The sequence below is a fragment of the Poromitra crassiceps genome (genome assembly GCF_964638095.1).
Source record: "Poromitra crassiceps genome assembly, chromosome: 18".
In the NCBI taxonomy this organism is placed as follows: domain Eukaryota; kingdom Metazoa; phylum Chordata; class Actinopteri; order Beryciformes; family Melamphaidae; genus Poromitra; species Poromitra crassiceps.
The window spans coordinates 7,647,278-7,717,151 of record NC_139636.1 but is presented as its reverse complement, the minus strand read 5'-3'; the positions used below and the strand labels follow the sequence as shown (position 1 = coordinate 7,717,151).

At 44.3% G+C, this 69,874-nt stretch overlaps 7 protein-coding genes across 10 annotated transcripts in view; 6 read left to right on the top strand and 1 right to left on the bottom strand.

Annotated features, from left to right (window-relative positions):
- LOC310792498 (anillin-like) overlaps window positions 1-3,703 on the top strand; it is a gene marked incomplete at its 5' end in the record, with an annotated part of 18,709 nt that extends 15,006 nt beyond the window's left edge. Inside the window, 5 exons of the mRNA XM_083654175.1 lie at window positions 905-958; window positions 1,501-1,587; window positions 2,042-2,149; window positions 2,348-2,496; window positions 2,605-3,703. Coding sequence (XP_083510301.1) covers window positions 905-958; window positions 1,501-1,587; window positions 2,042-2,149; window positions 2,348-2,496; window positions 2,605-2,770 — 564 coding nt within the window. The 3' untranslated portion in view covers window positions 2,771-3,703. The remainder of the gene's footprint in view (window positions 1-904; window positions 959-1,500; window positions 1,588-2,041; window positions 2,150-2,347; window positions 2,497-2,604) is intronic.
- A 5,185-nt stretch (window positions 3,704-8,888) lies between these two features.
- LOC310792794 (exocyst complex component 3-like protein) lies at window positions 8,889-19,891 on the top strand (the record flags this gene model as incomplete). Its single annotated transcript, XM_083654543.1, has 15 exons — window positions 8,889-8,931; window positions 11,341-11,519; window positions 12,083-12,302; window positions 12,833-13,054; window positions 13,724-13,923; window positions 14,422-14,640; window positions 14,884-14,954; window positions 16,339-16,456; window positions 16,864-16,989; window positions 17,443-17,543; window positions 17,653-17,769; window positions 17,942-18,212; window positions 18,814-18,969; window positions 19,451-19,584; window positions 19,705-19,891. 15 exons carry the CDS (start codon window positions 8,889-8,891, stop codon window positions 19,889-19,891), a joined length of 2,364 nt encoding a protein of 787 aa, XP_083510669.1.
- A 1,966-nt stretch (window positions 19,892-21,857) lies between these two features.
- LOC310792741 (protein arginine N-methyltransferase 7-like) lies at window positions 21,858-37,309 on the top strand. The gene is made up of 17 exons (XM_083654474.1): window positions 21,858-21,974; window positions 22,287-22,323; window positions 22,681-22,830; window positions 23,996-24,104; window positions 26,748-26,860; window positions 28,031-28,260; window positions 29,183-29,363; window positions 29,502-29,629; window positions 29,921-30,059; window positions 30,182-30,265; window positions 30,391-30,438; window positions 31,182-31,271; window positions 31,487-31,648; window positions 31,849-31,923; window positions 32,894-33,054; window positions 33,411-33,507; window positions 35,446-37,309. The coding sequence occupies exons 1-17, from the start codon at window positions 21,880-21,882 to the stop codon at window positions 35,602-35,604; spliced, it is 2,058 nt and encodes a 685-aa protein (XP_083510600.1). The 5' UTR covers window positions 21,858-21,879; the 3' UTR covers window positions 35,605-37,309.
- A 38-nt stretch (window positions 37,310-37,347) lies between these two features.
- On the bottom strand, window positions 37,348-43,125 carry LOC310792568 (anamorsin-B-like). 3 transcript variants are annotated; one of them, XM_083654268.1, is made up of 9 exons: window positions 42,849-43,125; window positions 41,571-41,724; window positions 41,314-41,457; window positions 40,861-40,940; window positions 39,808-39,967; window positions 39,627-39,703; window positions 39,396-39,514; window positions 39,008-39,089; window positions 37,348-38,869 (listed from the first exon to the last, which is right to left on the bottom strand). In XM_083654268.1, the coding sequence occupies exons 2-9, from the start codon at window positions 41,716-41,718 to the stop codon at window positions 38,756-38,758; spliced, it is 924 nt and encodes a 307-aa protein (XP_083510394.1). In that variant the 5' UTR covers window positions 41,719-41,724; window positions 42,849-43,125; the 3' UTR covers window positions 37,348-38,755. The 3 variants fall into 3 exon arrangements, with proteins under 3 accessions (XP_083510394.1, XP_083510395.1, XP_083510393.1); XM_083654269.1 differs by having other exon boundaries at window positions 42,854-43,125; XM_083654267.1 differs by lacking the exon at window positions 42,849-43,125 and adding an exon at window positions 42,467-42,601.
- Window positions 43,126-43,476: 351 nt separating this feature from the next.
- Window positions 43,477-49,806, top strand: LOC310792869 (ubiquinone biosynthesis protein COQ9-B, mitochondrial-like). Of its 2 annotated transcripts, none has more exons than XM_083654638.1 (9): window positions 43,477-43,563; window positions 44,746-44,977; window positions 45,088-45,223; window positions 45,473-45,615; window positions 46,301-46,385; window positions 46,580-46,684; window positions 48,672-48,827; window positions 49,312-49,365; window positions 49,458-49,806. In XM_083654638.1, the coding sequence occupies exons 1-9, from the start codon at window positions 43,503-43,505 to the stop codon at window positions 49,491-49,493; spliced, it is 1,008 nt and encodes a 335-aa protein (XP_083510764.1). In that variant the 5' UTR covers window positions 43,477-43,502; the 3' UTR covers window positions 49,494-49,806. The 2 variants fall into 2 exon arrangements, with proteins under 2 accessions (XP_083510764.1, XP_083510763.1); XM_083654637.1 differs by having other exon boundaries at window positions 43,502-43,605.
- An 806-nt stretch (window positions 49,807-50,612) lies between these two features.
- Window positions 50,613-55,801, top strand: LOC310792633 (DNA-directed RNA polymerase II subunit RPB3). The gene is made up of 9 exons (XM_083654351.1): window positions 50,613-50,753; window positions 51,653-51,702; window positions 52,212-52,280; window positions 52,404-52,456; window positions 52,839-52,967; window positions 53,152-53,203; window positions 53,354-53,522; window positions 53,614-53,688; window positions 54,709-55,801. The coding sequence occupies exons 1-9, from the start codon at window positions 50,668-50,670 to the stop codon at window positions 54,851-54,853; spliced, it is 828 nt and encodes a 275-aa protein (XP_083510477.1). The 5' UTR covers window positions 50,613-50,667; the 3' UTR covers window positions 54,854-55,801.
- A 2,248-nt stretch (window positions 55,802-58,049) lies between these two features.
- On the top strand, window positions 58,050-67,643 carry LOC310792497 (diacylglycerol O-acyltransferase 1-like; the record flags this gene model as incomplete). Its single annotated transcript, XM_083654174.1, has 16 exons — window positions 58,050-58,198; window positions 59,302-59,389; window positions 61,566-61,606; window positions 62,106-62,191; window positions 62,898-62,950; window positions 63,032-63,137; window positions 63,440-63,544; window positions 63,883-63,986; window positions 64,657-64,695; window positions 65,108-65,149; window positions 65,245-65,289; window positions 65,417-65,526; window positions 65,622-65,687; window positions 66,716-66,803; window positions 66,924-66,986; window positions 67,467-67,643. 16 exons carry the CDS (start codon window positions 58,050-58,052, stop codon window positions 67,641-67,643), a joined length of 1,362 nt encoding a protein of 453 aa, XP_083510300.1.
- Between the last annotated feature and the right edge of the window lie 2,231 nt (window positions 67,644-69,874).

Sequence of the window (69,874 nt, the reverse complement as noted above, 5' to 3'; positions counted from 1 at the left end):
CATAATAAAATAACTATGTTAGCATTGATAATGAGGGTTCAACAGTTTGTATGGCTACAAAGTGTCTGCTTCTTCTTTTTTTTGCTATCAGTATTTGGTTTCAACTACTGGACTTGTGCCTAGGGAAGCTATCCATTGGTGATAACTATAAGGCTTTGACATCCTCCCTTTGTCTGTTTTGAACCACCTAAGGACTGAGCACCTGCACGCACTACTTTCTTGATTTCAATTGATTTATAACTTACAATTATTACAATTATAACTTACGATTTATAACTTACAATAACAATTTATGTTATGTTTATATATATTTTTTGGTGTGATAGTGTCTTGTAATCCCATGTGGGATGGGCCGGAAATGGCATGACACGGAAATAAAAAAAACTAACTACCGTAACTACAACACTGGGTGTGTAGTACCACCAGGGAAGCATGCTACACATTAGGGCTGTCACTTTTTCCCAAAATTATCCCCTCAAAATGTTCGAATATATTCAAAGTTTTTTGGTTAATTTATTTTATTTTATTTATTATTATTTTGTTTTTACTGCATCCAACTCGAGACAACTTTTCAGACCCTGGAGACAATCTTTCTCTGAAGAGACTAACGCGACAAATCTGGAGACTTTTTCTGACATGGGATTAACATTACCAGCAAGCAGCAGTTGGTTAATTTTGGTTAATAAAAAAAAAAAAAATCTAACAGGTCAATTATACATTCGAACATGCCCTCCTCCCCCACATTCGAAGTTAAATTCGAAAAGTGACAGCCCTACTACACATCCCTTTAACTCCTTTTCTCACAATGTTGTAACTTTCTGCATATGGGTGGGGTCACGGGTGATGTAACATGTCTGTCTGTCTGTCTGTCCCTCCCCGTCTGTGTCTTGCTCTCCCCACTCAGATGAAACTTGAAGGCAAAGTCAGGAGGCTCCTGGGAGATGAGTTTCAGTCAAAGGTTTTCACTCTTTCACAACACTGTCAGCCTGTCACCTCTCACCACATCCCTCTGCTCCTATGGAGCCACTAACTTCTTCTGACTCTTGGCAACATCCATCCGCCCCAGAGTGGAGAGTGTGTGTGTGCTTGGTGTGAATGGGTTTCACCTCATTAGTTCATTCTTTCCATTGTCTTGTTATCTCAGAAGTCATGACGACTTTATGCTGCTGGCTGTAGATGTTCTATAATCAACTGCAGTTATTTGAACAGTAGAGTCATTTCACCTCCAAACTAATGAGTTCCAAATCCAGAATGTGATATGTACTATTAGAACAAAGTGACACACACTGCTAAATGCACATTATGAAGTGTGTGAAAGTTACTAGCTTCTGATGCTGGAATGGTTTGTTTTTGTAGTGATTGAATTTCAGGTAGTCTTCTTCCTCAATAGATCAATAGATGAGTAGCATTTTTGAATGAAAAAAAAAATCCTCTTTTCTGTTGCCTGCTTCACTAAATGTAGCAGTGTGTGACCCTGCTCTTTGCCTCCTCTGACTGCAGGTGCCATTCCTGTCTCCTCTAGAGGGCAACATCTACCTACACCTGGACAGCAAGAGCCACTCCAGTGTCCACCACCAAGGCTTTCTGGTCAGTCACATCTGCTTTTCTCCCAAACACTTTCTACACTGCAAACATGTCCTGCTTAAATAAATAAAAATCCTGCAATGCGATGATTAAGAGCTGTAGGAGCACTGCTGCTGTCCAATATTCCAATAAACACCCAGAGGACCAAACAACCTTTTGACGATCACTCACCATGATGGCAAAAACTAGGAAAATAAGGCCCAAATTGAAAATTACCACAATTATCCCCTAAATTTCTTTCTTTCTTTCTTTCGTCTGCAAAGACTACATTAAATAGAAGAATAAATGCATTTACACTCCAATGGAAGTGCATGTATCCTCTGTCTTTGCTCAACTCCACAGAGTGTGGTAATACCAGACACAATCTATGCCTTTCCTTGTATCATATATCAGAATCTACTTTAGTTTCTGTTGCATTAATCCACCCGTCTCTCTCCCCCCATCATTCTGTCCCCAGACCATGTTTGCGGTGATGAGTGGATTTGGGGTGTGGCATCGACGATTCTTTGTCCTGGAAGGATATCGTATGTACTACTGGAACCACCCCAACGACAGGGAATCCAAGGTACGGCTAGATCAGCATCATCTCAATATCTCAACAGTGGTCACTACTTTTCGACAGGCTTAATATAAGATCTTGGCTTTTTCGTGGCGGTGAGAGGCCATGATGGGCAGGGGATGCAGAATGTGGATGCAAAATGCAGAGATGCTCACACCTCCTCCACTCCTTCCTTTTTCCTTGTCTTTTATTTTGCCCTCCCAGGCAGCAGAGGGCAGCGTCTTTCTGTCCGACTGTCCCAGGCAGAGCGTCAAGCCCGTCAAGAGGGACTCCTGTGCTCGACCCTTCACCTTTGAGCTGGTCAGCAACGTCCAGACAGAGCAGCAGGGCGACAGCCAGGATGCCTTAGCCAAGTGAGTCACTGTAATGCACAAACTACTAAGTGTATTTTCTGATCGCCACAAGGAAAATGTGAAACATGCTCAATGTTTTAGAGTTTTAATTGTGTCTCTGTTGCTCAGGTGCTGGTTCTCAGCCGACACCAAGCAAGAGCGCCTGGACTGGATGGAGAAGCTCAACCAGGTGCTTTTGGACTTTCACACATGGAGCCGAACACTGCCGGCCCACACAGAAACACAGCAGTCTGACGCCTCCAGCAGTGGCAACATGAGGGAAAGCATACTGTAACCATATCACTAAGCTAGTTCCTACCCGCTTTCATACAGCCAGTTAAATAGCTCGTTAGATCCAGCTAACACTTGTTTGATTCCTCAGCTTTTGTTTTTCTGCTGAAATGGCACTGCCCAGTTACCAGTGTAGCTAATTCAGAGCTTCATGTATTTGATTTTGATTTATTTTGGGGCGATACCTATTTGATTGATTATCGCATTATTATTTGTTCTCTGATAATCCAATCATAACTTAAAAGGTATTTATTTTTATGTACTTTTGGATATTGTTAGTTTATGCGATTTTACAGGAATCTGATTTTATTTTATATTTGTTTTTGGCAATCAGTTGCTTTCGCATTTTCTGGGCGATATGAATCGGTCACTCAGTAACTCTGAGATGGAGCTTTCTCTTGTGGCTACAGTATTAGGATAATATACATATCTATACTATTTTGTATTTTGAACTGGAATGGTAAATAAATGTATATAGATACACTACTAATAAATATTGAAGGACAGGAAGATCGTTAACTATGAATCAGTAGTATAAGAATGTATTTGAAGTGCCAGGACACACTACAGTACAAAACAGTGTAGAATGAAGGTGTTAGTGTTGGAATGGGAGTCAGATGTACTGGCTCAGTTTGGTGTCGGTTGTATCATAGGTGTCCAGGGAGGAATTTAGTGCAAGATTTTGTTCGTCACACCGTTATTTCTAAACATTTGACAGAACATACAGTTGAATGCCTGTTTTCTACAGGAATCGTCTACCCAATGGATTCAAAGCATAGGCTTTATGTTATTGCACATTTTTATAAACCTAACTGTATAATATATTGGATGAGAATATTGCTCATGGAAAAGAAGGGATAATCGTCATGCTGCTGCGGCGTATGTAGTTCTACCTGTTCTGTTTCCTGATATTTCCATCTGTCTGTCATTTTGTTCTGAATGTTATTCATGTGAACTCTCCTATGCACTTCACTGAAGGTTCCAATAAATAATAAATAAGAGAAATAGAATGGCTTAATAAAATATATATATATACATACATACTGTCACTCTAGTAAACCTGATATATTTGATCGATCCTGACTGTTGGGATTTCTTTAGACCAATACCGAATTTATAGGAGGAAAATTCACCGATTACAGATATGGTGGCCGCCTACCAATTGTCTGGGAACTATTTTATCTATAATTCAACAACAAAATATATGCACATAATCTAAATTTAATTGGATATCTCAAACGGACAAAACAAATTGATGTCATGTCTTCCAATGCTTTCCATCCCTTCCTGTGGTTATACAACTACGTCGACATATAAGGAACTGTCACTTGGCCTCATATCATACATGTGATAAGACTTGACGGCGTGGGCCATAGATTGTGTAACCGAGCCTGGCAGGAAGTCGGCCCGGGTCAGGAATGTCATACAGGAAGTGTTCTAGAATTAGACTTCCTGTTCCTCCCGTCGCCCCTCTGTGGGTGGAGTTGGTGCTGAGGGTTATGCAGCTCAAGGTGATGACAACAACAAGGCTGCTTTCTGCACACGCACACAGCTGTGGAGAAACAGCCAACACCTCACAACCACTGGCTCTGGTTTCTGGGTGGTGTTTAGCTTTACTGGCATGCTGGATTCAAATTCATTACAGCTTTGACAGTGCATAATGTGAATATTTGGGATAGGGAGTGGCTGTTTCTTTACAGATTTGTGTGTGTGTGTGTGTGTCGCATATTGATTTGAAACATGGTACATCACTTTTCAAAAGGGATTGTTTGCATCACTCTAGTCCCACTTGAAAAATCTTCCCTCCCAACCGCCACCCACCTCTGAACTCTGAGCCATCATTCCCAGTAAATTATAAAATGTGCGTATATTTTAAGGGGAACAAGTAAACCTATCGTCCCCTACGAGGCTGCGACTTTGGGCCAATCAGTAACAAGAACACGCATCATCTCTGCCAGTTTCAGCAGTTATGGCCTTTCAAATTTTGACATTAATTGATTGAATTCATTTGACAAATTAAAAAATACAATGAATACACCAACAAGCATACAGTATAAAATAGTTAATCAGGATATCACAATAAAGTCGTTAAACTTATTTCCATTGCAGTCCTGAGGTCTCAGCTAGGACTGGGAGACAAACAGAATAGGGAATGACTTTTACAATAATAAGAAAACATCAATATAGAACAATCAAGAATAAAAAAGAGGTACAAACCAACAAAAGTTCAAAAACCAGTCAAAGAAAGGTTTTGCTCTATACTAGTACTGTAGCTTACTTGCCATGAATTCTTTTTTAGTTTTTAAAACTATTCAGAGAATTAGCAGATTTAATTTGGTTAGGGATGGTCCATGAACCCCTGTGTATAGGCATGTTCTTCTCCTTTTAGGTTGGGTTGTTTCAAGTTCGCTACACTAGCCCTCGTGTTCAGGCCATGAGTGTGCCGAACAAACTGAAAATACTTAGTAAAATAATTTGGACAAAGGACATTTTGACCTTTAATTCTAGCACCCATATGAGATCAATCGGTGTAACTTCTTAAACATCAAAACTCGATGCCAAAATTTCCAGTTCCAAGTTTCATCAAAGTGGGACTGGTGGGAGTACTGGTTGAGCGGGTGAGGGTCTGGGACGTGGGGTCAGTCGGTTGCCTTGTCCTCAGCAATGCGGTCCCACCCTGACAGGAATACCCTGCTGCTGTCTCCACCTCTGCACCGTCCCTCTGCTGCTGTCTCCACCTCTGCACCGTCCCTCTGTGGCAGAGACACGAGGTGAGCTGTCTCCACCTCTGCACCGTCCCTCTGTGGCAGAGACACGAGGTGAGCTGTCTCCACCTCTGCACCGTCCCTCTGGCAGAGACACGAGGTGATACTGAGACACAAACACCTCGACAGAACTAGACCGACCGATTATATAACGAGGCCAATCTGTTCAATGTGGTGCACCTCTATATGATGTTTGATTGATTACATATTGTAGAATTGATCAATGTTACACTGGTTGTCTATGAGAAGCACTTAAAGGTATAGTTCATCCCAACATCAAAATTACATATTTTGACTCTTACCTGTGGTGTTGCCATTCCTTCTAGATTGTTTTGGTGTGAGTAGCCATGTTTGAGATGTATTGGCCATAGAGATGCCTGCCTTCTCTATCTACAGACCTGGATGCCTGCCTTCTCTATCTACAGACCTGGATGCCTGCCTTCTCTATCTACAGACCTGGATGCCTGCCTTCTCTATCTACAGACCTGGATGGCATTTGGCTTGTGGCGCTCAAAGCCCCAAAAGAATACATTTGAAAAATTAACAGCATTGTCTCTTTACAGAAATCATGACCCGGGTACTCGAGATAATCCACAGAACTTGTGAGCAGTTTCATGTAGGAACTATTTTCTTTAGACCGAACTACACCTGCTAGTTTAGACCGAACTACACCTGCTAGCTGCTAGCTAACAGAACTACACTTGTTAGCTGTTGGCTAACTAGATTGGGATGGATAAATAGCACTACAGATCAGAGGGGAAATATGTATTTTTGATTTTGCGATGAACTGTCCCTTTAAGCTTTTGATTGGATTCCATAAAAGTAGACGGGAGTAATGTTACTCCTTACTGCCCTTTTCCACCCTGACAGGAATACACTTCCATGGGGAAACAATGGCTGCTGCTCATGAATACCCGGAATTATTTGGCATGACTGTGCCATAAAACATCGGCATCTTCAATCCAAAACTATGCATATTGGTAGCAGCCTTCCAACCCTACAGAACCTTCATTTTTCCCCAGCCATTTCTGAGTCATACTTTTTCTTAACACATCACGCATTTCCTGCACATGCATAACACAAAAATATTGAAATGAACATGAGGAAACTTGAAGTCCAGAACAGGAATGGATCTATAATTGCCCTCCTTCCCCCCCCTTCAGACGTATGTTTGGCTTGGACTCTTCTGTGTGTTTTGAAGTGGGTCCGGGAAGCTTTGCAAGGCGTAAACAAGGTGACTGTGGGGGTTGGGGTCAGGGGACTTTTACTGGGGCCCGGCTCGCCCGCCACCCCCAACAGCTGCAGAGGATCAGACGAAGAAGACACAGTCTGCTGTGTTTACGAAAGAAAGAAACACGCTTTCTGCTTCTGGGGTTCTGTGGGTTGTAGTGGCTTCTTCATGGCCCGTGGGTTTTACTGGCTTCTTCATGGCCTGTGGGTTGTACTGGCTTCTTCATGGCCTGTGGGTTGTACTAGCTTCTTCATGGCCTGTGGGTTGTACTGGCTTCTTCATGGCCTGTGGGTTGTACTGGCTTCTTCATGGGTTGTACTGGCTTCTTCATGGCCTGTGGATTGCACTGGCTTCTTCATGACCTGTGGGTTGTACTGGCTTCTTCATGGCCTGTGGATTGCACTGGCTTCTTCATGGCCTGTGGGTTGTACTGGCTTCTTCATGGCCTGTAGGTTGTACTGGCTTCTTCATGGCCTGTGGGTTGTACTGGCCTCTTCATGGCCTGTGGGTTGTACTGGCTTCTTCATGGCCTGTGGGTTGTACTGGCTTCTTCATGGCCTGTAGGTTGTACTGGCTTCTTCATGGCCTGTGGGTTGTACTGGCCTCTTCATGGCCTGTGGGTTGTACTGGCTTCTTCATGGCCTGTGGGTTGTACTGGCTTCTTCATGGCCTGTGGGTTGTACTGGCTTCTTCATGGCCTGTGGGTTGTACTGGCTTCTTCATGGCCTGTGGGTTGCACTAGCTTCTTCATGGCCTGTGGGTTGTACTGGCTTCTTCATGGCCTGTGGGTTGTACTGGCTTCTTCATGGCCTGTGGGTTGTACTGGCTTCTTCATAGCCTGTGGGTTGTACTGGTTTCTTCATGGCCTGTGGGTTGTACTGGTTTCTTCATGGCCTGTGGGTTGTACTGGCTTGTGCATTATTATACATTGCTTCTTCCAGTTATTGCGTGGCTAATTGGTTTCTCCCTACTGGTCAAAGACACTCTCTGGTGGTTCTGTGGAACACCAGGTCCACTTACTGCTCCCCACCTCCCTCTCTCTCTCTCTCTCCCTCTCTCTCCCCTTCCAACCTCCCTCCCTCTTTCTCTCTCTCTCCACTATGTCACCATCTGGATTGCTTCTCTGGTTCACTCCCCTCTCCTGTCTTTAGCGCTGCGTTCATGTCCTGTGGGAAAAACTGCTGGAGTGACGCAAAATTCTCGAAACGACGGGCGGCTGAGCTTGTTTGAAGCCGTCGAGAAAAATCTTTAATGACTTAGTTTGAAGTCATTAAAACTATTTTTTAAACCACTCCACAGATTTCATGTTAACAAACTATAGTGTGGCAAGTCGGTTAGGAGGAAGCTGGCACAGTCAACTTAGTGTCTGTAAACTTCTGACTCACTGAATTGTGATATAGTGAATTAACTAATTAATCAAACAATCACATGATTGAGTGAAATAATCTGGAAACAATTGTTGGAAAAAAATACATGTGCCATGCACAAAGTAGATGTCCTAATCGACTTGTCTAACTAACTATAAACCACTGTGGAGTGGTTAAAAAAAGTTTATGTAAAAACCTAAGTGTATGTAAATGTCAACTTTAGCACTTACCATCAAACACAGTATGTTTTAGTATGGAGTTCATATTTACCATCTTTTCCACAGGACCTGAATGCTGCACATTTCCCTATGCCTTCCCTAGCCCAGCACCCCCCCCCCCCCCCCCTCTCTCTCTCTCTCTCACACACACACACACACACACACACACACACACACACACACACACACACACTCCAGCATTACTCTCCTCCTCCCCTCCCTTCCTGCCGGCCTCTCAGTAGAGGATGTGTCTTGGAGAGAGCGTGTGTGTGTGTGTGTGTGTGTGTGTGTGTGTGTGTGTGTGTGTGTGTGTGTGTGTGTGTGTGTGTGTGTGTGTGTGTGTGTGTGCGTGTGCGTGTGCGTGTGTGAGAGAGAGAGAGAGCGAGGGGGGGGGGGACCAGGGGAAAGCCGTCAGTAGAATGGATTATGTGCCCTCTCTCTCCTCCACCCTTTCTCCTTCTTCTTCTTCTTCTCCAGCCAGCTCTCGCAGCGCTGCACGGCACCCCGGGCCCTCGGACGGGCGGACCAGAACTGAACTTCAATGTCAGCCGGGGATCAGAACCATGGTGGTGACAAACCAGAAGGTAACGGGCAAAAGGGGCTTTGCATTGGGCACACATGCTTATAGCCAGACAACACAGACTGACAACATTGCTGATTGCTGAATGACTCAACACCCACGTCTTCCAAAAGTCTCTCAAAACAAAGCATGATGGACGTGAACATGAGTCTTCAATATCTATCCAGTAAGAATTAGACAGATATTTTGGTTTGCAGGCCGATATTGGGCTATTATTAAATATCAGATATTGGCCAGTCAGTATCGTCCACCTCTGATATGATGGTTCCTTCTTCACCACAGCTACATCCAGTTAATTTGTCTTTGCACGTCGTATTTATTCATGTATAATTGTTTGATATTGCTGTTGTGAATTAGTTCTTTATTCTCAAGGCAGTAATGTATCTCAGAATTCCTCCTGCCATTGAATAGGTGCCTTAAAGCAGTGCTTCTCAAACTTTTCCATGTCAAGGACCCCTAGACTGACACAAATTAGACCACACCCCCCCATTTTGATCAGATTTTGTCCGAGGGTCCCCCATCTGATAAGATTTGTGCTTTTAGAAAGAGTCATGCATTTTGTCATTGTGTTACTAATGGATGGAATTATAGTGAAAATAAATGAGTCCCCTTTTTACTGAGGACTCTCTGGAAGCTCCTCAAGGAATCCCTGGGGGTCCCTGGATCCCACTCTGAAGCACTGGAGCTGCCAACACTAAAGAATTTAATGAGTGTGTTTCAGTGGAGAGTTGATGAGTCCCATGATGGTTCTGTTCCAGAAGCCAATAAGAAAACACAGAGCCAAACACTGAATACTTGTAATTGTTTTTGTAGGGAAATGCTCATATTTCTGAATAGCATCCTGTACTGTTCTGCTGTGTGCTTGGACCATGATGCTGCAGTATCTGAGTATCATAATGGCAGATCGCCCTCTGGAGAGATGGCGTATTGTTTGGCGGATTTGCTGATGTTGACACATTCGGGGCTCAGATTTTGTGTTGGTAGGAGATAGCTGAGTGTCCCATGACCACCTCTTGAGACAGAGACTGTTTGTGTAATTGAGACCTGAGAACGTACACACACACTCTCTCACACTTACACAGAGTCTTGAATGACTATCTTTGTGAGGATAGCTTGTCGGCTGCATTCGTTGGCCAAGTCCAAACCATAATCAGTATAGTCAGCCCACTACAGGGTTCCCATCCCTTCTTAAACATCAAATTCAAGGACTTAGCAGGCCCAAATGCCTGGAAGCCCAGCCCCCATATGGGCATGTATCATCTCATATTGATCGCAGACCCCTCAATTGAATGACCTATGTCTATTTATGTCTATTTGCAAAAACTTTGAGGGCTTGATTTTTTTTCTCAAATTCACAAACTTTCAAGGATTTGGAGGACCCGTGGGAACCCTTTGACTATGAAGACACTCTCACACACACACACTCACACACACACACACTCACACACACACTCTCACACACACACTCTCACACACACATGCACAACAGACACATAGTGAAACTGCCCCGTGCTGAGTCACAAGCACAGCACATTACTCTATGCTGAGTCACTAACCAGCACATTATTCAATTAAGGCCAATTAAGACGTGTAATTCAAACAGAGACTTTGTCATGTGACATTGATGGTTGATGCACTGTTTGCACAGCCGACTGTCTCGCCGCCTGACTGACTGTGACTGCATGACTAACAGAGGCGACATCAGCACATCATCTATCCAAGCTACAAAAGGATGACCTCCCTGAGAACTGAGAGAAACCACTGAGTTGTCTGGTGTTTATCAGTGATTCTCAACCTGTTTCATATAGGACCGTAGCCCCGTTGTGACTCTTTCCGGGTAGACGATGCTACCCAACAAGAGTCCCGTATCCATACATAGACTTGCCTGCGACTCTCGCTCCCAAGCTGTCTAAATCAGAGATACGCACGTATTGACAAGTGTCACAGAAACATTTCAAAGCCACCTACTAGAGCAGAAGGGTTCATTGCTTCTCGACGGAGGGGTTTGAAAGCTCGATGCTGCTCATAAATGCCTCTTTTTTATCCGAATTCTATGCTGGTGATATTATTTTTTCCGGGTTAGAGCTCCCAGCCGTCACAGCGCTCAACAGCGCCACTCTGGTCGAAAGCTCGGCTAAATAGACTAGAGATTTAGGGAAAATTTTGGCGACTGAAAAACAGGACCAATTTCAAAGGGTTCCCTTGAACTCTCACCTCAATATATCTGAATGATAATGAGTTCTATGGGGAGTCTCCCCTGCTCTTACCACTTTTTTCTTTTTTTTCCACCTGACGTCTTACTAACATTACTTAGCCAGAAAAACTGAGAAACTAGCCAGAAAAACGGTGGTTCTTTGGCTCCGCCCACTGATGTTGAACTCAGCCAATGAGATGACTTGTGACTCATGTCCAGACGCAGTGGTGCCGCCAGCAGAGGTGTGGCCAGAGGTGGCGCGGGCCGAGTGTTTGGCGCGTGGAGCTGCCCTCAAGTGGGCGTCGGGTGTTTTCTGTCGGCCTGAGCACCTGGAGAGACTGAGCCAGTACAGGAAGAGAGAGAGCCAGAGGACTACCTCCATACACTCCAGACTGAAGGTGATAACACACACACACACACACACACACACACACACACACACACACACACACACACACACACACACACACACCTGCCAATAGTGCTGGGCGATAATTCAATATTCTCATTTATCATCTTCCAGTGGAATCATATCATGATGATATGAAAATATTTTAATAGCGTGACACATTTCTGCTGTCTGAATTGATGATGACAAGCACATGTATTATCTCTGATAAAAAATTAGGTATGTTTGGGGTATTATTTGAATATTTCTGTTTTGTTTGACATCACACCTAACATTACCATTTGGTTCAATGTGATGAACTTGATAATTTGATTATTTATGTGAGTTTGCATACATGAACCACATCATGATTACATGATATATATTGATGTCGATAAAAAATCCTGTGATTGTGGTGATAATATGGATTTCAACCATATCGTCCAGCCCTACCTGCCAACAACAACAATAAGAAGTATGAATACAATCAAACACTGGAGAAGAAAGGTCATTGTTTTGAGTCCATACTGCAGCTCAATGATACAACATGGCGTCATGCTGCTTCCCTTCCAGTCCATGGTGCAGTCGTACCTGGAGGGGGTGGGCTGGGGCCTGGGGCAGCTGCGGGAGGCCAGGGCCGAGCTGCAGGAGGTGTCCCACGCCCTGAGGAAGGCGGGCCTGGAGTCCAGCCGGAACGCAGAGGGGGTCACATCTCTGGAGACGCTGAGGGACGTGTCAGTCAACCACTGTCAGCTGCTCGCTGCCGTCAGCAACCTGCCACGACTTTATTCTGGTGAGCTGCTGCCTTCTGGACACAACAATGGGAGTCAAATGCCTGAAAATAAACTTGACAAATCCTACCATGAGTTTATCATAATAGACACCAGTTAGCATCAAACTAATGACGATTGATTGAACTGATTAAGTTCTGGCAAAGCAAGAGTGGTAACCAGACACATCTCAGTAAGTATGTTTAGCTTAGCTATTAGCATTTATCCTGCCATTTTTCCTTTGAAGGCCTCTGTAGTGCAGTGGCTTTGGTGTGCCCTCTTTTAATACGTCCATGCATTATTCACAAATGTGTTCTGTTTTCTGTCTCCCTCTAGTGCTCAGAAAAAAAATCGCTTATTGTAGTTTTAATGTTTTCTCTATGATTATATGATTTGGCGCTATATAAATATAACATTTAAATTGATTGACTGATTGACTGATTGATTGATTGAATTGATTGATTGATTGATTGACAATATAGAATCCTTTTTGTTAACTGAACCCCCCCTCTCTTTTCCCCTGCCCCCCTCCTCTCCTCCCTCTTGCTGCCAGTGCGCAGCATGGTGTTGGAGACTGAGCGGCTGGTGGAGTCGCGGCGGCTCCTGGAGGCCCATGCCAGGCTGATGGAGCTGGAGCGCGGGCAGGACGACATCCTCTGGCAGCTCCGCGGGGCAGCAGGGCATGCTGGGGCGGCAGGAAGCGCCCTCAGCGCCGAGGACGAAGAGCTGGTGGCCAAATATTTCTCTGGCGTTGGCCGGCTGGTGGAGGCTCTGGGTAGGGATAGATTGGAGCAGGCATCTGAAAGTTTTGGAAGCCAATCTGACCGAGGATTAAGTAAATATTAGTCAACCAAGTATCTGCATCACTTCAAAAATATATGGTTATTATTTATAACCCCAGTTCCATGAGTAATACGAGTTCAGTTCAGTTGTTTATAGCCCCTTATATACTACATCCATTACTACATCCTATATCTACACACAATATAGTTTGCATACATCATATACATACTAGACGTTTTACTAGATTACATTATGATACTACACAAACACAGCATATATTTGGACTGTGGGAGGAAACCAGAGACACGGAGAGAACATGTAAACTCCACACAGAAAGGACCAGGGTGGAGATTCAAACTCATATGATGTGCCACCCACCATGCAAATATGAGCAAGTTGTCAGGGTTATGGTTAGAGGTTGTCTCACTATGAGACAATGGATAGAAGTGGTTTTTGAACGATGTTTTGTCTGCACACACTATTTATGGTAGGTGGTGCTACCTGGTGCGGACGGAGACATTTCAGCAGCCTTTGAGGATCGGCGTATTGAGATGCATGCTTCTGAGGCGTGCTCCCATAGTGAGACATCGAGTGAATCTTAGGAAATAGAATATATAGCAGCTGAAGTTCTAATGCCTACCTCCCTACCACGTCACTGCAGGTAAGGAGCTGTGGGCGGTGGTGAGCAGTGGCCTGGCTCTGGCCCGGCAGAACCCCACGCCTTTCGTGTCTGCGGTGAGGATTGTGGAGCGCGAGGAGGCCCTGGACCGAGCACTGCTGGAGGAGAGAGGAGGGGCCGGGGGCCACGGCAGACCCCTGCCCCCCGGGAGACCTCGCTGCTGGAGGGAACGCTTCTTCCAGGTCAGTGTCCGCTGCTTCAAATATGAAGCCAGTTCAGTTTCTACCGCTGACATTTATTTTTCTACCACTGGCATTTCATTTTCTATCCTGTATGTTTCACCTGTCTAGTGTCTACCAAGTTTCTATCATTTACAGTTTTTCCTGTGTTCTCCAGTTCAAGAGCTCCTCCATATACCAATGTTGCAGATCTAGCGCTCTATGGTCACAAGAATATTGTAAAGACACTGAGTGAGGCCCTAATCTCGGCACTCCTCATTTTTGGTTGCTTGAAATGTTGGTCATCCATGAATTGAAGTTCATTCAACTGTTGCATAATCTATAGATGATAGTGGGTGAACGTTCAAGAAATGGACTGACCATTGAGAAACAAACTAATGAAGCACGATCATGAGAGTAGAGCCACATGGCAAGGCTATCCCATAATAGTATTTTAACTCCTACTGTGTTTTTGTTGGCGTAAGCTACAATCTTTCTGCTCCCACCTTTCCCACCTACCAGGTACTAGAAGAAGCGGTCTCCACGCGGTTTCGTAGCGTGTCCTACCTGCACACGCGTGGTCCGGGCCTGGCCGGACACCTCTCTGCGCTCCAGCATGGTATCATGGCCGACCTGGCCACCGTGCGCCACCTGCTGGAGCACTGCGTCCCACCGCATTACCGGTTAACGGGAGCCTACCTGAGGGCCAGCCACCGCTGTTTACATGCACACCTGGCACAGGTGAGTGAACCGAGAAAAACTAGATTACATTACATTAGAATAGAGTAGTAGATTATCTTAATGATCGCTTAAAAAATTGAAATAAGCTCTTTCTAATATAAGTATATATACAGTTTAAAAAAAATCTTGTATTGGTTGTTTTTCCCCATGTGTTGATCCCTATCGAGAGTTCATAGTTTCATCACCTTTTCACTACTTCCTCGATACAAACTCATGTTAACCTAAGTGATATTTGTCACCTAGGTCAGCAGTTGGGAGCTGGAGAGTGGAGAGATCTTTGCTGTGCTGAACTGGGTGCTGCACATCTACAACAGGTGAGGAACCACACATGTGCATGACAGCAGCATGTGGCTGGCCTGGTACTGTTTTCAGCTTGTGAGTCTGTGTGTCATCATGGCAAATGTGCTCCTGGAGACACCTATTGTAACCACAGAAGCCATTTTGAGTACTTGGACATGTGTTGGTCGGTCTGTCTGTCTGTCTGTCTGTCTGTCTGTCTGTCTGTCTGTCTGTCTTTGCAACTTTTTTTTTTTGGCACGGACACAATACAGAAATGGATTAAAAAAAATGCAAAAAAGAATGAATGAATGAATGAAAGCTTTATTTCGGACTTTCAAAAAAAGAAAGAAATAGTAATATACACAAGTAGTATCAATGTTACAAAATATATATATTTATAAGTGAAAAAGAAAACGAAAAGAAAACGAAAAATTAAATAAAAAAATAAACAATAATAATCAGAATACGTGACAGCAACGAGGTCCGAAAAGGAGTAGGATGAAGTACACTGTACTTATTTAGTCCTACCCCCAGTCCACAGTTCACATTCTTAATCAATTGACTTCCACTTTTATACTATTTACATTCTCAAGAAACCATATATGTTCATACACACATATATACAAATATATATATATATATATACAAATACATTCATACCTTGCATAATAAATATAATTTATAGTTCTAGTGTATAAATTATTAATATGTTAAATATAATATACCATTAATAATATGTATACCAAATTTGCGTATTTACAGAGTAATATTATGTACAATACAATTAACTAATAGTGCATATTATAATATATATACAATATAAATAATCATACCATGCTATTAATCGCTTCATATACATAACTTGTACCTTTTAAATAAATGTTCCTTATATTTGTTTTTGAAATGGTTCACGCTTAAACATTGTTTGAGCTCAGCATCCATACTGTTCCAGAGCAGAGAAAATAATAATAATGAGCAGGTAGAGACAGGAAACCCTGGACGGGCTTATTCTGGGTCTTACAAAACTAACATTTTGTTTATTTAAAGTCACGGGCTGGTGTGATCGTATCACAAGATGGTCTCTGTTTACTTAGCATGTCATTCTTTGTCTTTCTGTCTGTGTCATTCTTTGTGTTTTAAAACTCCTTGTTTAATGTGGATACTGCTTGGCTTGACTTGACCTGGCTTGATGTGGTTTATTTAACTTGACTTGACCTGGCTGATAAAAAAACATTGCTATCTCCCGCTGCTCCAACTTGGGGCTATAAAACTATGAAGATGCCCAGTACAGCTTTAATAAAAAAAAATATATATTTTTTTTTAACAAAATGTTATGTTCATTTGGGATGGAACTGTCACCTTCTGCACATCGCAGCCTGTCAAATTGTTGCTGGGATCTGATGAGCATGTTTTCGGCAGCCCAGACATGATGGGCCACGCAGAGCTGGTGGCTGAGATGGAGAAAGAAGAGCTAGGACCTCTCATCTCCATGGAGGGGCTGGAGAAGCTGCAGAACAAATATGTACAAAGTGTTCGGGTGAGTTACCCGAATGCTGTCTTTGTCTGATCCCTCTCTATGTCTTCTCTTGTATGCATGTGAAGTTGGTTGAAGATAACATAGATTACAGGCTGTATGTATCCTGGTGAATGTCCTCTAAAAGCAGGGTTCAGGTAATTCCCAAGTCTTAATAAGTTTGGAAACGGCATTAAAAGGTTTGGAAAAGGAAGGGAAACGTATGATATTTTCAGTAGATTTAGACCCTTGTCACCTCAAATATACTGCGATTAATCGCTGTGAAGAATAATATGGCATAGTTGGAAGAAGCAAATCTAACTGAACACCAATGAAAATTTACAAATCTAAAGTGTCAAATAGCACGTTGATGATATCGATGTTATTGAACTCGATACAGTGTTTATGTGTCCGTGTCGTTGCTGTTGTAGAAGAGTGTGTCAGAGTGGATGCACAAGGCTTTAGAGGTGGAGCTGACAGACTGGCAGAGGGACCAGGAGCCGGATACAGACCATGAAGGCTTCTACCAAACCAGCCTGCCCACTATAATCACACAGGTACACATGCCATGCTGATATACTGCTACTTTTCCTTTTGTTTATTTTTTACTATTATTTTGACATTGAAAAAAACTCTTAAAGTAGCATGAAGTAATAATAACCAGAAAGAAATGCTGAAACACTGATAGAACTTTACAGTAGTTCCTCCTACACAAGCCTCAGATACAGGCCCCCCCACCCGTTCCCCATCCCCCATCCTCTTGGGCTACAGTGGCCTGATTTTGATTTAAGTAATAAAGTCACATTTTGAGAATACTCATGGAATCTCCCTGGGAATGCCTATGCCAAGGTGCTGGAACACAGACTCGCTCCAATTGTTGAACCTCGGATTCAGGAGGAGCAATGTCTGTATTTCTTCCTGGTCTGTGGACCAGCTTTTGATCGTCCCACGAGCTGTATTCACATTTGTCTGTGGTGATTGGTGATTTTTTTTGGTCTGTACTGTGGTAGATGCTGGAGGAGAACGCCCGGGTGGCTCTGATGATCGGAGAATCCCTTCGAGACCAGACTATACAGATGGGACTATATGAGATGGAGAACCTTTTAAACAGGTGCCAATTATCTTTCATAGTCTTTATTCTCATACGTATATGAAATTGGCTTCCAACATGTCTTGCTATTCTTCATCCTCCTCCTGTCTCTCTCTCTCCTTCCCTCCAGGTTCCGAGAGGCTCTGGTGGAGTTTGGGAAAGAACATCGCAGGGATCCGAACAGGAACAAAAACAAGTTCTACCTCCACTACCTGCTGGCCTCCATCAGTAACTGCATCATCCTCAAGTAAGATTTGGCCTGAGTGACAAGACACAGAGATACAGTAGCTTGTGTTTGGATGATGCCAATGGCAGCTCCTGCAAAGAGGGAAAATGGAGAATGCCATGGATCGTCCCTGGTCCATCCATACGTCACACACAATGCCATGAATCCACCCTCTCCCCTCCCCTTCATCCAGGACGTCCACAGAGAGCCTGCAGCAGCAGCAGTCGTCCCGGTCGGCGGGCCAGTTCTCTCGGACTCCGCCCAACCCGCTGGCGGCTCTGGACCGGGCGGTGAGACGGGCCTGCCGCCTGGTGATGGACCAACTCCAGCTGGACCTCCAGCCGTTCCTGCCGGGCCTGCTGACCCGACCCTGGCTGGTCCAGGGCGACCCCACGCCCAAACTCTGCCAGGTCCTGGAGCGTCACCTGGAGCTGTACGGTCGCGTGCGCCCCCCCTGCCGGCAGGTCACCCCGAGCTTTGCCCTGTTTTTATGATGCACAGTTGTATCTGCATAGCGCGGATGTGGGAGTTGTAGTTCTACGAATGTTTCTCAGAGGGAGAAATAACCTCATTGGTTCAAATGTTCGCGGCCCACATCTGACCGTAAACCGTACGGAGGCCAAATAATGCATTGTCAGAGCACTTTATATAATAATGATAAAAGGAGCTGTCCATCAGCACCACACAGAAATCAGGAACTACAAATGAGGGCCTGCAATAGGCTAATTATAATAACAATCTCAAAAAGCGTAATGTTTTGAAAATTTGGCGGTCCACTTGCAATACCTTCGCGGCCCACCAGTGGGCCCCTGACCCACACGTTGGGAATGGTTGTTCTATAATGTTCCTCACTGCCAATGCTCTGGAGATGCATGCCAGCGCTCTGTTGGAAGACTGCTTGCTACTGTAGGGTGACTGTTGATGCATTCTAAAACAGGCGGATATCCGATATTTAATAAAATATCGGTCCTAAATATCAGCAAAGGGATACAACGGTCACGCCCAGGATGTAGGTTCAAGTATACCTGCTGAATCCTCTCTCTATGGCCCACCGTGTCCCTACAGCGTCTGCAGGAGGAGGCCCAGTGGCTGACGGTGGTGGAGTACGTCAGGGCGCTGATGCAGAAGAGGCTGGTGTGTCGGGGGGCCGAGGAGAGGAGGCAGCTGGCTCAGCGGATGGTCCAGGACGACCAGCACTTCAGAGAGATCTTCCACAGCCTGGTGAGGACGACGGACTCTATTGAACTGTTCCTCGACAACTCTGCCACAGACCTAAGTCACAGTGTCGTGGTGTTTGAGGTGGGGCCGATTAGACCAATATACCGTACAGCGTACGTGCTGATATCTTGGGCCTTTTGTTAACAATCTGACCTGGTTCAGTCACCTCTTTTTTATATACTTTATTTTTTGGTTTTATAACGTAGGTAAACATGAGGTCGATCAGTTACGTTGAATGATAAACACAGAGGTTGTTAGACACAGAATGGCGCACACACACACACAGTGAACCAGGTGAAGATGAGGTTTTACTCAAGAGCCGCCTTTTTTTTTTATATCTAGCAATATTCTAGAACTCTACTGGGGTCTAGACTGATGGTTAAGAATTAAAAGTGCATTTGCTATTGCATTATTATGCTATTATATTATTATAACAGTGGCAAAAAATTGTCTTAACCTTGTGTGTACCTGTCCTTCTGTTTAGGAAGGTGAAGGGTCAGTGCCTGAAGTTAACCCTTTGGCCTTACTGCCCGTCCTGGCCGACTTCATCCGACTCAAAGACCCCGGCCTGCTCACTCTAGAGGTTTCTGGACTAGCGGCAAAATACCCCGACATCAGGTGAGCCCTGCTCTTCCCTGACCAGTTCACTCGTTTCTTTTGTGCCACTACACATCGAGCTCTACTGCAGAGATTCCTCCTGAACAGGGAGCTGATGTGTTGTTTGTGCCGTGTCCGCAGTGAAGAGCACGTGTCCGTGCTGCTGGACGTCCGTGGGGACGTCTCCAGAGACGTCAGAGGGACGGTGCTGGACCTTCTGGAGCAGAGCGCCCCCCCTCTCCCAGCGGGATACCGGCCCATTTTCACCGACATCCTGGTTCCTCCCTCCACCATGTCCTTCTGCCTGCCTACTGCCATGTGCGCGTGACTGTCAACAGAGAAAACTGAAATTGTAACTTAACTGTGGCTCAGGGTGGATCTTTGTTCTCGGAAGGAGTTTTGATCAGGTCCCCCTACTGTTTCATTATGATGGGCAGGATTTAATTGCTGGTCAATGTAACTGTCTTGCTCAAGTGCACCTCAACAGTAGTTGGTGCCTTCCATCAGCACCCAATCACACCAATTAACTCACAGCAAAAGTGACCCTCTCCCAAAACACAGCAATTTCCCACACAAACAAAACCACTACAAACAAAACTCCAAATCAAAACCACCTGTGAATGTAAGTTAGTGTGACGATACAGGTCGACCATGTTACATATATTTTCACTGCAAACTTCTGCTTCTCAGACTTCTAGGGGTGGCTACCACCACCCTAATATCAGCTGCTAAGACATTCTCAAAATTCTGTTTCATGTCCAAATTAAATTGAGGGTCAAACTCTTGAACGTCATCTCCTACATCACCACAATCAGTTTTATGGTTGGGGCGGTCAATTCCTGAATTAACTCTATTCCAATTCAACTGACGGATTGGAATTTGGAAAGAAAGAAACAATTCTTGAAACTTGAAATTCTTTTTTCTTTTCTTTTCTTTTCTTTTCTTTTCTTTTCTTTTCTTTTCTTTTCTTTTCTTTTCTGAGGTTAGTCTTAGAAGTGAAATTTCATGGAATTCAGTTCTGTTTCCTATCATTCAATTTCAATTCAAATAATTTTTCCTTAGAGTTGGGTGCAACTCCAACTCCAGGAATTTAATTGGAATTGACCATACATTCTCTATTCAATTCAGTTCTCAGCCGCTTAACGCAACAGACATTCCGTACCGTAACAATTGGGACCCAACTTTGACCTTGGACATGAAAGATGCACAAGGAAATAACTCAACAAATGGTGTATTCAACTACAAAGCATCTGATACATCCAGGTCTATGTATGCCTGTTGAAGAGACAAACCGTGAGATGCTGAATTAACTTATGACTTGTTTATTTTGTACGAGCCAGTGAGTCAATGTGTATTATATTCAGAATGGTGTCAAATGAAAATCAATATGAAACACATTTGTGCTTATTTCTGCAAAGGGAAGTTCGATGATGGTTACAGTGTGGTGGTTAAAAAAGTAAGATACTGCAGTGGATATAGTGCACTGATGGCTGTTTTGCAGCCTGTAATGGATTGAATTGGTTGTATATGTTGGTATATGTGTTTGCATCAGGTCTCCTCGAATGACCGTTCTGCATGCAGATTTTTTTCTTCATTTTGTTTTTCATTTGATCAAATGTTATGTTGCTTTTTATGTGTTTTATTTTATTTTTGGTTTATTTATTGTATTTATGTATTTTTATTTTAACCTCTTTTGAACATGTTTCCTATTTTTTACCTTGTCAAAATATATTTTATTTTTCTTGTTTTTATGCCTTCCTGTAAAGCACTTTGTTAACTCTGCTTTTAGATAAATAAAGATTCTCATTATTATTATTATTATTATTATTATTATTATTATTATTATTATTATTATTATTATTATTATTATTATTATTATTATATGGATATGCCTGCAGGTGATGTAAAATTCATACAAAAAATATTGAAAAATTCGAATAAATTAATGAATGGTTTTCACAGCTTTTCTGTTACTGGAGGTCAAAATGTTTTTAATGTGTTTAGGCCCACATTATATGAATATGTATGCCCCCTCCCCTCCAAAATCATAATATTTCAACAACAAAGATTCAAAGAAAACCAAACACAATTCTGAATCATACAACGGCGCTCCCAATTTACGAACAGTCCAGTGTGCGCTCGGAATGCTATTTCCGAACGCACCCGTAAACACTTCAGTCACGTGACCAGAATAGCTTGTGACGTAGGAAAACATGGCTGCTCCCGTGAAGGCAACGCTGCGAAGTGTTTAGTTAGGGTGTTTTGACAGAAACGGAGACATATTACCAGCCCTTCTTCCCACTGGAGTCTGCGGGGATGAAGACCTTCTGTGGACGGGCCAACCCGGCCACGGGCGCGATAGACTGGGTGGAGGAGAGTGAGGAATACGACTATCATCAGGAGATAGCCAGGTAGCACTGCCGACTAGCCTAGCATACTGTCATGCATGATGGCAGCCCCGAATCCGATACTGTACAGAGAGTAGTAGAGCACGAAACGCCATTCAACAGTATTGTGTATTACCTGTAGTGGAACCTGTAAGATACCTGGATACCTGGAACCTGTAAGATACCTTTAAATGAATCATATTAGGAGCCTCTGGTAAATTCGGCAATGATTCCGAAACCATGCAGCACTTTCTTTCAATAAAATCTCTCTTTTTATATAACATTCCCGCTGCTGCTTGACTCAAATCATAAATCATGTATCTGATTGCCTTTCAGGTCCTGTTATGCGGATATGCTGCATGATCATGATAGGGTGAGTCTCGCTGCATTTCAAATGTACAGGTACCTCTCCTGAGAGCATTTACATGGAGTTAAGACGTCCTGAGCACACGTCAGTGGGTATCAAAAGTCTACACACACTTTCAGATGTTCTGCTTCTTTTGTGCACATCCTTTTATCGATATTTGTAGAAGCACACTGCCTGAATAACAGCAGACCGTTTATTTGGATAAGTCTCTCTACCAACGTGGCACAATGTAGGTTTTAGGACTTTTGATATCTACTTATATTCCATCTAAGCTGTTGACTGAACACCAAATGAAAGCGACCAGATACCAGTCTAGTCCCTTACTGCTCCACGCACACAGTTGATGTGCTTCCCTTATTCCAGAATGAGAAGTACTACCAGGGCATCCGGGCAGCGGTGGCCAGAGTCCAGGCTCGGGGGGAGAAGGTCATCGTGCTGGACATCGGGACGGGAACAGGGCTGCTCTCCATGATGGCTCTCACTGCCGGGGCTGACTTCTGCTACGCTGTGGAGGTAGGGCTAGTCTGACTGCTGCTACGCTGTGGAGGTAGGGCTAGTCTGACTGCTGCTATGGAGGTAGGGCTAGTCTGACTGCTGCTACGCTGTGGAGGTAGGGCTAGTCTGACTGCTGCTATGCTGTGGAGGTAGGGCTAGTCTGACTGCTGCTATGCTGTGGAGGTAGGGCTAGTCTGACTGCTGCTATGCTGTGGAGGTAGGGCTAGTCTGACTGCTGCTATGCTGTGGAGGTAGGGCTAGTCTGACTGCTGCTATGCTGTGGAGGTAGGGCTAGTCTGACTGCTGCTATGCTGTGGAGGTAGGGCTAGTCTGACTGCTGCTACGCTGTGGAGGTAGGCCTAGTCTGACTTTTGCTACGCTGTGGAGGTAGGGCTAGTCTGACTTCTGCTACGCTGTGGAGGTAGGGCTAGTCTGACTTCTGCTACGCTGTGGAGGTAGGGCTAGTCTGACTTCTGCTACGCTGTGGAGGTAGGGCTAGTCTGACGTCTGCTACGCTGTGGAGGTAGGGCTAGTCTGACTTCTGCTACGCTGTGGAGGTAGGGCTAGTCTGACGTCTGCTACGCTGTGGAGGTAGGGCTAGTCTGACTTCTGCTACGCTGTGGAGGTAGGGCTAGTCTGACGTCTGCTACGCTGTGGAGGTAGGGCTAGTCTGACTTCTGCTACGCTGTGGAGGTAGGGCTAGTCTGACGTCTGCTACGCTGTGGAGGTGTGGAGGTCTGGCTAGTCTGACGTCTGCTACGCTGTGGAGGTAGGGCTAGTCTGACGTCTGCTACGCTGTGGAGGTAGGGCTAGTCTCGCTGTGGGTTTTTGTTATCCAATCAACTTCAGGAATCTGTGAATGCTAACAACATTAACCCATTGATACCTGATGCAGCATTTGTGTGTGTATCCCTTTAAGACCGCGAACCGCGTCACGTCTTAAAGGGATACACACACAAATGAGGGATATACACGCAAATGCTGCATCAGGTATCAATGGGTTCAAAATTTCAAAAGCTACTCTTCAGTTATTCCCATTCCTACACTATAAACAACCACAATGTGACATACTTCTTAGTGACATCGGCCCAGAGTGGGGGACTACAGCATTCATGGGGAATGGCATGTTTACTATTGCTTTGTATTCAACTTGTATTCAACTCTGTTGTCTTTCTGTCTCCAGGTATTCAAGCCCATGGCTGAAGCAGCCCAGTGCATTGTGGAGAAGAACGGCTTCTCTGACAAGATCAAGATCATTAACAAACACTCCACGGAAGTCACTGTCGGGCCAGGTCAGACACAAGCACACACGCAGTTGCATTATATGAATATTCCTTTGTCTTCCCTATAGTTGTTAGTTGAATATAGACGTGAACTTGTGTCTTGGAAAAAGGTCGACAGACAGAAGCGTCAGTACTGTAAATTCTTATAGACCTCTTATATGTTTGTGAACAGCGATTACTTATTTTGTGGGCCGAACCGTTTGCAGAAAGTGACAGCTAGCGGCTCAGCTGTCATAGAAATATGGAAGATCCGGACGCCTTCTCCACAATTTTTAAAGCTTTGCCAGCAACAGACTAGCCTGACTCCACCAGACGGGGGCGGCATTGTTCCACAAATTCACAATCCACCTCAGTCTGGCCCTGGCCTCAGAGAGGCATTCAAACCGGCCGCCACCCAGGCGCACCAATCAGCGTGAGCTAAGGGCGGGCTTTGCGAGACCGGATGTGACGCCACCGAGAGGCGCTGGACGTTTGTAGTTCTTTCACTATTCAACATGGCGGCGGCTACCGAGGCTAGCTCCAGTGAGCTAGTCAAACATTCTATTCAAAACAATAAGCTAACATAAACGTTAAACACTTGATCTTACAGTGAGTACGAAACCGTAACTGTATTGCTGTAACGTTATCAACTATGAACGTTAGTAAACAAGACATTGTTGTAGAATTTGGGGAGATAGCCTTCAGACGGTTGCTAGGCTGGGAGAACATAGCAGCCATCAGCTAGCTGTAGGCTAGTGAATGGCTAGCTGTAGGCTAGTGAATGGCTAGCAGTAGCCATTCACGCAAGTCACACAAACACAAAGCCCTTCTCACCACAGCCCAGTAAACATGCAATCTGTTAAACCATCATTTTTGTTCCAAATAGAAATAAATCATAACGTTAATCAAAATGCCACTGAAATATTAGCTAATCAACACAGAACTGCAAAGATCAGTGTGATGTATTGTCCCTACTGCTAGCTGAAGTGTATTCTGCTATGATTGGAATGTTTGCTGCTGTTTAATAAACCACGTTAACTCACGTTGGTGTCCGAGTGACATATTATGTTATACAGGCGAGATTAAAGATCTCAGGATAACAGGATGTTACTCGAGAAATTGGTTTATCGATAGAACATAGCTTAAGATTTTGCACTTGTACTTTCTTTAGATAGGGGGTAAACAAACTAACGGCATGGGAGCCAATACTAGATTATATCCAAATGCTGCATGGTGTAACCTAAAGGGTGATTTTCCTCTTCTCCGTTGACGTCCTCTGGGCTCCAGGCAGCTCCCTTTCGCAGATTCATCTCTGACATAAACATCTTTATGAATTTACATCATCTTATCATTTTACCCAATCGTGCCTCAAGACCAGCAGATTATGTAACAACAACACCACACGGCCGTCTTTTCTCCGTTTAGTTTATTATCACAAAAGTAAGCAAATAACATTCTCCAGTCATGCGTAAACATCTACCATTCCACTGACAGATATGCTAAAATTCACCAGTCCTTAATGCTAAATAGTAGCGTTAAATCATTATATTGTATCAAAGTATTTGGTTGTTATTGATTGTTTTGGTTGTTATTGAGCGAGCTACTGTAACTTGTCCCAATTTACCCCCGGAGATCATTAAAGTCTTTCTGATTCTGATTCTGATTGCCATGATCATAAAGGCTAGAGAGCGTTGCGTCTCCATGACGTTAGCCGTCCAGGCCAGTCCAGGGTGCGTGCCACTCGGTGTCATATCGTGTCATCAGTTCCCTGAAGAAACGAACAACGATATGTGTTAGTCATGAATCGCTGTTAACGTTAACATCAAATCAATAATCATCAGACGTAGCACCCAACCTCCAAATGTTGCTAACGTTAGCGTAACATCAGTTAATCCAATCAGTTACATTTAACGTGCAAAATGGCCTACCTGCACTTCATCCTCAGTCAGACATCTGCAGTAATTCTTCTTTCTTTTGGCAAATTGAATAGTCAATGGTTGCACCCAATATTCACCTTACAAAAATAGCTAAAAATCTGCGACCTCCATGCTAACTAATTAGCAATTGTAGTCCTAGCCGTTCGTGTTTACCAGGCGAGGCTACGTCATGAAGGCAAGTCGATCTGATTGGTTGGCGTTGGCACGCCCAGACGGTGACAGACAGACGGTTCATCCAATCACCTGCCAAGTAGCTTGAAAAAAGTGATGGGGTAGCATGACCAAATCCAGATGGATGTCGTTTGTGAAACAGAATGTGAAGCAAACTCATCAATCTGGCAGCGTCAGGTTAGCAACAGACAGGTTACCTTACACAAATAAGCTAACTCTTTCAATGAGGTGAGGTTTCCTGACCCGTACTCACTGTCAGGATGGGTCTAGGTCTAGGATCCAACTACATCGCCAAAATTGCAGTGCCGGACATCGTCATATTCCTAGTGGGAAATTCCAGCATCTATATGGCACAAGATGTCTTTTTCCCTTATTCCAGGGATTGCTCTAGTTTCGGTTTCACTTGTTTCCTCAGAGTTTCTGCTACTGTGATTTGTTGGCAACTGCAGTGACGTAACCCTGTGACGTCCACTCCAAATGGGTCTATTATGCTTTTGAAAGTGTATTCTCTCTCGGTGGTTGGGTCATCAGTCCAATGACATCATGTGTTTGTGATTCGTTACAGATGGAGACATGCAGACCAGGGCCAACGTTCTGGTCACTGAACTGTTTGATACAGAGCTGATAGGAGAGGGAGCCCTGCCCAGCTATGAACACGCCCACCAGAATCTAGTCCAGGTGTGTGGGTGTGTCCAGGTGTGTGGGTGTGTTGGTGTGGCAGAGATGCTCACAAGTCAGTTTTTGCAAGTCCAAGTCAAGTCTCAAGTCTTTCATCACAAGTCCAAGTCAAGTCTCTTAGGAATGAGCGTTCTTGGACGGCACGGTGGCTCAGTGGTTAACACTGTTGCCTCACAGCAAGAAGGTCCCGGGTTCGAACCCCGGTCCGTCCCAGGTCCTTTCTGTGTGGAGTTTGCATGTTCTCCCCGTGTCCGTGTGGGTTTTCTCCGGGTGCTCCGGTTTCCTCCCACCATCAAGAAAGACATGTATGTTAGGGTTAATACTCCTGTCAGTACCCCTGACCAAGGTACTGGCAAAAGAACTGGAGTTGGTCCCCGGGCGCTGCACTGCAGCTGCCCACTGCTCCTAGTTCTAGGAAGGTTCCTAGTAGAGGATGGGTCAAATGCAGAGGATGAATTTCCCCAAGGGGATAAATAAAGGATAACTTAACTTAACTTAACTTAACTATCATCTGCTGCATGCCATCCAGTCTGCTTATAACACTACAGAGCTAAAACTAAGGGATTCAAAGCATGTACTATTACCCTCACTCCTTTATTAGAATACAATATCAGCATTGATTAGATGACATTAGTAAACATTTCCTGAATGTTAATGCACCAAAAAAATATAAATAAATAATAAAGATTGTTCACAAGTCCCAAACCTTCAAGTCCAAGTCGTCTCAAGTATTTGAGGAAGAGTCTCAAGTCAAGTCTCAAGTCACTGTGTGTGTGACTTTAGTGCGACTCAAGTCCAAGTCCCACGTCCAAGTCCCCATCTCTGGGGTGTGGTGTGTTGAGAGATGGATTCCCGACATTGTGGTCACATTTATTGTATTTATTGATATTTATTTTACACACCACACACAATGTAAAACTACCCGAAGAGGATTCGGGCCACATGTGAAAAATGTATTTGAGTTCTGGGTTTAAGTCAGGCTTCTGAGTTTAATGTCAGAATTCTGAGAAAATAGTCAGAAGACGTGGGGTCACAACTTAGCCAAAAAAGGTTGGGAACCCCTGATTTAGGGAATATCGGGGGAATGCTTTTAGGTCATGGAAGCCTTGTGGAAAGTCGAGAAATGTTACTTACATCTCACTTGTGTCGGCCTCTCTCTCTCCCCACTAGGAGGGCTGTGAGGCAGTGCCCCACCGGGCGACGGTGTACGCCCAGCTGGTGGAGTGTGAGCTGCTGTGGAGCTGGGCGCAGCTGCAGCCTGTGGAGGTGGAGGGGGTGCGTCTGACCCCGCCGCCTGCTGTGGCCCGCTGTGCCGGGGCCCATTCAGTCTGCGACATCCAGCTCAGCCAGGTGTCCCCTCACAGCTTCACCCCCCTGGGTCCACTCTGCACCATGTTCAGGTACTAACAGCTCAGCCAGGTGTGCCCTCACAGCTTCACCCCCCTGGGTCCACTCTGCACCATGTTCAGGTACTAACAGCTCAGCCAGGTCACAGCTTCACCCCCCTGGGTCCACTCTGCACCATGTTCAGGTACTAAGAGCACTTTTTCCACCGCGTAGTATCGCCTCAACTCTACTCGCTTCTGGCAGTACCTGTTGTTTTCAATCACAAATACTACTGTGCCCCCCACACACACACACTCACAAAAACACACACACAACTGGTCGTCATAGCGACGCCACGGTGCCGCATGAAACTGCCGTGCCGTGAAACTGTAGTCGCAGCAAGGACATCGCCTCAGAGGCTCCCTTCATAGCGACCCTACTTGTCCTTACGGTACATGTAACAATTCAACTGATACACTACTTCCCTTAAAGCCACGGTTGTTGTCCGTCCCACTGTGCTGGTTGCGTTCAGTCGTTTTCAATACAGAGTGGTTATAGTCATGTCCGAGCATTTCATTTGTCTCAAAAACAACTGAAAATGGCCGTCTGTTGAGGCAGCAAGACAAAAACGGATGAAAATAACAGGAGAGTTTGGAGAATCCTACATGGAAGAGGGTATGCTAACCTGGTAGCTATCGTTAGCATAGAGGATTCTCTCAGACAGATCAGTAGTCTGCAGTCTTTTCACGTCAACTTTTGGTATCGGCTCAGCTTGCAAGTTGGAACCTCAAAGGAGGTGGTAGTAAAAAAAAGTATCACCTCAGCGCGATACTTGCCCAATGGAAAACCCAAAAAGACGAGTAGGCGAGATGAGTCCAATACCATGCAGTCGAAAAGCACCATAAGAGAGAGATGCGCTCTGATTTGGACACACCAACCCAACTAAGGGAGGTCGGGTTCCAAATAACTGCTTCTTTCCTCTTTCTCTCCTTCCAGTGTGGACTTCAGTAAGCCGGTGAGCAGCGCCGCCCAGTCCCACTCCTCCCAGTTTGTGGCTCAGTCCAGCGGTCGGGCCCATGTGGTCCTGTCCTGGTGGGACATCGACATGGATCCCAGCGGAAGCATCGTCTGCACCATGGCTCCTGGTTGGACGTACCCGCAACCCAAGATGGCTCCGGTGGGTTCATGTGTTTTGGCGTCGACGGTGTCTCGAGCTGAAAACCCCCATATTATTGGAGGTGTTCAGCTCTTGGGTCAACAGTGGCTGTGAACTGTGCCTTTCTAAACCTATGACTTGATGTGTGGTGTGTTTCAGTGGCGCGACCACTGGATGCAGAGCGTCTACTTCCTGCCTGTGGAGAGGAAGGTGACGGAGGGAGAAGATCTGAGTCTGACCGTCTGCCATGATGACTACAGCCTGTGGTACAGCCTGCAGGCACACAGGTACACCAGCTTTTCCAGTGATTCCCAAAGTGTTGGCTGCGGCCCTCTGCTGGGCCCTGAACGGTACTGCAGGTGGGCTGCGAGAGGCATACCTGCCTATACATTTTATAGGACATACATCATCTTAGTCTCGTATGTTGATCAGAGTGTGGTTAAAGGGTCGCGTGGGCTGCGGAAGATTTTCACATTTCAAATTGGGCCTCGGGCATTCTTAGGTTTTGGAATGTAGACAATGTAAGTATCCTTGCCCAAAATGAGAAATATGGTTAGAATCTGTGCCGATCCTCTCAGCCAACAGGACACACAGACCGAGGCCCCTCCTTGTCGGCCATGTTGCACCTGCCAGGCCCACTTGGTCTGGACCCGGCCGCGATTCGGCGAACTCAACGACAGCCAGCGAACGGAGAGCTATGTCAGCGCGCTACGCAGCGTAAGTGTACGGGCTTTAGCCAAGGTTCAGACAGTCAATGATTCAGACTCAACGTGACAGAGTGAATGGATTATGGCTGCGGTTTTGTCTTGGTAATAATAACCGCTCTGTGTTCATTCCAGGTTCTGAAAGCGGACAGCGTGTGTCTCAGTGTCAGCGATGGAAGCCTGCTGCCTGTTTTTGCTCGCATGCTTGGAGCCAAGAAGGTATTCCACTTTGGCCCATGTTGGCACAGAACCGACTTTTTTCTTTTCTTTTGACCAAATGCCACGTTGAGACAATGTTTAGATGATGGCCACACACTAAGTCCTGCTTACATCTGTCCATCCAGGTGTTCAGTTTGGAAAACTCCAGAATGTCTAGACAGCTTATTGAGCAGGTGAGTGACCCCTTCTTCTTAACATACTGCCAAATCCCAATACAGGCAAAGCTACTAAAGGCTAAAATGGACCCTAATCAACATGGAACTGCTTAGTCTTCTTTAAAGGGATACACCACTTTCTTGGAAGTTTAGCTCATTTGCCAATTGCCACATCCCCCCAACATAAGCAACATACACCATGCCTTACCGGCACTGTCCGCTCAGTTTACAGTGAGCTACAGTCGTGAAGTTAGTAATTATCGCCATAGAATGGAGGCTAATGGTACAGCTCTTAAAAATCTGCCAAAACACACATCTCACGGCGTCAAAATACATGTTGTGCTTCGGGTACTCGCCACGCGATGAAATGTTAATCCAAAATGCACATAATTTCGGCGGCCATGTTTGGAAAGTAGTGCCAGCTACCTCTTTTCCTTCCATTCCTTTATAGGAAACAAGCTTCATCTTTCAAAGAAAACAAAAACTGTGGCCCTATTGCTCATTAGACATTTCATATCCCTGCGCTTACAGGTGTTTCTGGTCTTGTACATCATTTAAGTAAACAAAATTACTGCATTTGAATACAAATAAAGAGCAGTAAAAAACATCACAAAAACCAAGAGGCAAGCTAGGAAGTGCTGACATCACATCATGCATTGTGCTGTGCTGACATCATACATTGTGCTGTGCTGACATCATGCATTGTGCTGTGCCGACATCATACATTGTGCTGTGCTGACATCATACATTGTGCTGTGCAGGTGTTGGAAGCCAACTCCATGAAAGGAGCAGTGCAGCTGCTGGAGAGCAGGCCTGACCAGCTGACCAGTAACGACTTGGGAGGAGAACAGGTATTACACCAATTAATTAGTTCTCCAGTTCTTCCTAATCATGTATCTCAAGAAAATGAATAGTTTGATAGAGACTGTATTTGTATTATATTTTGATAATAACTGTATATGTGTAGTTTGATAGTAACTGTATATAGTTTGATAGTAACTGTATAGTTTGATAGTGACAGTATATGTATAGTTTGATAGTGACAGTATCTGTGGTGTCTGTGCAGATCTCAGTTCTGTTGGGCGAGCCCTACTTCAGCACCAGCCTCTTACCCTGGCACTCACTCCACTTCTGGTACTGTCGCACGGCCCTGGCAGGCCTGCTGCGGCCCGACGCCACCGTCTTGCCGCGCACCGCCACGCTGCACATGGTGGCCGTGGAGTTCCAGGTGAGACGAACAAACGCACCCCCGGGGCAAAGACATGCATTCAGGTCTAGATCTTTTACTTCCCCCCCGTCTTTTCCTCATTCAGGGCTTTTATAGGCTTTTACAGGAGTGTCACATTTTGATTTAGACCCATTGACAAAGGTTTCCAGAGGCAAAGGTCATCACTGCTATTTGACGCTGACTTTGATCGTGTTTCTTAGGATCTATGGAGGATAAGAGCACCCTGCGGAACATGCGAGGGCTTTGACGTCACACCCATGGATGAGATGGTCCAGGTATAATCACATATTTTCTGTCAGCTGTTCATCTCTACATCCAGAGAGATCTCCTCCCACACGACCGTATGAGATCAATGATTGATCGATGATTGATTCTACATCAATCGTCATGTAGAAGAGACATATTGCCCAAACAAGCAGGAACAGCAGCATGGCGTTTAAAATTATACAACAGGTAGTTCCAACCGAGCAATCTGATTGGAAAAACTAGACATTTAGAACTTGCTCAAATCAGCACCTGTGACGCATAGCCGTGCTCAAATGGAAAACGCCTCATCACTAAAATATTATTTCGCCATTCAGCATTGATGTTAGACACTCTGCCGTCCTCATCAGCTGTGTGGTGAGTCTGTAACCTACAGTGCTACTAGCTTAAAAATACATGTGAAGATCACGGACGTAGTTGCTAAATCTGTCTGTGGGAGAGAGAAAAAATCAGCAGATATCTTAGTAGATTGAAGATTTAAATAGCAAGGCATTTTTCTGTTTAAATGTGTGGTATTTTTATTGTTTGGGAAATCACAGGGACTAGAAAGCACCTCTGTTGATAGGTCGTAAAGGTTGGCCTAGTTGCTGGAGTAGTCAGTTTTATTTTTACAGCGTATTGCCCCACAATATTAATACATTTTGTTTATATCTTTTGTTTTGTTGGTAACCTTTGTACAATCGCAATATTACACTCGACGGTGTGCTTTGCCATCATTATTGACACTTCAGTGATACAGAGGACCGCATCACTGTCATGCCAATGGTGACAGCAATGCACACCCTCGAGGGTAATATTGCTTAAATCCATGGTAAAAGATGAACGCCACATTGTCTCCATTAAGAACAATGCTGTTTTATTCACTTTCAAGTCAAGAACACGTTTCAGTCAAGAAGAGCTGAGTTGTACAGGGTTCCCAAAGTCTGAAATCAAGAGTCTGGCAACCAACAACAACAAACTCCTCCTCCTCTTTCCCTTCAGAATTCTCTGGATTTCCGTGAGTCCCGTGAGGCGGAGCCCCACCCTCTCTGGGAATACCCATGCCGCGCCCTGACCCAGCCCGCTGCCATCATGACCTTTGACTTCACGCAGTGTGTCCCTCAGCAGCCAATCACAAGCCAGGGCTCGCTTCCCTTTAAAAGGTAATAAACACCCCTCTGAAACCAAACCATACACCGAGTCATGTATTAAAATGGCACATACTAAGTAGTAGATATAGTAAAGAGAAACAAATTTAAGAGAACGGTTAACCCCAAAATGAAAATTGGTCGAAACTCCACTGACGTTTGTATGGCAACCACACAGACGTGAACAGCGTCTGGTTGTTTAGATTTCCCAAAAAAGCCATAAACAGACAATTTCTCAAAACAACTCCACTCCAAAAGGCCAAGATCTACCTAATTATTTAGCACTACTCGAAGGTAAAGGAGTGAATAACTTCTTCTTGTGTCGTATGATGGCAACCAAAAGAAACAGATAACCATGCGTTCCTTCTCAGGATTGGTCGATGCCATGGCGTTGCGCTGTGGATGGAGTACCGGCTGACCGATGACATCACTCTCAGTATGGGTCTGACTGGACCAATCAGTGAGCAGGTACCACAGCAGCGCACTCATCACCCATTGCCTGGTTTCCCTCAACATATTGATCATTGTACCTTGCCCATATTTGTTTTGTTTTGCTTACTTAATTTTACACTCATTTTCTGACTACCAATTTTAATATTAACACGTTGAGTGCCAGAGCCGAGATATCTCGTCTTACATAATCCAACGCTTGAGTGCCAGAGCCGAGATATCTCGTCTTACATAAACATTTTTTTTTTTTGACGGTGGGACATCAATCAACAACTTTTACGTCTTCTAGATCACTATTGGAGCAAGAGAATGTGTATAATCTATTTTACCGACCACTAAGTGGCGACAGTGCTCTCCTGACTAGAGGAAGGCAAGCATTTTTTTAACTTGTCACGCCATTCTCACCCCAGCCATTCTCATGAAAATGGATGGGGGAAAACGCTTTCGTTTTCGCGCTGATTGCTGGCGATGCGGGATTGCAAATTTACATAATAGATTACAGGTGGAACACACTTTGAAACACGCAGCATAAATATGACCAGAATCGCAAAAGCTTCTCTCAACCAAAACTCCAAGAAGCGAGCGAGTCCATCCCGACTTCCTCAAACAGCGGCCACGCAGCCACAGGCACAGGACAGCAGCAAAGCACTGAGACTGGTGACAAGCTTGTGACGGCCGCTGCAGCCAAGAAGAACGCCCACGGAGGGAGGAGTTGAAGCAACTCTCCCTCTCGCTCTCTCCCTCTCTCTCTCTCTCCTCTCTCCTCTCTCTCTGAGGAGAGAGAGAGAGAGAGAGAGAGAGAGAGAGAGAGAGAGAGAGAGAGAGAGAGAGAGAGAGAGAGAGAGAGAGAGAGAGAGAGAGAGAGAGAGAGAGAGAGAGAGAGAGAACAGAGTGGGAGACAAGGGCACCCATAATCACAGGCACGTGAGGTGGTTCTAAAAATCCATTTATCTCCAAACTCTCTGAAAATCTCTGAAACCATGCTGTACTCAATGGCTAATATCTACATAACTACTAACTCTGCAAACTAACTCTTTTAGACAGAGAAAGCACACATTCTATTAGTTATTTTTAGATGATTGGTGTTCACGAATTCTTAACAGAAAATAATCCTCGGCTCTTGTAAAATGAGCCAGAATCCTCAAAAAAAAACCTGGCACAACTTACCTACAGGATTGAAAAAATGGCTGGCACTCAATGTGTTAATGACTTTTATTTTTAAGTGTACTATATTTTGACAGTTGTTGCTAGCATTCTTTATTAACTTCACCTGCCCAGATTTCCACATCTGGTCCAGGGATTTAAACCATCTGGTCACAAACCCTCTTCTCTACTTCAGCCTGCCTCCACCCCAGTAGAAACTCATATTCTCTCTCTCCACAAGATGAATGTGCTGCTATCCAGTTACATTGTTAGACCAGAACTAGGTAAACATTCCAGAGAATTTAATGAAGATAGGCAGGGGTACAATTATTGAGCATGTGATTTCCACCAATGATGAAAACCAAGTCACACCACAATTAACAAATAAAATGACTTCCATTAACCAGGCTATATAAACTAACCAATGGCCATTCAGTTAACAATGCAAACAAAACACCAACGAAAATGGATTGTAAATATGGACCAAATTATACCCCACAGCACCTGTAAACATAACTTAAGATTCCATAAGCCTTAAATGCTACAAAATTACATGGTGAGAAACACAGTCTGTGGGAACAGTGTGTGAGGGGGAATGTAGTAAGAGATTGGGAATCATGCTGCATTCATGTCATACGAGAAGGACAAAAAACGCGATCCTACTAGAAAATACTGTTCACTCAGCTTTCAGGTGGTAAATACTACTGGCAATTATACTGTAATAATAACTGATCCTAATAACTGGTAGGCTAGTTGGTGCATTGAGTGAGTTGGGTGACACCAGTGCGACTCTTTCTTCCTCCCCCCCTGCAGGGCGAGTGCGCGTGGAGCCGACACAGGAAGCAGGGCGTGTACTTCCTGGGTTCTCCGTGGGAGAGCTCGGGGGAGGGCGGAGCCTCGCTGTCGTACAGCTTCACCTTCCAGCCCAGCTCAGGAGACATCAAGATGGAGTTCGCCGTCGAGTCGCCGTGATCTGGAACAGTCAGACTGGAGGTGGACACAGTCAGACTGGAGGTGGACACAGGGACAGCCCGAACTGCAATGTTGTGCTTTTACCTCATTTCATTTTCCTTTGTCATCATTTTCCGGTGGCATGTTTTTTTTATGAAGCTGCAGATAGCTGATATTCAATATCTTTAAATCTGTGCTTCACAAAGAGTTGTGTTCTTGTCGGGGTGCAAAAACGTTTGAAATAGCTTTTAGACCATCATGGTGTTGGTACACTAAAACGCTCCACTGAAACCCAGACTGATGATGATAAGAAGCACAGATCCTGTCCGGGCTCACGGTGTAGCTGCTTCCACCATAGAGATGCAGTGAAACAGTAGAGGGGACATGTCAGCAATTTCCTATTCTGGAATTGGACCATATGGCAGCCATCTTACCTGGGTACACCTCTCAGCTGACTGTATTTGGAAGCAATGGTGATAGTGGCCTTATGCTGCCATTATAAATGCTATTATTTTTTTTTTTATCGAAACATCACTACTAGTTTTTATTTGGCTCACTGTGTGCAAAACTGTCTATTTCTAAAATGGAACATGAGCCATTTTAGTAGTTTGAAGATCGAAATTGCTAAGCTATGTGAAGTAATTGTTTTCAATCATACAGATTATCTTCTGTAAATCATTTAATGGTGCATTTAGGCTACTTTACATAAACTATGAATCCTTTTTTCAAGAAGACCATAATTCTCAGATTTCTTTGGTAATCCGAGTGGTTGTATTCAGAGTATACTGTACGTCTTGGCAGAAGTACATTTAAATCTGCGCATTTTCAGTGGTGCCGCAACCGAGTTCTATACAAACCACTGAGCTATAGATACAAACACTATAGACTAGTGCATCAGTTGGGTATTAATCTGGACAACAGGTAGCCGTTATTCACCTTATGAAGAAGAGACCGTCTGGCTTGAGAGACTAACAGGAAGTGTAAACACAATCAAGTTCTGATTGTTTACACTTCCTGTGACTCATAAACCTAGTCTGACTCCTATGAGTCAAACTAGTTTGAGCAGGTGCTGGTGTTTTGAACAGGAAATCATGACACAAGTGCGGTCAAGGGGCAGCTGCGGCTCAGGAGGTAGAGCGCATCGTCCACCAACCAGTCGGTGGTTCAATCCCCGGCTCCTCCAGTCCATATGTCAAAGTGTCCTTGGGCAAGACACTGAACCCCAAATTGCTCCCGATGGCTGTGCCAGCACCCTGCGTGGCAGCTTGCCACCTTCGGTGTGTGAATGTAGGCACATTGTAAAGCACTTTGGATAAAAGCGCTATATAAATGTAGTCCATTTACCAAGTGGTCAGGGCCACATAAGGTGAATAGTTACAGGTAAACTGTTCCCAGGTCAGCGTGGAACAATTATCCCTGCTTAATGACATCATGTCCCCTCTATGGCTTTCTCTCTTATCACACTGATCCATTATTGACCGTCTGGATAGATTTGTCCAGTAGGAATGTCAACATGGTGGAGAGGCAGACATACAGCAGCAGCAGCTTCGCTCATGAAGGAGCTACTTCATAGAAACAAGTTGAATTCAAGTGGGTTAAGCTGTGCTTAAGTCAAACCCAAAGGTATAACACAATGTTCCAGAAAGTGAAAGCTCAGTTGAGTGGAGATACATGGATATGAGCGGTGTGTTCATATAGGAAAATATACCATCAAATCATAGTCAACATTTACTAACAACTAAATAAATAGAATATCTGTAAAGATGACTTTGGCTTCAGTTTATTGTACTTAAATGAAACACTCATTGAGACAAGAAAACATTTTTCCCAAAATGTCTATAATACAAATATACATACGTTTTAAAGGAGAATTTAGTTTTTTTTAACCTGGAGCCCTCTCCTCACATTAATTATTATCTGACGACTCACCCAGTGTTCTCCACAGCATTTTTGTCCGTCTTAGGCGTTGTTTTGAGATCAATAGTGTGCAAGCCAGTCCTAGAATGGAGCTCCGTGGGGGCCACATGGCAGCGTGCTTTTCATCCATGTAAATAGACAGTTTTATTCCCGTTTTTGACCCATATCGTCATAATCTGATCCCTAAAGAACCATCAGACTGCTATTTTCCCCCGGGCTCTTTTCAGCGGTAGTTACAGGCATCCCATTTCCTCCTGTCGGGTCAGTGAGATCAACTCTCGTCAAGTCAGTCCACAGGTCAGCGGCAGGAAAGTCTCGCAGGACTTGATGAGAGTTGGTCTCACTGACCCGACAGGAGGAAATGGGATGCCTGTAACTACTGCTGAAAAGAGCCCGGGGGAAAATAGCAGTCTGATGGTTCTTTAGGGATCAGATTGTGACGATATGGGTCAAAAACGGGAATAAAACTGTCTATTTACATGGATGAAAAGCACGCTGCCACGTGGCCCCCACGGAGCTCCATTCTAGAACTGGCTTGCACACTATTGATCTCAAAACAACGCCTAAAGACGGACAAAAACGCTGCGGAGAACACTGGGTGAGTCGTCAGATAATAAATGTGAGGAGAGGGCTCCAGGTTAAAAAAACACGAAATTCTCCTTTAAGTGAAGCAAAATTGTATGTGAAATGTGGTGTGGTTTTGACTGTACAATCTTTTCAGTAGTCTATTGTAAATAGGATTTATAATGAAAAGGCCAGAAACAAAATGCAGCCCGTCAGTGCTGTGTACTAAATATAAACTCTCCAGATTTGCCTCACAATTACCACACATCACTGCATAATTAGCAAAAGCAGAAGTCAAACTGGACTAAATGTATTTGATTTTAATTTCCGCCCCGATTGACAGTGCAGCCTTGATAACTATAGTATGCGTCAGTCTCTCCATTTGAGAGGCTCGTACTGAACAAGACTCGCTAATTTTTGTACAGGACAAAACAGGTGAGCAACTGGAAGAACAGGGTGATTTGTGTTGGTGATTTTGTGCAGTGCGATAATCAAATTGAACCTCTCAAACAGAAGCCGCCTCACTAAGATCCAGGAAGACAAGACACTCAAACTCAAAAAAGAAGAAGTCATCTTTCAAACCCCAACAGTTTTGCAGAGGGAATACTTTTTTTGAGTGTCTCCAGGAAGTTTTGGGGCTTCTTGGTGGATGGAATGTAAATTAACATGTTGCAGGGTGAGTTGTGGGTTTTTAGGAGACGTCGTTCAGGGTGGCCTGGTGCAGCTTAAGCTTCTCTCCTGGTTTGAACGCTGGCATCCCCGTGTACGGGCAGCTGGCACATCGGAAGGCATCGCCCAGGTAACACTGCCACCAAAAACAAACGCAGATGATCAGGTAACACTGCCACCAAAAACAAACCTATTTCTTTCTCAACTAGACTGACAGAAAACAGAATGCTGAAACATGAAAAATGATATTCACAAATCACAAACTACTACTCACACTTCCACAGGACGACTTTGCTACGGTCTTCTTCTGCGGTCCTTTTTTCTCCTGATCCAACTCCTCGGCTAGACCGCACGAACTGCACAAACACATTCACCATGATGACGTTTGTGTAATCAGGGCATGACATTAACTTTTTTGCCCAAAAGCCATTGTGGCTAGTGGTTTTATAAAGTTACTAGCCACTCAGCATTTTCACTAGCCACAATTTTGTTGTTGACCTATTTTAGATTCAAAACGGTGATTTTTGCCGAAAGTTGACAAGTTTACACCCGTGTAATGTCACGCACTGTGTGTAATGTTGCTTGTGCGGAGGTGGACTCCCTGGTTGTGTGTAATGTTGCTTGTGCGGAGGTGGACTCCCTGGTTGACGCTCTAGACTCACCAGTCCCTACAGGCCTTCTTCTTCTTGGCGGTTCCGTCCCCGCAGGGCGCCCTCAGGGAGGCCGGGTCGGGCTTCTTCAGGTCCTCGTCGTCCAGCAGGGCGTCGCTGTCCACCAGATCCTGAAGAAGACGAGACAACATGTTAACTATTTGCGTTCCAGTGCAGTCCTGCAGATATTTATCGAGTCTTTACATGGGGACAGACGGTAATAAATACAAATCCTTAACTCACCACATCGTCGTCATTCATGTCGTTGACTGAGAGCGTCCACATGCTGGCCGTGTCGGGATCGAGAGCGGGTTTCACAGCTGAAACGACACGCGTGGAAATATTAGCATGTGCAAAGCCAAGTGACATTCTACATTTGAAATACAAATGGAGAAAACAAAGGTAACGACGGTGAAAAACAGACCTGGCTTTTTCCCGAAGGACAGTTTGAGCTGGCTGGAGGATCCCACCTCGAAGCTGGGCTTGGAGGCGGACAGGCGAAGTTTGGACAGGGTGTTCCCTTGGTAACCCGTGGCCGTCCTGAGGGAGCTCAGCGCCTCGGGAGTCAGTTCTGCTCTACCGAGCTGCAAGCGTGGAAGAGGAGATATTTCAATCGCCAGAGAGGCACATGGGTCAAATTATCCGTAACACCAGCCTGGACCCCATATGAACTTGAGGAGTTGTTTTCTTTAATCAGTCAGTCAATCATAGCAGGGATATATCAGTCTAGCCCTATTAAAACCTGCACTTGAAGGAGTCATGTGGTGGGTGTTCGGGTAGTGCAGCAAACCAACACTAGGGTCGCAGAAATAACACGATCTTCCTAGCCTGATATTCAGAGTGCATCGTCAATTCATAAACTCATTTCCTCTTCGTCTGAGATTGCGCTCACTTCAGAGCATTTCTACGAGGGGGCGGGCTTCGGGCTTCCCTAACCAATCACTGGAGACCAAGGTGTCCACGGCAACCTAACCTCGCGTCACCAGGTTCTTCCCGAGGCAACCGGCCGGCACGGCGGGGCAGCCGCAGCAGTCTAGTCACAAGCTAACGTAGCTAGCTAATGCTAGCCAGCTTCTCCACGTTAAGCAGCCAAAGTCGGCCGACTTCGTACTTTTCATTTTAACGAACGTCTTATTAGTTACTGCAGTAAGGTGATTTGTGTTGGTGTTTAGTTACTGCAGTAACTAATAAGACGTTTGTTAAAACGAAAAGTACAGCTGTGTCTGTTTCTGTTGTGCATGACTGACAACAACAGCGTTAGCCAATCAGCACCCGCGATTGGATTTTCAACCGGAGAAAGATACCAGACCAAGAAGAGACAAATCCACAACTGTGGAGTGGGCGTGGCTTCGAAGGTCTGGAGCCAGGCTATGCTCCTCCCACACACTATGCTAAAAAAAAATCTTGCTGTGCTAGGCTTAACCCTGCTGTGTAATAGTGGAGTGAAGCCACTCTGTAGTAGAGACTAGACACTCACCTCTGCCACCGACATGAAGCCAGACAGCTTGAGAGCAGACATGAGCTTCTCAGCAGTCCTCACACTCTTGCCCTCACCTCCTAGAACAGACAAACCACAAACATATCAGGGCGGCAGGGTGACCTCACAGAGTTAAAGGTGCAGGAGGATTTAAGAAAATGGAACTTCTGTATTTTGAGGATGACAAAAAAGCCAAATGCTTATCATGTAGATTCCACCGTGTTGACGTGAAACCTCTGGATTAAGAAAACTTGCTTCCGAGTTCCGACTGGGAATTCTGACTTAAAAAGAGCCGCTGGGTTGCATTTTCCTCCTAAGAAAGTCGGAATTCTGAATTCCCGACATCTGTGGGGGTCGTCGTTTCCAGACGTCCTGTGCCCCGTGTCTCACGGGTTGGATGGCTGAACTGTTCTTGTTTAACTGTGAAAATCGAATACAAATCCTCTCTCTCACCTGTGACTGGTTCCTCCAGAACTAGTTTCCCACCGGGTTTGAGGACTCTGGCCAGCTCCGCTAGCGTCTCGGAGTTGTGGAAGGAGGAGCTGTCAGTCAGGAGGGCGGACAGCACCCAGTCGAAGGTAGATGCTGGATGGGAGGCTGACGTGAGGAGAGGACATAGAATAATTTTGAATGTCGGCTCCAAGGGAGAATCTACACAGGCTAAGATGGCATTTTTGGATCAACATCTTGCCTAGTGAAGAGTCACTCACAGTCCATTAGCCACTCCATGTTCTCCACAGACACTTTGCCGCCTGCAGCAGCCACGCTCTCAGCCAGCTCTTGCAGGGCCGTCGGTGATGAAGGCTGATTCCACACCAACATCACCTTGTCTCCTGCTTTGACGCCCAGGTCTGCCATGGCCCCCTGCAGAAAGTGCACAATCAATTAAGGATTACAAAACTGCACATTAGCTTGAGCAGGATGGGTTTGTGAAAAGGGCCAATACTGATTCTTTTTTTATAGAAGCTGCAACAGCTCAAATTTAGTGCCACTGCCATCGGATATTCAATATACTTTACAGTTTCCTACAGAAATGTATTGTTGTCAGGGTGGAAAAGAAACAGCATTTATTTCGTCAGTTAGACACACAAAAAAACTCTCCACTGAAACCCAGACTTATACATTTCTTTTCAACAACCTAGGAATGTCTTCATTTCAAATATTGGTCTAACCCTAGTGTACACAGCAAGGTCTATTATAAATTTTGCCTTTTGCATTACTGATCATACCAGTTTAGAAATAATTAGGGCTATAAACGGAAAGTATTAAATAATGAAACAATTCTAGCTGGATAATAATTAGTTTCATGGTTTCATCCAGGCGTTTTGATCAAACTCAATGGTTGTGAAGGTCAAAGAACGACCGGTTCAGGTTGCTTCTGGAAGTAAAGTAGAATTCAGTTAACTTCCAAATCAGTGAACGCTGTAGTATTATTATGAATTATTGGGACTAGTCACATTTTAGATTGTGTTGGAGAATTGACAGTAGGCTAGTTAGTGTAGGCTTTGTGTAAGCTCGGCTATCGGGCTGGCCCTTTAGCCGAGTGGGAAGTCTTGCGGACGGTTGCACAACAGACTCTGACAAGCCAGGGATGCGGTAACGTTACATTGTTGATGGCAGCGATGGGATCTTTCCAGTGCATGGTCTTGGAGTGGTTAAGTCTTGCGGTTGCACAGGCTCTGACCAGCCAGGGATCTTAGGTTCAAGTCCCAGCCGGTAACGTTACAGGGATGGTGTTCACGCAAACAACTGCGTTAACAGCCAGGCTCCTCTCTCTGTGTGTGGACCCTGCCAGACCAACAGAAGATATGGAGCTGATAAAACAAAACATGACCTCAATGACACCCCGCTTGCATGCTGACTCATTGTTACCTCACGAGTCAGTGCTATGAAACTAAAGGACATGACCGTCAAGCATTACACAACACAACTGTATACAATAAACGCTTCGTGGTCTAACATTAGGAACATAATATATAGCAACTCACTTCACCTTTGTTCTTGTGGTGTGGAAATAGAGGCTTGTCGGCTGACAGGTGTAAACGTTAGCAAAACAGCTAGCACGCAAACAGCGTGACGCAGAACCAAGCCGCTGTTATGCCAACATAAAAGTGTATTATACCGCTGGTAGAATCCGCGACACGGCCACGCGAACAACAACAACAACAACACAACAATAGACCTAGGCTTTGTATAATGTGTATTAAATATTTTTCGGCGGATTCGTTAGTAGAATACAATCGTCGTCCGTACTCGATTGCCTGCTCCGACATCAAGCTAGACGGAATAAAAAACATGACATCCGGTTATATTCTCAACAATAAAAGCGCACAAGTAGATAATCAAAAATCACAATTCAATGGAAAAGCAAGACTCACCCATAGTGTATTCGGAATACGGCATCATATGGGAAGAGGTTAATTCTAAATGTTCCAACCAGTGATTCAAATTCTAAAGCTCTCTGTCCACTTGGTATTTTTCAACTCTGCTTTTATTTTGAAAATACAATCATTTCGTGCCCGGTCTATTCCTGATAACTTGACGTGCCCTCGTACAACACTGACGTAATCAATATGCGACCACTGACCACTTGAGTCGCGTGAAAAAAGACGCGACTGTCTATAAAAAAAAATCAGCTGGACATGGCTGCGGCGCTGCTGAGAGGTGTGCGAGCTGTGCGGGCACTGCGGGGGCTGAGCAACGGTGAGACCGACAGACGGACCAGCTTGTTGTTTATCAGTAACGGTCGGTCCCGGTAAAGTTGATTGTTTAGGGTCTTCCGGTGTTTACACTGTTTGCATGGCATGTTTTGAGACGAGCTAATGTTGACGTTAGCCACCCGAGCCAATGTCACTTGACTCGTCAGAGAAGGTGATACTGAAGGACAGAATTAGACAGCACGTATGTGGGCTGTACATTGATAAATAAATGGAAGGTGATTGTTAGTCGGCGCAGTGGTTTGGGTCTGTAAATCAAACTTTAAAGTGTGTTGAACAAGTTCCTGCAAGTGGGGGGGGCGTCTTCCTCTCTGTGCAGGCGTGTTGTTTACATTTGTAGCTTTCACGTGTAAAGAATGTCTCTCCTCGTATCTGTACTTTAAAATTCGCCATGGTAGTAATACCTTTTTCACATCAGCCATTTTGACATGTCATAGCAGGTAAACAGATGTATAATAACATACAGCTTCAATTCCATTTAGGTGTTCTTGTGCCAGAGGCAGGTGTTGTGCATGCTGGCTCATTGGATGTGCACTGGTGGAACACCTAAATGGAATGGGACCATCATTAATGTTATTAGTTACACCTGTGTTTACCTGCTATGAGATGTCAAAATGGCTGCTGTGAAAAAGGTATATTGTGTGTGAAAGTAAGATAAGTGCATTTGGGATTCCAGCCCCAATATGTCCCCACTCTCTCTATGCACAGGCAAGCTACACCCAAATCCATTAAATTGTTGCCTTGATTATTGTCCAAAGTACATAATTAATAAACTGTGACTCAGGACCTTTTCTGAATCTTGAGAAGCCATTGTTCAATTTGGCATTCATACAATCAATCAACCAGGCCACAAATTATTTCAGTAGCATTTGAACTTTTAGAATAGGTTCCCGATTCATTCAAATCATGGTGGTCAGAATAGTGCAGTGTGACCCAATTGTAAAAGTTGATATTTTACTGAAATGAAGTGCTGCTTGGTGAGTCACTTCAATGCCGAATTTCCCAGAAGAAGCTTCTACCGATTCAGTAAAAGTGATAAGCCATGTTCCACGAGGTATGTACGTTTGCAGATAAGCAAGAAAATATAGATTTTCCAGATTTTGGAATGAGTTTGGCACAATTATGAAATGGAACATACTGGGGCTAATAACTTGTTTTCTCCCTACAGTAGTGGCTGCACCGACAGCCACAAACCCCCAGTGCAGCAGCCTGAGGCGAGGCTTCCACCGGACGGCCGTGAGGCTCCAGGACGAATCCAAATCAGACAAACCCCCCTCCTCTTCATCCACAACAAGCTACCATGAGCACTACCAAGCTCACTCTGCCGAGCACGACTCACCTTCCCAGGAAGCTTCTGCGTCCGACCCGGCAGTGGAGGAGGCTTCCAGGGCCAACACTAGGTCAGGACCAGAAGCTGTAGTTTCAGTCATGTCGAATGAACTGATTTTGCCCTCAACTCACGTCATGTTCTCTCGCTCCTGTGCTTCACCCTCGCCAATGCTGTGGAAAGCTACCAGGACCAGAGCGGAGAGCAGGGTGAGGAGTACGAGACGGAGGAGCAGCTGCAAGCTCGAGTCCTGGCGGCCGCGCTGGACTTCATCCCGCTACACGGCTGGTCCATGGAGGCCATCGCCGCTGGGGCCGAGGTGAGCCAGAGTCACCATCAGGGTGACATGAAATGACTGTAGGAAACCTCAAAGGAAATGGAAAGTAAATAAAATAGTTCAGAGATTCACTAGTTTTGGTGAATTTTCGTGTTTTTCCCCCACTTTCCCAGAGTCAGAACAAGTAAATAAATGCCTTTAGACAGAACCTTTCATGCATTTTTTTAATTTTTTATTCAGCTAATGTCGTATTGCTTGTGTCTTTATTTGGTGTGTCTGTGTTGGTACCAGACACTGGGCCTGTCCTCTGCCTCCACCGGGATGTTCAACAACGGAGCTGGAGACCTGATCCTACATTTCATTGCTCAGTGCAACTCACAGCTGACCGAGATACTGGCTGAACAACACAACCATGTCCAGCTGGGCCAGGTCGAGTACGTACACACACGCACGCACAAGCGCGCACACACACACACACACACACACACACACACACACACACACACACACACACACACACACACACACACACACACACACACACTCTTAAAATTACTCTTAAACTCTACAAGGTAAAATATCACGTATTTCTTACAGGCAAATTTAATGTGGGGGATTCTTTCATCCCAACAAAATTAAATTGTAAAGGTTGGATATGGACATAAATACAAACACCTTTTGTATTATAGCTTTTATTATTTATACTATTTGGTTGTTAACATATTCAAATTGACTAACGTTGCATACAAATGTGAGGATTTGCAGTTAGGACCCTTGTTTCCTCCTTGGGATAAAGTCTGGAAAGCTCTTTCTAGTTTCATTCTGATGAATAACTGAAAAGTTGGCAAGAAATCTGTTTTTAGCTGCGACCAGCAGCTTTTGGTCAGTCCACAAAAAGTTCACCACCCTTTTGTGTGTGTGTGTGTGTGTGTGTGTGTGTGTGTGTGTGTGTGTGTGTGTGTGTGTGTGTGTGTGTGTGTGTGTGTGTGTGTGTGTGTGTGTGTGTGTGTGTGTGTGTGTGTGTGTGGCAGATGGTCATCTCAGTAGCTTGGTTTTGACCATTAGATGTCAGGATTTCCATAGGTTTGGGGTGTGTGATAACTGTGGAATGTGTTGCAGACCAAAGGAGACTGCTGACTTTCTGAGGGACGCTGTGGAGACCAGACTGAGGATGCACATCCCCTACATTGAGACGTGGCCTCAGGTACAGACAGAGTATGCTGGGTAGCTACATGTTGGGAGGGATGATACCTGGCTGAAATATGGCATCACAGACTGTATTGAAATCGATATATGGGTCTGTCTAACCCTATTACAGTATCTGCGTTCACTAATGGAATAAAATGCACACTCCATACTGAATGTGGCACTGAAGCGTGACTGTGACTCTGTCCTCAGGCGATGAGCATCCTGCTCCTCCCCCACAACATCCCAGACAGCCTGAAGCACCTGTCCAACCTGGTGGACGACGTGTGGTACTACGCCGGGGACCGCTCCACAGATGTGAGTGGGTCTCATCACCCTCGATCCCCCCCTTCTGCTACTCACACCTTCCTGTCCCCCATTCACCACCACCCCCACAATGCCCGGCCCGCCACTGCCCAGGTAAGGGCGGAGGTATACTTGCTTTTAAATGCACGTCTGTGTGCGCATGATGGCTACCTCGCGTATCCTGCGTCCATTTGGAGCGTTGGTTGTGAACGAACGTCCTCAGAAATTAACGCTACAGGAACGCCAGAGGCGATACTCACATGAACGGCAGTGTAGGGGCAGTATGAGGATGTGGTGTAACAAGGGTCAGGGGTCAGTAGGTGGATGCAAACTAACATCAACAAATGACCCACCACAACAGAGTCCAACAAAAAAGTCCACATAACTTTAGCTTATTGTTTTAGCTTGTAGCTTTTTACCATCAAACTGTCTCCAGAAGACCTGTGTTGTTACCAGAATAAACAGCTGGTTGGACCCAAAAGTGACACACAAAATGACGGACAAATATATTGTGATATTGTGGTTTTAATGTGAAATCATTTTATCTTGCTTTCTATCGCGGACAAATTGCTAGCTAGCTAATCAGTTACCAGCCCTGCGGATAATGTCCGCTAATTCATCCAATACCATCTTGTGTGGATAAGGTAACGGTAGCAAATATGCCTACTATGCTTTTGGAACATTGTTTGGTTGCAGTAACAGATCATGTCCCTGTTTGGGCACCACTTGTAACGTGTTTGGTCGTGTCTTATGTCTATTGCCATGTCTATTGTTTACAACATCCAAATCCGGAAGTCCTATTATGGCCTGAGTTGTCTGGTGCGCCCTCTAGTGGTATCCTCCAGTATGACACCCCCATAGTCCGTTCAGGATGGAGCCGGCTGTCGAGGTGAATGCATGGTTAAACAGCAAGTATATATCTGCTCACTTACCCTCTTCCCACCCCGGCACCTCCTACTAGGGCTGGGCAATATAATCGATACGGCAATATATCGCAATATTTTATTTCCCGATATATATATATATATATATATATATATATATATATATATATATATATATATATATATATATATATATTTTTTTTTTTTTTTTTTTTTTTGCAGGCCATGCCAGGCCTCTGTATCTGGTGATTCCCACCCCTAATCGATACTGTATAGATATTTCCCATATCGATGTGTTCAGTAACACTCAACACTCAGTAGTTTTGACTAAATTTGTCCACTAACTTATCAGTATAAAGTGATGTACATATTATTACACTACCTGGGTGGTACACAGTGTGTTGTATCTTTAGCTCTATTATTTAATTTTGAGTAAATTCTGTAGAATATCGCAATATATCGCAATATGTATCGCATCGCAATATATCGTGATACAATCGTATCGTGACCCAAGTATCGTGATACGTATCGTATCGTCACTATCGTGAGATCCTTGCCAATACCCAGCCCTACCCCCTACTACTTTGCCTTTCTTATTCCACTCAGCACTGGCTTGTCACATGATACACTCCTGTCACATGATGCACTCCTGAGGATGTGATTCAACTCTTTAAATACATGTTTAATAGTATCATATAGTTTGACAGATATGTTTTTTTGGAGGCTGATACTTGTGGATTGAAGCTGCCAATAGCAGATATTTTGTGCAGATATTTAATATCTTTAACTTAAGAGCACCTACAACTGTATCCTTGTCAGGGTGGAAAATCATCAATTTAACTTTTAACTGTCTATAACTGTTAGACCATCATGGAACACTAAAACTCTCCATTGAAAGCTATTTACCGGTAATTAACATTCATGCATTCTTGTGTCGAGTCTGATATTGATCAATTCTACAATAAATAAATATATAATCACTCAAACTGCAGCATAGCCATCTTATCAGAGGTGGATGACCCTCACTGGACCAGAAACACCCAATATTGAATTGATACATCAGCAAACCTATATTATATATTGGTCTGATCCGTAATCCACTTTCTCTTTGGTAGTTGAACTGGTACACCAAGCGGGCGGCACTGACCGGAATCTACAACACCACAGAGCTGGTCATGCTTCAGGATTCCTCCCCAGACTTCCAGGACACATGGAACTTCCTTGACAACCGTATCCAGGACGTAGTCAACATGGCCGGCACAGCCAAACAGGTAGCGTCCGCTAACATGTCATGTTAAAGGGTTACACAGATGAACATGGCCGGTACAGCCAAACAGGTAGCATCTGCTAACATGTCATGTTAAAGGGTTAAACAGATGAAGTATGGTCATCAGCAAGTTGTTTTTAGACATGTTTCCTCTTCAAGTTTGTTATCCTTGCTTAATGCTGATTTGGGGTCAGCTTCTTGCTACTTTTCCCCACTTTCCCCAATATTAGTGGTAGTTGAGAATGAAACATGAAGAAACTTGGGGTTCAGAATGAAGAATTTTGAATTGCTTGAATCAGTGTTGTAGGACTTGAACACTAATGACTCAGACTTGGACTTGAGCAGTGACTCGGCTACAACACTGGTTTGAATATTTATAGTTGTACATAGAGAACTTTGCCTTTCTTCATCATTTGCATATTTTGAATCCGGTAGATTTTTGTGTGTCCCTGCTGAAAGCCTGCATATTCCACTGTGTTGTTATGTAGGCGCAGGCGACCGGCGAGGCGGTGGTGCAAGGCCTGATGGGAGCTGCTGTGACGGTGAGTGTTCCTCCCTCCTCATCGGTCACGTTCATCATTTACACGTCTCCTGTTAAAAAGCCGATTGGTCACATGTGCTCCTTGTTTCACAGCTCAAGAACCTCACAGGCCTGAACCAGAGGCGGTGATGGCCCACCCGCTTGTGTGACGAGCCAAAGATCAACTTTCCTTTTGCTCACTGGTGCTGCAGCATTTCTTCTTATTTCTGATACTGTATGAGTGTGAATCATTGAGGTATATATGTGTGTTGGTTTGCATCAGAACAGGGCTGTTTAGTGTGCAATAGTTGGCTGTCTTTCTATTCAGTTGCAGGACCAGGCTTTGTTTTGGTTTCTCTCACCCTCCCAAGATGTCACTTCCTGTTCAGATCATTTTTCCCTTGGTATGAAAGGATGTAAAGATCTGTAGTTCTGTTGTTGGTTCAGTTAAGACTTCAATAAAAGGGTCATTACTATATATTTAACCATTTGTTTGTGTTTAGTAGTGTCTGATCAAAGTGAAATCATTAGCCGTTCAATTGACTTTTTGTAGTCAAGCAATGGTTTGAAACCCTAAGCTATGGGAAAGGCTGCATCAGACATTAGCCTATCTGGAATTTCACAGATAGCCCCCCCCCCCCCCCCCCCCCTTCCTCCTCTCCCTCAGAGGGAAGGGAGAGGAGGCTGGCCAGCGAGACAACCAGTGATGTCACTCCAGCAATTTTTTTTGTCACTCAAGCAATATCATTGATGTCACCACTGCTAGTGATGTCACTTGATCAATTGTGATGTCATACATGCCACTGTTTATAACACAGGGCGTTTATTGCTGGACAGGCCGTTTAAAAAATTGGTCATATACTATCAATGATCATAAATTAAGAGTATACCCACTTCTCTAGGCACAACTACAACACCACTGATCATGGCTAATACAGTCTATGCATAACCTGACGCTGCCAGATGGATGTAGGTTGGTTCACATTTGTTTCACAACCTACATTGGGATTGTGAATTTGTGAACAATACCACCCCCATCTGGCGGAGTCGGGTTAGTCTATGCATGGCCATCATAAAATTCGGTGCATGCTTGTGCTTTTATTTTGAAATGCTTTTCTTTTGTAAAGCGTGACCCGGATATTAAATAAAGACCCGCCTCCTATCGCAACGTGGCCAATCACTGCCTGCATGTACATTTTCTGACCAATCATCGGTCGGTAAATATTACCTTGGAGGCCTTCAAGTCAGCTTCAAGTCGAAGTCGCGGTAGTGTGGAGTGTGGACGATTTTACCACGTCCTTTATTCTAATATTTTGCTTCAATAATGCCGTATGCTAACCAACCGACGGTGAAAATCACAGAACTGACAGACGAGAATGTTAAGTTTGTCATTGAAAACACTGATTTGGCGTGAGTATTCACTCTGATGATGTCCATTCAAAGACTCTAGCTGTTAGCTTTTAGCTAACTAACTGTAAGAGCAGTGAATGATCCAACACTTCCACACTTGAGTGTATAACAACGTGTAAAGCTGACCTGACCGTACACTTCAAGACTGAACATCATTGTAATAGCCATACTGAGTAACGCTAATCATGTAAACAAGGAATGTGTCTTTGTGCAGTAGACTTATCATGCAGCGCAGCGATCACAGCAACAATGGAAGATTGAGCAAACAGAACAATCTCAAATTTGAAAGTGCACAGTAAAAGGCCTTTTAAAGTGACATCTAATGGGGTCCATCCATATAAATGTCCATGTAAAAAGTGCAGTAAAGTCCTATAAGTGATATACTGTATAATGGTTTGGGGGGGTAATGTCCATCTAAAATGCTAATATGAAGTGTCCATAATGTCCATGGGGGGAACCCAGTCATTTGAGCCAGTTTGCTCAGGGGTGGGGAGGGAGTGAGAAAGTCCTGAGTTGTGGGGTTTTTTGGGTCTCATTGAAAAGGCAGATGGTAGTTGGGAAGAAGCTGTCACTGACCGGAGGTTCTGGTACTGGTACAATGTTGGCATTTAACGTTAAATATCTACATGTTTAACACACGTGAATTATCTTAACGTAACATTATCATTGCTCTACTAATTCCAGGAATCATTAACTGTTAATCAACTGTCTTTGAATAAACACCAGATGAACACACACACACACAGTGGTCAGGTGAAGCAGTGCGCACCACCTGTTAACACCTAACCTAAGTGAGAAGATTGATGAAGTGTATCTGCCAGCAGTATTAGTGGCTGTTTGAGTGTAGTTGACTTGTCTTGTTAAAAAGCTCCTTCAATAGAATGTTGTGTCCTCTCCAGGGTCGCAAACTCCATCCGACGCGTCTTCATGTCAGAGGTTGCCACGATAGGTATGGGACATTTCACACTCAACACACTGGACAACTTAAGGACTCTGAGGGAAATCTGCTGGATTGCTTTACAGCACAACATAGTTCTGGCTGTCTGACAATGAATGGACCCATTTCACAGCAACCGTTTTGAGGTGGTAAAGCAGGAAGTAAAGCAGCTGTAACTAATACCATTCATTATGCTTCCATTCTGTTTAGGTGTTCCAGTGCCAGGTGCCCTCATTCATGCTAATAAATTACACCTTTGTTACTTCCTGCTTCATCGCCTCAAAAGGTTGCTGTGAAATGAGCCTATAGAGGCAATCGATTCAGTACCAGTCCAATTGATTCACCTTTGTCAAAAGACAAACACATACAGTAGCTTTGGCTACTACATACATGGTTCGTTCTGTCCAAATACAGCCACAGAGATACTTCACTAGCAATTGAACAAACTAAACGAATGGCACAGCATCATCATGTGTGACCGCGGCTGATGCTTCACTTCACCTGTGTTACTTCACTTGCAGCTATCGACTGGATCCAGATTGACGCCAACTCGTCTGTACTTCATGACGAGTTTATTGCCCACAGAGTGGGTATGTATCACTCACTCAGCACAGCTTCTCTTTGACTCTGCTGCTGCCTGGAATATCATCAGAGAGGTACGATCATCCCTCTGAAACCTGCTGAAGCAACGTTGGTGTTTTCTATGTTCTCAGGCCTCATACCCCTCACCAGTGACGACATCGTGGACAAAATGCAGTATTCCAGGGCAAGTATAATACCCTCATCTCAGTCATCGTTGATCAGTTATCAGGCATTGATAGTAGTAGTCAGTATGCACACATTCATAATCGGTTATTATTACACCGATTTGTTGAATACTCGATTCTGATTGGTCAATCACAGCATTCTACCGTTTGTTATTTCTGTATAACAGACAGCTGCTAGGTTAACAGACCGTTGCTATGCACACTTGAAAGACTGGAGGACCACGTCCAGTCATATCAATCCGCAGAAAGAACGAAGTCTAGTCAATTTAACGGTTAATTTAGCTCATAGCCGTGTAATAAGCCCCTAATTCCTGGTAGCTTTAGTTGCGTTAGCTCCTCGTTTGACCCGCTTCCCTCCGTCTCCTCCTGATCCTCCTCCAGGACTGCACCTGTGATGACTTCTGTCCGGAGTGTTCTGTGGAGCTCACGCTGGACGTCCGGTGCACGGAGGACCAGACGCGCCACGTCACCTCACGCGACCTCTTGTCCAACAACCCCAGAGTCATCCCGGTGAGTCCTTCCCCCGCGTAGGGCAGAAAATCTCTGCCCCCGGTTGCGAGATCTCACTTGTCCTGTGTGTCCTTTGTATATTCAAAGCAGTCAACAGGAAAGTGAGTTTCATTCATATGATCATATCATTATTACACCACCAGAAGAGCTGACCTTCGTTTCTTTGTGTTCTCAACTTCTCCAGGTGACCTCCAGGAGTCGAGACAACGACCCCAACGACTACGTCGAACAGGACGGTAAGGTCAACACCCTAATCTTCTCGTGTGCTCTGCTTTTTCCTTTTTTCGGATAAACATTGGTTTAACTCTTTCTCTTCTCGCTCCTTCTCCCTCTCCGTTTCGCCCCCTCTCTCTACCTACTTCTATCATTTGCTCACATGCGTCAAGACATTTTGGTGGTGAAGCTCCGCAAGGGCCAGGAGCTGCGGCTGAGGGCCTACGCCAAGAAGGGCTTTGGCAAGGAGCACGCCAAGTGGAACCCCACGGCGGGCGTGTCCTTCGAGTATGACCCGGACAACGCGCTGAGACACACCGTCTTCCCGCGGCCCGAGGAGTGGTATGTGCCGCTTTTAAAATGACGAATTTATATAGAGAGCCTCGCAGTCCCCGAACACGATATTATAGTGAGTTTTCTGTCTGATTGCAAGGCCGAAGAGCGAATACTCTGAGATCGAGGAGGACGAGAGCCAGGCGCCCTACGACCCCAATGGAAAACCAGAAAGGTGAGGAAACAATCTGCTTCATGCATGGGGAAACTGTATATCCACCTTATTTCTAGCGGCCATGATGCCTATGCGTTTTTCTTCCGGTGTGATCCTCCCAGTCTTGTTGCTGACAGCTTGACACCTGTCTGGGCGAACGGAGCAAATCACTAATCCGGTCATCATTCTCGTTGATAAATATCCCTTTGAGAGCGCAGTGCATCGTGTGTGTAATCGCCTACTGTGGCTAATGTTAGCGGCTAGCAAGCTATGTTACATGGCAGTAAAACGCCACTGAATGACCAAATTGATATAACTTAACCATTTCGAGTAACACTGTTTCCATACGGATCACCAGCGTTAGTTTGTTGTTTATAATCATAACGTGGCTATATTTGTCACATTCTCTATCTAACTCTAAACTCTGACTGAAAATACTGGGAGGCGGGCCATAGCGTCTCTGTCGATGATTTGATTTGACAGTTCCGGGCACTGGCGTTGGCATTGGCCAATCCTGGTGTGTTCCACCCCCAAATCGATTGTGTTCTGGCGCAAAGCGAGTGGCTTCCAGGACGAACAGGCTCTCTGAGTCGCGCGCCACCGACGTTATTTTAGAGCAGTGCAGTAAATACAATATTCCTGGAACATGAGTTTAACAAAACAGTTACATGTCCTCTGCATTCTACATCAAATAAAGACATTACTGTTTGTTTTATGTATGTTACATACTTATTGGCCAAGTTATGTTCAATTCAGCCAGGGTACAAGGGAGTATAGGCGGCCATCTTTTCAAATCAAGTAGAATACCGTTTTAGGAAATGGCAAGCTGCAACAATAAGTCACGTTAAACCGGACCTTGTACCCATAATTATTTGTACAGCGGGGCATTAAAAAATAAGGTGGATAGGTAATAATGACATGATATTAAATTGAATGTAATTTTCTGCCATTTGCCTGATGATTGTGCTTCTAATGGGCTTGTAATCTGCTTGTAATTCAACCACTCACCTATGACCCCCCCCCCCCCCCCCCCCCCGGCAGGTTCTACTACAATGTGGAGTCTTGCGGCTCCCTGCGGCCGGAGACCATCGTCATGTCGGCGCTGGCCGTCCTCAAGAAGAAGCTGAGCGACCTGCAGACACAGCTGAGCCACGAGATCCAGAGCGACGTCCTCACCATCAACTGAGGGTCGTCCTGTCTGCTTCACCCAGGGCCCCTTCCACTCCTCACCCAACACCCGTCTGCTTCACCCAGGGCCTCATCCACTCCTCACCCAACACCCGTCTGCTTCACCCAGGGCCTCATCCACTCCTCACCCCACACGTCTGCTTCACCCAGGGCCCCGTCCTCTCTTCACCCAACACACGTCTGCTTCACCCAGGGCCTCATCCACTCCTCACCCAACACCTGTCTGCTTCACCCAGGGCCTCATCCACTCCTCACCCAACACCTGTCTGCTTCACCCAGGGCCTCATCCACTCCTCACCCAACACCTGTCTGCTTCACCCAGGGCCTCATCCACTCCTCACCCAACACCTGTCTGCTTCACCCAGGGCCTCATCCACTCCTCACCCAACACCTGTCTGCTTCACCCAGGGCCCCATCCACTCTTCACCCAACACACGTCTGCTTCACCCAGGGCCCCGTCCTCTCTTCACCCAACACACGTCTGCTTCACCCAGGGCCTCATCCACTCTTCACCCAACACCTGTCTGCTTCACCCAGGGCCCCATCCACTCTTCACCCAACACACGTCTGCTTCACCCAGGGCCTCATCCACTCTTCACCCAACACACGTCTGCTTCACCCAGGGCCTCATCCACTCCTCACCCAACACCCGTCTGCTTCACCCAGGGCCTCATCCACTCCTCACCCAACACCCGTCTGCTTCACCCAGGGCCTCATCCTCTCTTCACCCAACACCTGTTCAGTTACCACCACAGTGATGCTATAGGATCGCCGGTTGCTCCTTTACAAATTCACGCCATTATCACCGCAAAACGGTGTTCCTGCATCCCTCCTTCCCTCCTTTTACCTGCACATTAGTTACCATAATTCTGCACCAGGACTGCTTATTTATGAAGTTTGGTGTTTTTGTACTCGTCTTGTTTTGATATCATTTGGTTTCATTCACTCGTCTTTGTCATCTCTTTTGGGGGCGAGTTGTCTCAACTGCAACTTTTCCCTCTTAAGAAATAAAAAATAAAATAAATAAAAAATCTTGCAGACTTTTTTTAAACTTGGGGTGAAAGGGAATTCACAAAAATTACAAATAATTTCTTGAAAAATGATTCATTGTGAAAGCGAACATTTAACAAAATAATGATCGAATAGTCTTGTGTGTTTTACAGACAGCAGCCAATGAAATTGATAACTACTTGAGACAAAGGAAAGGGCCAAACAACAGCGGCCACTGGGACCAAGTGCTCTGTCCTGCTAGATGTAGGCTACTGTATATTACAGAGTCAGTTCACAACACACCGAATGTTGCAATGAATCAGTGCTGGTCTAGGATCAGCTTTACCCTTCAGATCATAAAAGTAATTGAGCTTTAAAAAAAAATGTCATTTTTGTATCTGAAATCCACAGGGTCAATGAAGTATCATCAGCCAGCATAGCTAACAGTTTGGTTCATCACACAAGTCCTAAGTCTAGAGCAGGGGTGCCCAATAGGCCGATTGTGATCTACCACTAGATCCTGGGCCATCAATAAGTAGCTTGCCAAAGAAATCCAAAATCAATTTTTATTTTTAATACATAAACTAAATCCCACTCATGTATAGCTAACTCAGTATCTACAGTATTTAACATAACATTAAATAATGTTAAATCAAAAACAATAGGCTACTGTCAAAATGTGCTAAATATCTACTTTGGCGGGGGGGGGGGGTAGCTTGCAACTAGTTTTATTTTTTGTATTAAAGTAGTTCTCATCCTAGAAAAGTTTGGGTAGAGACTCTAGACATTGTTGAGAGTGGTGGAGTTTATTTATTATTACTGTGAGCTGCTAGTCCTGTGAGCTAGTACTTTATATAAAATGACAGGCCGCTGTGTGGAGAAAGGAAGGAACTGCATTCTATAAAGGACCTTCAAGGATCCCCCCCATCCTCCCCTAGACACTGTGGGTGACGGTCAAGCTGTGCAAATACAGCCAAGATAATCCCAGAAGTTAGGTGATTGGCTTTCAAAATAAAAGCACAATACTCTACTTACAAATTGTGTGTGCGCTGGCTGACACAGTATCAAATGGTGCCTAAATGAAACAAAAACATATATTATACACACACAACACAAAGACGATGCTACAGATTCCCCATAAATTATACGTTTTTAATTAACTTGCAGCTGCAATACACTATTTGTGAACTGAGCTTTTATTTTGAAAGTATGTATATCAGACGCGCTACTTTTTTATTCTAGTTAGCTTGATACGGATTCCATCGCATTCCTAACGACACGACAGAATTATGATTTATATTCTGAGGTTAAAATTGCACCACCACATTGACGAATATGTACAGAGAGCAGTATGGATGTTGTGGGATGTAAGTATGATTTGATGGGGCGGCCCTACCTACCTGACGGGATACTATGGTTCTTTTGTGAATGAGAAGGTGTGTTGTGCGTATCTTCTGTGCCGTATACGCCGAACTGCATTCAAAATCGTGTAATTTAATGACGTTTCCTTGCTTATCGCGTATTATCACCGGATAAAAATGATTCAAGACCTGCTCTGAATTCATAGCAGGCGCTTTTCAATTCGGTGTAGATATTATCCACCAAACAGTGCTTTATTGCAAAAAAAATAAAAACAAAAAAATATCTCTCTCAACTTTTATAATTGGCTGACATTGCTAGAGCCGCCCACGACCACGCCCATAAGCAAGGAAATATAAAGCGGACACATTTTTGAATGGAGTTTGGTTTTGCTCTCTCCCCTGATATAACTGAAGATGTTTGAAGATGCTCCTTTTCATTGCATGTGAATCAAATGATCTGCGCAAAGTGCAGACATAACACCAGCATCCTACACCAGACTACAAACCACATTTCATCAAGCAACTAAGATGGTTATTTAAATAAAAACGTTCATACACAGACAATTATAGCTCAGATTGTTGAGAAAGATATTTCAAAATGTACTAAATATAATTTATTAGGCTACATTATTATTGATTTATTCATTCATTTATTTTGGGGCTAAACCTCTAGTTCATCGTATTCTTTGGGAACATTTCATTATGTGATATCGTATTGGACACTAAAATGTAAAGTGTGTTTCTGCTTTTCTTTCCCAAGAATGTGGATCCAACCATCTCTGGTCTTTCCAGTTGTTCTCCTGTGGACTAGCTCCTAGTCCTCCAGAGAACCTGGGTTTGGAGATGGCTGCAATGAGGAAGAGGTTCTCCTTAGTCTGTCAGTCCTCTTCCTCAGCTGAAGAAGACAACGCAGGCCTCTACCCCACTACTACTCCCAGCTCTGCTGCTGCTCCATCCAGTGAGCAACAGCATCCCTATGCAGATCTGCTCTGGTAAGCTTTCTGCTGCCTCAATCTCCTGATCATCATGGGCAATTTTCCATTTTCTAGGCAACTTTGTACTTTGGCGACCCCTAGTGGCAGCGAGACAGAACAAGGTGAATTTTTGAGAGCTTTGTGAGTTAAATTTCCCTCTGACCTCAGACATACATTGATTTCTCTCAGTGGCTGGATCATTAGGGGTCGAGATGGGGAAATGCATCTTCTTGCAGCTACATTGTCACCATGTCTTCACAAATATAGAAACAATGCAATGCTTGAGGACAGAGATGTACTGTAGATCTACAGACAGTATGTGCAGGAGCTTTGAACTAACCCTCCAACATCCAGCTAATTAATGCATCAGATTTTTGACCAATCAATGCGTAGCAGTTTGAGGACCATGGCATACTATACACACACTAGCGGAATACCCGTCCCCTGGCCATTTAGTCAGGCCTCGCTCACAGAGTTGGCATGCGGCCTCTCCTCTCTCTCCCCAGATGATTCTCATAGTCCACTTCCCTGGCTGATTCCAACTCCACTCAGGTGTGCTCCTCCACTCAGGTGAGCTCCATCAGTAGTTAACAATGGAGCTCTCCATGGTGCCGAAACTGTTGACTCACTTTTGCCACTAATTAGCCATTTTTGCCGATTTAGACGGCCCTAATTACCAAATTCAAAAATACCGTTAGGTCACCCACAGTAGTGCTCTTTACACTTCCTGAAAGATTCAGCACGATTGCACGTACAATGGCATAGCTGTGGCCGAACACAATTTCTGCTCACACCACGTACGTACGTACGCACGCACGCGCGCGCGCACACACACACACACACGCACACGTGCGCACACATACACGCACACACACACACACACACACACACACACACACACACACACACACACACACACACAATTCACATTCTTATTATAGGATTATTATAGGATGGATAATCCCTTTGTAGTGTTGGCGAGGAGAGCAGAGGTGGACCAGGTGGAGAAAACGTATCCTTGAAAATGCTTAGATAGGAGGGGGGAAAGACATAGGACACAACTGATGGTGAGGATGATGTCGATGATGATGATGATGACGATGACAACTGTCTGTGTCCAGTGTCCACCGTGTCCAGGACTCCTTGCTGAGCTCCAACAGTAACTTCACAGGCTACAGAGGCGTCCTCAACTGGATCATCATCCTCCTGGTGGGTCTCTCCTCTCACCATCTCAGGTTTTCTTTTGGAACAGATTTTCATCAGTTTTTTAACAATTCCTATCAAACGCTCACTGACACTCGAGGAAAGAAAAGGAATAGACAGGATCTGCAGGTCCTTTAACACATTGAGTGCCAAGGACGTCTGTGGACGTCCTAAAAAAAAGTAACGAGGAGTGCCAAGGACGTCTGTGGACGTCCTAAAATCATAATTCATATTATTCCATAATTCTGCTGTTTAAGGTCGTACCTAGCCAGTGAGCATGAATCCCTTCAAGGGATCACACGGCGCCACCTTAAACATCGTCACAGGAGCTGCTCCACCCACCTCAGATCCTTTACTTTGTACAGGAGACAGCGGAGAAAGCCGTGATCAAAGTGGAAACCGATGCATGCTTTCTGCCAGAGCCGTATATATTGATCTGTCTACAGCGGAGAGTGGGCTCGGCTGCATCCGCGCTCACAACTGAGCTCTTATGCTTCTATCTATCTCCACACGATTTCCTAGAAAGCCAGCATCCGAAGCCGAACGGCCAAGCCTTTTCGTTCAGTCGCGTTTGCCAGCGCGCATCATTTCCTTGATGGGCGCTGGGATCTGTCCGGGGCAAAAACGGAGTCGAGAAAACAAACTCTGTGCGTGTGGGAGGAGCCCGCAGCTCAGAGGTGGAGAGGGGGGGGGGGGGGGGGAGAGGGGTGTGTGGCACACAGGCTGCACAGAAACCACACCACACGCCACCACATCAGAAAACACCAGCCAGAGTCAGTGAATGTGCTCGAAATTAGAGTGCAAAAAGGTATTCATAAAAGGGACTATATCTTGGAAAGTTAAAAAAAACGACAGAAAACCCTTGAAAGTGCACTTTTTTGAGAGGCTGTCATTTCATAATGGAACTGTCTAGAAACAAAATTTCTTCTTTGGAAGAAGCAGGAGTGTTCAATGTTTCATTAAAGTCCAGCCCCGTTAATATAGCCATAATAGAAAAAATTCTATAGCTGTTTTCAACTGAATGGAAGTGAATCTGGCACAGGCTCCAGACAATTTTACTGAAGCGCTGTGGCACTCAATGTGTTAAAACGTCTTGAATTATGCTTTAAATTTAAATCACACCTGCTTTATTAAACGCAATTGAACAAAAATTATTCATTTAGAACCTAAACCAGGGATATTCAACTTGCTTTGCCCGGGGGCCACTTTCGTAAAATGACAGGAGGCCAGGGGCCAGTTAATGAAGAAACATTAATATACATTTTTCTGTAGCGGATTGTAGGTTTTTGGGGTGTCAGCCGGAGTTTAGTCTGACAATTTTGTGCACACAGGATAGTTAGTTAAGTTAAGTTAAATTAGTTGGATTAAGTTAGTTAAGTACATAATAGTGCCTGGGTGGCGAGCAGACGGCGGTTTTTGACAATTTAGCTGGAGCTCATTCAAACTTTATTTCACGTTAGTTTTCATTGTGAATTAGAAAATGGTCGGAGGGCCACTCTGCACCCTATCATGGGCCGCATCTGGCCCCCGGGCCGCAAGGTGAGTATCACTGAACTAAACCATTCATTTAAAAATGTCCTTTTTCTGATTTTGCCCATCTATAGTTTCAGAACTTTCATTGGCTGTGTTCAATCAAGAAGCAGTCTGTTTCACCAGCGTTTTCTTGCTTTACTTTTACTTGCTTCACTACTTTCCAAGTAGCAAAACAAGTTTTAATTTTGGCTTTCTGAAACTCAAGAGAAAAAAAACATCCACTAAAACCAATACAAATAAAAGTCTTTAGGCTTCAATAATCAGGGAGAGACTGACTGGCTGGCTGACTGACTGACTGACTGACTGACTGGCTGGCTGACTGGCTGGCTGACTGGCTGGCTGACTGACTGACTGACTGGCTGACTGACTGGCTGACTGACTGACTGACTGACTGACTGACTGGCTGACTGGCTGCCTGACTGACTGACTGACTGACTGACTGACTGACTGACTGGCTGGCTGGCTGACTGACTGACTGACTGGCTGACTGACTGACTGACTGGCTGACTGGCTGGCTGACTGACTGACTGACTGACTGGCTGGCTGGTTGACTGACTGACTGACTGACTGACTGGCTGACTGACTGACTGACTGACTGGCTGACTGACTGACTGACTGACTGACTGCTGTTTTACTGTCTGCTTTTCAGGTATTGACGCATGCTCACTTGTTTTTGGAGAACTTCATACAGTGAGTATACCTACACACACACACACACACACATGCGTGCCAACACACACACACACACACACACACACACACACACACACACACACACACACACACACACACACACACACACACACATTTCTCTGTTCAATTAGATTAGACATGGGTTGTTGTTTGATCTCCACATGCGATGCTTCTTAGCTATAATGTTATGGACTCTGGGTTTGGGGGCTCTTTGGATAAGAAACAAGCTAGTGTAGCAGTCATGTGGATAAAAGAGACATCCAAGACATGTAATACAGCAATATGATAAGAAGCCTTTATTCTGTTTGGATAGTCATAATTGTAAGTAAAAAAAAAATCAAATGATGCTTTATCATGGACGGTAAAGGAGCCTAATTCTGTACAATGCTGTTTTTGGAGTGCCTTGTATGTCCCTTTTTCACCACACATAATATAATGTAAACTTGACTTGTTCGTCTCTGTTTTTGTTCCTCATGGTTCCTCCTCCTCTGAGCAGACACGGCTTTTTGATTGATGTGAAGAAGGTGTTGGAGCATCTGGTGGAGGACAACTACAACTGGCCCTCTGTTAAGCTCATACTGGGTGAGAAACTCAGCTCGCATAGATCTGCAGCAACAACAGCAACCTGATGGCATGCAGCGATGTAAGAGGAAAACTGTACTGGTCCTGTCTGTGGGGTAACTGCAGCAAAACAAATAGTCAGGAAAGATGGGATATAAATAAGAATACGGTAAATAGGGGTATTAACAATTGAAGAGTTCAAAGCATATATAGTGCGTGTGTGTAACGCGTGTTGTCTACAGCAGTGGTCCTCAACGTGGGGGTCCGGGGGCCACCAGAGGTCCTTGAGGGGGTTCCAGAGGGCCCTCAACAAATTGATGAATCATTAAACTTCAGCATTATTTCATTTACAAGAAGTTAAGACAATTAGATAATATAGAAGAATGACTGTTTTGATGATAGCTTCACTGTTATCGCTTTACCTACTATACAGATAGTCATGGAATTCTGGACAAAATCATATCTGACAATACAAATATTCTTGGATTTGGGTTCAAAAGACAACATTTGATCAAATCTGCAAACCTAATGTGGACTAAATTAGGGGTCCTTGATATGAAAAATTTGAGAATCACTCCGAATATAATGTGTAAAAGTCCATACAACTCAGGGACATAAGTCAGTGTTACAACCACCGCAAAAGAAACAGCAAATGGGAACATCTTGGTTTTCTTGAATGGACCTTATCTGTTGTTGAGTTTGACCAAAACATCTCTCTTCCTTCCAGCTGCCAACTTGTTTGTCCTGACAGCTTTTCTTCTCGAGAGGTCTCATGAAAAGGTGAGACTCATACAGTTTAGTATGTTTTATTTTTGCTCAAGTTTGCTCTGATGGGGTCAATGTAGTCATATTCTATCCTAGGGTCTATTGTCCCCCGGCATCGGCCAACATTTGCATCTAGGAAATCTGGGCTTGTTCATGCTGTTTCCCGCTGCTGCCATTCTGCATGACCCGACTATATCAACAGGTAAATGCTACATAAAGTGCAGCATGAATATGTTGACGTGCATCTCACTCCGTAGATTGTTCGCCGTTCTCTTGTGGTGTGGCAGGTACACGCATTTTAGAGCAAAAAATAAAACAAACAAGTAATCCCTCAAAGTAATCTATTTTAAGGACAGTAACTGTATTCAGAAAACCACCAATTTAAACGGTAACTGTAATGGAATACAGTTACTCGTATTTTGTATTTTAAATACTGTATCCTAAAGTATTCCATTACTCCCCAAACCCTGCTGCTGGGTTGTTTCTGTCTTTATTGTCCACCAGATGGTGCATTCTTCTCTCTGTGGTCCTACACCATTCTGGGCCTGAAGCTCTATTCATACCAGGAAACGAACCGATGGTACCGGCAGGCTCATTCAACTGACACAGGTATGTCGACCAGCAGAGGTTCCACCGATTCCATTTATCTTTTTTTTTGCAATTAGTTTTTATTATTTCTTCAAAAAGCAAAAACCAACATATTACATAAGAAACATAAAATAAACATAAAATGTGAACAGCACTGATTCCATGTCACAGAGAAAAACAAGGAACTATGTGCGTATGTTTTCAGAGACTGACAAGAGCGTATTGCATGTGCCAAAAGCCTCTGAGGAGCATGTGAGTTTACCAGGTGAGGCTGCTTGTCATCTGTCAAGTCTAAGATCACACTTTATGATTTGTGGAGAGGAACCAGTCCTCTGTGACACTGTCCTTTGCTTTCTCAGACCTTTACTATTTCCTCCTGGCCCCCACTCTGTGCTACCAGAGGCACTTCCCCCGTACGCCTAAGGTCCGCATCAACAAGCTGCTGCACAGGTTGCTGGAAATGGTAAGCTAACCCTTGGTTCACACCGAGGCGCTATGCTGAAGCAGCGCTGAAGCATCGCTGAAGCAGCGCTTAACAGAAGCCATGCTGAGTGCCACGCTAAACCGGTCACACAAGAAACCCTCTTTTCCTTGCTCGGAGCTGCCCTCCCCCTGCTCACAACTTGCATTGACTTCATGCCTCGGGTGCAGCACGCTGCACGCTTGAAAAATAGAACAGAAGCCGAAGCTATCCCTGCAGCGTGGCTTCAGTGTGGCATGGCGTGCGGCTGGTGTGAACGGTCTCAGCGTGGCTTCAGCGTGGCTTCAGCATTGGTGTATGTATGGTGTGAGGGCTAAACAACACTATCTTGAAGATGGACAGTGTTCGTTTTATAGGGATGAGGTTTGGCACAAAATCAGTGTGGATAACCTAACTGGGTGAACAAAAGCAAAACACACACCTTCACACACTCGACCTCCATGCCAAATTTCAGCCCTCTGCCCCTGCCATCCTGCATTTTGAAATCCCCCCCCCCACCACCCCGTTTTAGCCAATTGCCATGAACACACACACACACACACACACACACACACACACACACACACACACACACACACACACACACACCACACACACTGGGTCTTTCCTGACATTGTAATTGGTTGTTAATCATGGCTTCTCCTACCTTCAGGTGATCCTCATCCAGATCATGGTTGGAATCGTGCAGCAGGTGGGTTAATGTGCTTGCACTGATGATGTCACAATGTCTATGACATCATCAGTGATGTCATCAGTGACATCATTATTGACCAAAATCATCCTGCGGGGGAGTCTAGGGTTTCGGCCCCAGAGGGGCGATAGAATGCCGTAGTATAGTATTTCATAGTATGAATACCATAATGCAGTATGTCATAGTATAGTTTGTCATTGTACTACGACATACTGTGTTATTATTACAGACAGTATGGCATAGTATCTTATGACACGAGTATAGTGTCATAATTAATATGATATAATATTATTCAATTTGCTTAGGTCCTATGTAATGTTTAATGTGTAATAATCATGAATGTTTCCTTGACTCTTATTGGTTGAATTGATGTGTTTATGCATTCATATTGAACACTTTGTTTTGCTGTCAGTGGATTGAGCCCATCTTCCAGAGGTCAGAAACCTCATTCTCTGTGAGTGATGCAGCATAATGCCTCCTATCATGAACATTGGTGTGAAAAACAGCTTCCATACTCTTGGGATTGACTTCTTGTTTTATGATACACAGAATATGGACATCACTATGAGAGTGGAGCACTTGGTAGGACTTGTGGTGAGTGATTTTGTTTTATAGTATTGTTTGGAGTACAGTGCATTCCATTGACACAGGTATATGACGATCTTCCTACCTCGAATATTCAAAATGGCTGCTGTGTGAATGAGCTCCGTTGTCTTCACAGGCACCAACTCATTTCCTGTGGCTCCTGTTGTTCTTCCTGTCTCACTCCTACCTGAACTTCTGTGCTGAACTCCTGCGCTTCGGTGACCGCCATTTCTACGGAGACTGGTGGTCAGTGAGTCACATTGCACAGCAGAATTTCTCGACTTGATGTTGCTGCACGTAGGCTACAGCATTGTCTCATGGTTAATCTGTCATTTACACAGGAATGCTACAACTCTGATAACGTTCTGGAAGAATTGGAACGTTCCCTTTCAGAAATGGTGTGACAGGTACTGTAGTCTGTTGATGCAGAAATATGCCTCAGTTTCCCCCCAACTGTTTCTCTCAATAATCTGTTTTCTACCTTACATTTTCTAGGCCATTCACAATTACTGCATTTTAGTAATCATCTACTACTAAGTTTCAAAGTTTCATTTATTAAAATTTGACTAGGCAGTGTATAACAGTATAAAAACAGTTTTTAAACAGTTATTCTGAAATGCATCAAAACTTTACAGTGATCAATCATCATAGATAAAAGCTATGAATTTAGCAAAAAAGTACCGTAGTTGACTCGTCATAGGAGATATATCACATTTTTTCAGCCCAATAAAAATGATCAATTATCATCAAAAAGGTCTGAAAAACAGCCAATAAAGGGTTAACTAATGTAGGCGGGACAAACCAGGCCAGGGCGTATATTATCTGAAATAGCAGAGCCCTGATTGGCTGTGAGAGGCTGTTTACAAATGAGCCGCTAAACCCCAGCAACTTGTTTGACTGTAGTAACAACATAGACAAGTCTTTCCCTCTCTAAATACCTTCAGTTATGTTTATTTAACATGGCACAATGTAAAAAATGATTGTTCAAACAAATGTTTGTTCAAAACCACAGATGAATGACTAGTCGACTATGATGCACTGTGTGTCGACTAGAGCAGTGGTTCTCAAATGGGGTCCATTGCACATTGCCAGGGGGTCCGCGAAAACTTTTCTGGAAAAAAAAAACTTTTTTTGTGTGCAAAAGCTTCATAGGTCAATGAAAATATGTTGCTTTAAATCTAAAATGGTTCATGGATTCTAATCTGACAAACCTATCAATTTAAATGTCAAGCACGTCACCGCGGTGGAAACAAGCTGAGCCCAAAATCACAAATCAGAATGAGGGTGTCCCCGGTATATTTTCTATCTTATAAGGGGTCCTTGGCTGAAAAACATTTGAGAACCTCTGGACTAGGGGTTTTGATAGTCGACTAGTCTGTGAAACCCCTAACACCTTCACCTCTCATACAGTATGTCTTTCCTCACTCATATGAAGACATGTATACAGACTGCTGGTGGAGGTGGATGTGTCTCCATCGCGAGCAGAGCTCTCGGTCTTCCTGGTGTCTGCTGTTCTTTGTGAGGTACAGGATGAAGCACACGTGAAAACATTTCAAAGTGCTCGCATTTGGTCTCATAAGAACATGCAGAGTAAAGCACTACTCATTTGCTGTGTTTTTTATTTTGCCCTCTATTCTACACAGTATGTGATCGCACTACCTCTGCGTAGTTGTCGTCTGTGGATCTTCCTCATGATGCTATTTGAGGTGAGAATATGACAAATTAAATGTTTCAATGAGATTTACATGTGATTTACGTTCTTGATTGATAAAAAAGTGACACTTTTATTTCCTTCAATATTTTAGGGGTATAGAATTTCAAAATGGATGAACAGACTTTTCAAATGGAAGTTGAATTTCAAATGCTTAAAAGAGAACTCTGCCACTTTTCAACCAGATCTCTGTACAAAATCCTGATATAGTGTGAAAAACAATGGTGTTTATTTTATTTTATATAAATACATACCGGTATACTACTTAATAATACTTATACATACCTGTGGGCAGGCAGTGGGACAAAAATAATAGATCATTAATGACCCTGAGGAGGGGGGGTTGGGGGTTCAGCGGAGTGTTGCTGACGAAAGCTGGATTGTAATTGATCAAAAATGATCCAAGGTTCAATGGGACAATCTGCCAAAATCGTACTGTATTCCATTAACCAACACTGATGGTCTCTCCTCCTAGCTCCTGATTGCCGTTTTCCTTGGATGCTATTTCCAGGGGAACTACGGCAACGGCTTAGTGTGGCTGTGTCTGCTGCTGGGGCCTCCTCTAGCCGTGACCAGCTACTTTCACGACCACTACATCGGCCTTCATCGACAGCATCATCATCATCAGTCGTCCATCTCGCCACCAGCCTGACCAGCGTCTTCCCAGCAGACTGTTTTCCTGTAGCTATAGACTCACGATGGCAGCCTCAGTGAGGAAGAAAGACCTATCCCTCTCATATTGGATCAAAAGGATTTGGCTCTGATCCAAGGCTCACGTCTCTCCAAGGACCTTCCTCTGCTGCCTGCAAAACCTTGGAGCTTTCTCTCTCTGGACCCACTTCAGCAGTAGCTTATGAAGACTGAACTCATTACTGCACCCGTTCCATACGAGAGAAGACTTTTCATCTTGTACAGATGCCACTGATGCCATTGAGAACCATTCCATACACTCTAATATTTCTGGTATAATCACTGAACCTTATAATGAAAAGGATTTTAACACAATAATATAAAATATACTTCACCATAAAATTACACTTTTGACGATGCTCATCTCACAATATGATGATACATGATACAGGATTCACGATTCAATACAACTATACGATGTAATAAATACAATTTCAATGATAGCAAAGCCTGACTGTGCAGTGTGCAGAATTATGTTTCTTTCTTTTTTTTTTATCATTGACCCCAGATTTTATACCCTTCTATTTTCTCCCCAGTCCCAATTGTTCTTTCACAGCAACCGCTTCGAGGTGGTAACACAGGAAGTAAAGCAGGTGTAACCAATAACATTAATGATGGTTCCATTCCATTTAGGTGTCCCGGTGCCAGGGCCTTCATTAATGTTATTGGTTACACCTGCTTTACTTCCTGCTTCACCACCTCAATAGTTGCTGTGAAAAGGGACAATTATTAATCTTTCTACTAATGGCATCGGCTTGCTAGAAATCCCTACTTTTGACACCTACACCTGAGAAATGTTTGTGCAATAAGCATAATAATTGATTTATTACTTCTCTTGTTTCTCCCTGAGAGAAAATGCCTGAAGCTCGTTGAATGCGATTGTGCTAGTCAAGCCTTTATGGATCATTTATTTGATACTGATGTGAGTCAGTCACACAGCAGATAAGGTTGCTGCTCACACACTGCTGTGTCAACATGTGGTTTAGGGGCCCCAGTTTGCGCCAGTTTCCCGTAAGTCTCATGGATGCGGTCCAGTCAGGAAGTATGGGGATAATTGTACCTTACGGTTCAATGAGTTACAGTCTCATAGGGCTTCACAACGCCCATAAAACAATAGATGAAAATGATACATGAATATGACACCCCGAACATCAAGGGAGTTGCTATTCAAGAAACAGATTTCAAAAAGTATAAATGTTCCAGCCTGGTTTCCATATTTATTTTCTGATATAAGAATGGATTATATGCAGCTGAGATATGTTTATTTTCACCCTGATTTTAGCATCTTTACATTGGTTACACAGACCTTTTAACCCATATGAGCTCAAAACAAAAGCTTCATATTGGTTGTGTTCTCTAGGGTATCCGTGGAGTCTTGAAAAGTATTGAAAGTTGATAAATCAATTTAGGGAAAATGAAGACCCTTAAAAAGTCTTAATTTCCATTTGATGAGGTATTAAATTTTGTAGCTATTGTGCTGATTGTGTTATTGTGTTAAATGGACATGATATTGTCTCATATTGATCACGGTCCCCTGAATTGAAACTAAATCGTATTGTGGCAGACTTTGCGATATCAGCAGATATTGTATCATCCAAAGAATCTAATATTGTCTCTTGTAATGAAACTTGTGATTTACACCCTATCGCTGATGTGACGAAAGTGGTGTTGAGGTCTTGAAAATAAAATATATTGAAAACGTCTTAAAAAATGTCTTCAAAGTTTATATAGAATTTAACTTCAGGATTCCTATACCCTGTATTACTATAAGATTTTTAGGTTCTTGAATGACTGTTAAAACTATATTATATCAATAGTTCATCCTCAAAATATAAATTTAACGTCAGAATTTTGTGGATCTGATTTCTTTTACCTTTATTTATTCAGGGGAGTCTTACTGAGAGCAATGCTCTCTTTTTCAGGAGCGCCCTGTTCTCACACGACACACACACACACACACACACACACACACACACACACACACACACACACACACACACACACACACACACACACACACACACACACACACACACACACACACACACACACACACACAATCTGGGTTCCCAGATTGCTGCTGATATTGCTGAGTGATAATGACTTATTATCTACTCACCCCCATGCAAATTTCACCTGACCTGGTCAAAGTAGATAATGATAATTGACACCATATTAATTTTGGAGTAAACT

What these genes read in the sequence shown, in the direction of transcription:
- LOC310792741 (XM_083654474.1), top strand. Translation starts at nt 21,880, where the DNA reads ATGAAGACCTTCTGTGGACGGGCCAACCCGGCCACGGGCGCGATAGAC. An exon ending in TATCATCAGGAGATAGCCAG is followed by an intron (nt 21,975 to 22,286) that starts GTAGCACTGCCG and finishes ATTGCCTTTCAG; the next exon opens with GTCCTGTTATGCGGATATGC. An exon ending in TACAGCCTGCAGGCACACAG is followed by an intron (nt 29,630 to 29,920) that starts GTACACCAGCTT and finishes CGATCCTCTCAG; the next exon opens with CCAACAGGACACACAGACCG.
- LOC310792568 (XM_083654267.1), bottom strand. Translation starts at nt 42,502, where the DNA reads ATGCACTGGAAAGATCCCATCGCTGCCATCAACAAT. An exon ending in CCATCGCTGCCATCAACAAT is followed by an intron (nt 41,725 to 42,466) that starts GTAACGTTACCG and finishes CACTTTCTGCAG; the next exon opens with GGGGCCATGGCAGACCTGGG. An exon ending in GCTTCATGTCGGTGGCAGAG is followed by an intron (nt 39,968 to 40,860) that starts GTGAGTGTCTAG and finishes CCACGCTTGCAG; the next exon opens with CTCGGTAGAGCAGAACTGAC.
- LOC310792869 (XM_083654637.1), top strand. Translation starts at nt 43,503, where the DNA reads ATGGCTGCGGCGCTGCTGAGAGGTGTGCGAGCTGTGCGGGCACTGCGG. An exon ending in ACATTGAGACGTGGCCTCAG is followed by an intron (nt 46,386 to 46,579) that starts GTACAGACAGAG and finishes CTCTGTCCTCAG; the next exon opens with GCGATGAGCATCCTGCTCCT. An exon ending in CCGGGGACCGCTCCACAGAT is followed by an intron (nt 46,685 to 48,671) that starts GTGAGTGGGTCT and finishes TCTCTTTGGTAG; the next exon opens with TTGAACTGGTACACCAAGCG.
- LOC310792633 (XM_083654351.1), top strand. Translation starts at nt 50,668, where the DNA reads ATGCCGTATGCTAACCAACCGACGGTGAAAATCACAGAACTGACAGAC. An exon ending in ACAACCCCAGAGTCATCCCG is followed by an intron (nt 52,968 to 53,151) that starts GTGAGTCCTTCC and finishes CAACTTCTCCAG; the next exon opens with GTGACCTCCAGGAGTCGAGA. An exon ending in CCCAATGGAAAACCAGAAAG is followed by an intron (nt 53,689 to 54,708) that starts GTGAGGAAACAA and finishes CCCCCCCGGCAG; the next exon opens with GTTCTACTACAATGTGGAGT.